Genomic DNA, 72,089 nt, shown 5'->3' with positions numbered 1-72,089 from the left:
TGGGCATGACCAAATGATGTGGTGAAGTGATGCTCGTTCCACAGAACAAAAGGGGCAAGCGTCCTTATATTCGCCAGGATATATGATGGACATGAGATGCGGAGTGGGGAATGATAATGTTTGGAGCTGCCTGAGAAGGACTGCATGCCTTCGACTGAGCGATGGATGCGGTGGTGGAAAAATTGTCCGATCCTGGCGGAAATGGTCAAGAATATCGCCGAAAGTATGGAGGCGGTCCTTATAGCCGAAAGGTTGCGGGATATCTTCAGGGGTTCTATGAGGCCCTCGGCGAACCATATCTCGAGCACTCTCATTGGCTCTCTCATTTCCCATCAGGCCAGAATGTGCCGGTGACCAGATGATGCGGAAGGTCCGGCTATGAGGTGTGGGCCCTTGCGAGATGGTCGCCAAGGTTCTAGATGATACCCTGCCGTTTAAAAAATTTAGTACGGCCGATTTAGAATCGGTTATGATGTTAAGATGCGGAGACCGGCTGTGGGCTATGGCTAGACCAATTGCCATTTCCTCTAGCTACTATCTTGGATAAAAAATTGCACTGAATTTGGCCGCTACGACTACACTATCATTTCACCGAATTTCATTCGCTTATCTTTATTAGCTCACAGTTGAGTTTTGAACGTCACAGAATTCCCGTCTGCTGTCACGCAAGGCCGTCCACCCAGGGCGTATACGCTAACACGAAAGGCTGTAGCTGTTGGTTTACCTGAACAATCCCAAATCAATTTGTATGGCAATTTTTCACTAAGAGGGCTCTGTAATCACGCCGAGTTTTATTTACTCGTCAGAATTAAGTAGTTCACACTGAAGCTGTAAACCTTACCTTACAGAATTCCACTCTGCTCTTAATACATGTCCGCCTACCGAGGCAGTATGGTCACATAAAACCGCTGCAACTCTGGTTTTATAACAACTACAACAAAACAAATTACATTGCAAATATCTTAGAATCTGTTTTAAGGATTGTGTGCGTGTGTGACCTTGTTGGATCATTGTCGTAAGTAGCCTCGCACACTAACAGCTTCCGCGGTCCTCCATCTTCACACCAGCGGAAAGGCCCGATTTTTTTTCTTCAAAAGAGTAATGGACTCGCCTCCCAAAAGCCCCCGTCGACCTTTCTTCGTTGTTCAACGGCAGGTGTGTTGTTGAGCGGTCCCGAACCGTAGACGGCGCACGCCTCTTCCGCCCATTACGAGCGAACGGCTCAACCCGGTGATTGCGGTCCCGTTGTAACCGCCATTTTCGCAGTCGCTTACGTCCTTGCCCCGGCGGAAGCACAACTGTGCAAAAGCCAACAGTTTTTGCTTATATTTTTTATTTACTTATATTGCCCCTAAAGACCCTTACAAGTGAGTATTGCAAAGTGGGAGGGAGGGGTGATGAGATATAACAACAATAAGCGTACATCCAGGTAGCGTAAACAAAGAAGGAAAGGCGAGAAGGCAAGAGAAAAAGAAAAGGCAGAAATATTTCTAGAAAAAAATAATCCAGCAGTGAAGCAGTAGACGATGGGCTCGCGCGTGGGTGCGCGAAAGCTGTGATAGCCAAATATTGTTGTGTTGTGTTAACAACGGACGTCTGACTCATAAATCTGGCCCTTTTCCTTGTTTTTAGCGAAATTACTGTAGTTATTAACACAGGCACACAAGCGAAAGATTTATTTATTTATTTATTTATTTATTTATTTATTTATTTATTTATTTATTTATTTATTTATTTATTTATTTATTTATTTATTTTGTTAAGCTAGGTGTCAAGGCAGTTAAGCAAGACATGAGTAACAGACCTGCAATTTTTTGCACAAAGGGATATAATTTGTCTAGAAACTTTTCAAAGCAAAGGGGCCTATTTATTATCTAGTATATATAGTGTTACATGCTCGGACGCGGAACATCTCCATAGTAGATTTGAACAATGTCCTTTAGGTTCTGCCACGACAGCTCGAACAATGCGCATACGTACCACCCACTGCTTCGTCGCCGTCAGTGGAAGATCCCCCTGGCGGTATGCGTCCCTGCAGACTTATCTGGTCTAGTAACAGCACGCCAGATCCGCATTTCTTAGACCTGACCGATGGTTGACGCCCCTAGGCAGTACTACCTTCCCAACATCTCTTCTATGTATTTGCTGTGAAGAATTAAACTACGCAATAACAAAAAAATAGTGAGTAACATACCGCAGTGCCCATATCCAACCACTTTTCTGCAAGCAATATTTCTATAATTACTTGCGATCATAAAAGGTGCATCAAGTGCCATATGAGCCAATTCTGGAACCTCGATGACCACAACAGGCCACCGGGAAGATGGGCGAAATTTTTCGTACCCGATACGCTAAGAGGTGCAGTTTTTCTACTGGTTTTCTCTCGTGGTTTGTCTAAACCGAGGTACGTTGACATACTGTAAATAATGATAGTGTTTCTTCCTGCTTTTTGTGTAGTTTAGTTTTCTAATACTAATAGTTTTTTAGGATAGCTCACCTATTGTACTTATATAATATATATTCCTGAACACTTGAACACATATCTCTTTAAATATATTCTATACATTCAGCATTGCTTTACGGCTACTTCGAATTTTATGACTACAGAGTAACAAGAACCTGAGACCTGTACGGTGTTACGCAATCTAAAGTGCACATTGCTGCAGTCCGCATGAAAACACAACACAAATAATGCTACCACCGTAAAATGCAGAAGCTGCATCTTTCGCTGATGTAAAACAAACCTTCATTCCTGCTTTTTGGCAAAAGCCGCGCAGGAATTCCATTCACCGCAGCCCTCTTAACAGCTCCTCGGGCCACTAAGCAGCCACCGCCCCGCATACGCAGATTATTTCCAACTCGTGGACGTGAACGCCGTTTCGCGTTACTCCAAAGTGTCGCAACGGCTGCCGGCTGTCATCGATCACGCACCGGGGGGCCGCGCCCAGTTCGGCGGCAACCGCACTTAGCATGCGATGCGGGCGCGGCGGCTCGCGAAGGCCGCCATGCCTGTTGTCCTTTTGTTCAGCGGCCGCTAAGTGCCCGCTTGTGGCTACCAAATTAGGGAAGGCGGCGAAAGTCATTTTGAGCTCTCTGGCTACCAGGGGTGTTCGAGAAAGTAAACAACTGGCGCTCGGTGACGATTCTCTTGAGCGGAGAGTCGTAATGCCCGAGGCTGTGCTCAGTCCAGAGTATAGCTTTTCCCTATAGCCGGCTTAAACGCCGGTTGCGACACGAACGTTTTGAGATAGCGTGTTCGCGGTGGAAAATACGACACAGGATGGAGAGTGCACCACGACAGGATGGGGAAAAGAATGAGCATGCGCTGGCGTTAATTTTACGGTGAGCTGTTTGTGTAGCAGTGCTATTATTTTCGGAGATGATGCAACTTCAAGAGGGTCACGTTTCCACACGCTAAAGGTTGGCTTTAGCGTGTCAGCTCACCCTCAACTCACCTCTTGATAAACGAGGATGTAGGGTGGGGCCTGAAAGGGGCGTTCAAATGGAAAGGACCAACAAAGAATCCCCCCTTTCCGATCACGTAGGCAAACCTTTTGTTACCTGGATGACATTGGTTTTCGTGACTCTGTATCGGCGTTACGAATGTCGTACAAGCAGCGCGTGTAGGCAAAAGGAAAGTGAGCAGTGGTAATTGCATCCTACCTGTTTATTAGAAAAGCTTGTCTGTTACCTCTAAGATTTGGGCGAAAAAACGGCTTTAATGAGGCGGAAGATTCGATGGCGTAAGGCGGGGTACGGAACGTGGACCTCACTTCGGTCTGGGTAATTCCCAGTCTTCTGTTTATGTGTGCCGATAACTGAGCCCGCACTGGTTCCTTTTATCTCTATGGCGGCGAACCACAAACCTGGGGATCCAACTGGCAAGGATTCAAGGAGTGACAATTGTGTCGTACGGTTGATTTAAACAAAGTGAACACGATTCCATAAAGGAATGCATACAGGATGCTTTGGCCTTCAAACAAAATCCTTTCCGATGGGGATAAGTGTCTAAGGCTTCGCAGTGCCTAACCAGTCCGTGTGAATATCCCTGCAGAAAAAGTGTTATGCGTTGTATTCGTACAAAATCTGTCATTCCTCATGTTAAGATATTTGTTAATTAAAAAATAGCATAATTACAGATTATTTCACAGGTGGAGTACCACGCGACGGCACAGTATTACATTACGCTGCAAAATGTTTCCCCCGCCTTTTCATTAAGGGCTTGAGGCCAGTTTTGTGCAGTGAGGAGCAAGCCAGGAGTTGTAATTTGCTGGGAGTGGCTTACCGCAATCAAATTGAACAGTTCCGTGGCGCACCATTAATTCTTTTGATACCCGCCGCGGTGGCCCATTGGCTATGGCATTGTGCTGCTGAGCCCAAGGACGCAGGTTCGATCCAGGCAGCGGTGGCTGCTGTTCTGAATGGAGGTGAAAAGCCAAAACGCTTGTTGTGGAGATTTCGGCATCGTTAGATATCTTCAGAGGTATAAATGTAATCCTGAATGCCCCACTACAGCACCCGTCATAGCCCAGGTGTAAACTTAACCACACAATCAATCAATCAATCAATCAATCAATCAATCAATCAATCAATCAATCAATCAATCAATCAATCAATCAATCAATCAATCAATCAATCAATCAATCAATCAATCAATCAATCAATCGATCAATCAATCAATCAATCGATCAATCAATCGATCAATCATTAATTAATTACACAATCAATCGAGCGAAGAAATGTTAATTATTAAGTAAACAATTAATAATTGAATAATTAATTGATAATTATTTAAATATTTATTAATTTAATAATGAATTAATTATTAATCAGATATTCAGTTATTCGATCGATATATCGATAGATACTTTTCCACGCTTCTTGTTTTCCCTTGCTTTAGGTGAACGTTCATTTACCCGTTCTCGTAGGACCGACTGTAGGATTTCTTAACTCGTGATAACAATAATAACAAAATAACTTGACCTAAATCTACATAGTTGTTCTTATTACCTTTCTAGATTTAAGACGGGAGACCTGATGTTCCTCTTCTGTTTCTCACGGCTAAAACAGTTGACGCTGTAAAGTATTCTCCAGGAGAATAAAACCCGCTTGCGTGCTTTGAAGGCGACAGCCTGGCGATACTTATTAATTTTTTTACTGCTATATCGCATTAGAGTCTCCTTATTCTCTTCCGTTTCTTTGTTTTTGGTCCAATTCCTTCGACCGGTTTCTTTTCGGTTACTCCGTGCTTGTGTCTCTCCGCTTCGTTTGTGCGTCCTTCGGCGCCAATTGCGTCAGCAAACAGACTGACACACACCACAGCTTTCCTGCAATCGGGTACTATCTGGTTCCCAAACAACTCCCGTGCCCGTGCACACGCGCAACTCCCGTGCCATCACGTTCAGGTGCAAGGCGCCGCGCACAGTTGTGAAGCCTTTGCGTTTCCGACTGATATTTAGGGGAATATCGGAGGCGGGTGAAATGACCGCTTAAACTCCCCGCCCCCCACGGATGGCTGTCTCCTGCACCAAGTGGTTGTGCCAGGAAAGAGCGCGCAACAACGACAGCTTTCGTTCTAACGTTGGGAAGTTGCGGATATTGCAGGGTGGTAGCACATGCATGAGTCTGCTATTGTGGTGACCCGGGTTCAAATGTAATCGCACTAGATTCGTTTTATTTACTTTTCGCAGTGGCGGCCTTTTCTTTTACAGGACAGCAACAGCCACAATGGTTTCTCTCATAATGGGGCCCTCAAGGCGTTCGCCTTAATGAAACAAGGCGGCTTCTTCTGCCCTCAGGTGGTTCTGTTCGTTATTTGTATTTGAAGAAACAGATAACAGAATGAGTAAGAGCCTTTTTGCACGCACCTTCGAAGGCTGTGTGACCTTCAGAAATACAAATACAGTACTCGCGTGCGCCGATCCGACCAGGGACCTCGATTCACATTACAGTAGAGTCCCTCATGTAGTATGCAAGATCAGTGTGATGGCTCGAAGTTGATTTGTAGTTCTTAAAGCTTTCAGCAGCTAATGACCTTCCAACCTGAACGGTGTTTTTTTTTTTACCGATTTCACGCATTTTTTACAGTTGAATAGTATTTCAATAGAAAGGCTGCTACATAAAAATTGACACCGATAATTTGTCGTCGTAATTATTCAGGCTGCGTTGTAGAACCTAGTCTTATGTCACCGCTTAAAATAACTCTGGAATGCTCAGCATAATTGTAAAGCCTCGAAGGAGGGAGACGGCATGCATGTTAAGTGGTGCCCCACCGAACAACTCGTATTGACGTCCCATTCGTTCGTAATGAAGCTCAAGCCGTGTTTACATGAATGCGACAAGTGGCGCATCGCATCGCATCAATTTTCTAGCGCATCGCATCCAAGTAAACGGGGCTAATGCGCTAGGAAAGCGCGTCGCATTAATGCGCCAGACAGGGGTGGATTGAGACGTGTAAGTCGACTTTCGAAGTGCATGTAAACGCGAGCGCATCGCATTGGGAATTATGTCGACAAGAAACGTAAGCCCTGCAAACGCAGCTTTGCCTTTAAAAACGTCTAAATCGAGTGTAAGACGCCAGAAAATGCGAGTCGTGAAAAAAGAACAAGAACCAGCCGTGCCGGAAGCTTTGGAAGCGCCAGAAACGCTGCTTTACCTTCGATGTGCGACACCGTATGGCGCCACCATCGCACCAGGGGTAATGCGGTACATGTAAACGCTAGCGCATCGCATTACTCGTGATGCGCTAGGAAATGTGACGCGCTGCTATCGCATTCTGTCGCATTCATGTAAACGCGGCTTCAGGGTGCTTCCATAATCTTCGAAATTTTTGTGTTTCTTGTTTAGTATCAAATTTCGTTTGCTCGCACGTGGTTCCCGTGTGTCGCCACAGCAGAAAACATCAAATCCACCAAGGATTCCGCGAGCGAGAAACAGCGTTTTCTGCACGTCTTAACGTTCCAGAAAAATGTTTAAATTTGCCAAAAAAGAAGTACACTTCGTTCACCTTGTAGACTCCGACATTATCTGATGGGCACATCTGGTGGGCATGGAGCAGCAATTATTGGCTGAGGTAGTTTGTGACGTTAAGTGCTGGATGCGTTTGTTTAGTACATTCTGAAAATATTAAGGATTTGAGAAAAGGCTGAAAGAAGTGTTGCAAGGTCTCTTTAAGCGAAGTCATGTGATTACGACGCTGCTTCGAATCATGGAGCACTGAGAGCGCCACTGGGCATCTATGTATTGGAGGGGGTGGAAGATGGCTGCATTTCTTCTCAGGGCAAAAAACACACAACTCACATTCATGCCGAATTTTCTTTAAATGGACATTTAACTTTATTTTTAAGGGACGATAATTCCGAACTTATTCGTGCAAAGGCTCGAGCGCGTTGTGTGTGGCCTCTCCCAAAAGGATACGTGCTATTGAAACGTGGGATTCTCTTTCCTGACTGACTCAATTTTTAATTTTGATTTGAGATAGTTTAGCCCTCTTGATCGCTAATAACTATCACTGATTCCAACGCGATTGCAACCCACCTCGTGGATCCGCTATTATATAAGCAGCACGGCTACATATGGGGAAAACCCTGGTGAGGATAGCATTCGGAGAGAACTAAGGCTACCGATGATGACGTATGTGCACTCTTTGACAAAATTTTCTAGGCCATGACGAACGTGCATAGGCTGAAAAAAAAAAACAAAGTACAAGGTCGCCTCTCGAGCGAGTCTGAATCGTTTTATACCCGAAAGCCAGAGAAAACACCTTTCTTGCTGCAATAAAATAATTTGCTCACAGTTAAGCGTTAAGCATATTCTTGGAATTCTTTCTTGAAGACAAACCTTTGTCTTGGCCTTGAAAACTTTGACAAATACTGTATGTCAGCGTGTATTGACAAATTTTTACCTCAAATAAGTCAGACACCACGTTAGGGGCTAAAAACGTAAAAAACAGCCTCTTTGCTGATAGGTGGCACTGTCAGTTACTGCAACGGCAGTTTATTAATAAATAGGGCATATTGGCACTTCTCTCTCGCGCAGTCGTGGGCCAGACGCAGGAATGCGACCCTGTCCCGGTGCTGCGCTGTTACGGCGGCCTTCTGAGCGGCGTCGAGGCGGACATGGACCGACTGACCGCCAAGTACGGCACAGAGCTGGACGCCGCGCTGAGGACGTTCGCCAGGTGAGCGCTGTTTCCCGTTTACTCGCTAAAGAACCACGCCGACACTGCAGCACTCACGCACTGAGTCACTTAAACGTCCGGAATAAAAGAAAATATGAAATTGGTTTCGCAATTTCTTTGGAAAGTTACATTTTCCCAGTATGGGCTGTTTTTGGCAAAATGCCAGGTGAAAGAATGTGTCGTGTAATTATCATCATCATCGGCCTATCAACTTCTCCTGCAGGGCAAAGGCCTCTCCCATGGATCTCCAATTATACCGGTCCTGTGCTAACTGCGACCAATTTATCCTCGCACACTTCTTGGGCTCGTCCGCCCATCTAACCTTCTACCAACCCCTGCCACGCTTACCTTCTCTAGGGATCCATTCTGTCACCCTTAATGACCAACGGTTATCTTGCCTTCGCATTACATGCCCTGCCTACACCGATTTCTTTTGCTTCATTTGTACTAATATGTCCTTAGCACGCGTTTGTTCCCTGACCCACTCCGCTCTCTTCTTGTTCCTTAATCTTACACCTATCGCCTTCCGTTTTATTGCTCTCTGAGTCGCCCTCAATTTAAATTGAACCTTCTCAGTGAGCCTCCAAGTTCCTTCACCGTAGGTGAGTACCGATAATATGCAGCTGTCACACACTTTCCTCTTCAGGGACAATGGTAGGCTGCCATTCATTATCTGAGAATGTCTGCCGTATGCACTCCTCCCCATTCTCATCTTTCTAATTTTTTCTATAACAAGGTTGGGATCCAAGGCTACTACGTTTAATAACCAAGCGTAATTTAGGGCTTCAATCGCGCAGTCTTCGGTGACAGTTGACGACAAGTGTGGCTCGCATTACGGTAAAGCCGACACCACAAAGCTCGCGACGGTAGAGCGCTAATTTGGGTCTGTTTTGTCTGGTTGTAGGGCGCGCATTCATGCGTTAGGCTCCTCGAGGTGAAGACATCTGGATGCTATCTAGACATTTCTGTTGGAACCGGGTGGTGCGCATGCACTCCAGAAAACATATAAGTGGTTATAACGCCGTTTTATCGTTTGTAAGTGCAGTGGTATTGTTTGCAAAAAGCGGGTGCCTCGGTAATAAAAACGTACCGCGAAGCGTGGCTGGTGGACGTACGTTAGTGTTCTCTCTGTTAGTAATAAAAATAGTGCCGACATGCACAAGACGAAATGTGCAACTGGTCTGCTAAGCTGAAATTGGGACTGCTGATTCAAATTTTTTGTGGATTAACAGTACAAAATATAAAAAACAAGAACGAGACTCATACGCGTTCTATACAAACACAGCTCATTTTATTAGAGGCAGACATTAAACTTACAATAACACGGTTAGGTAAAAGTTACAGCCATGAAGGCATTAAATTAAACAATAGGAATATATACTTTGGCCTGGTGAATATTGCATTGTCACTACTGCAATCAAAGCAATTTTGTATATCAGTGGTGTTCGCGCTGTTTTCACCGGTATTGGAGTAGTTAGTGGAAATTTTGAGAATAAGGAGCCGGAACACTGTTAACGTTATAGTAAATATTTGGTTGATTGCAACATTCTAATATGTAAGCGAACATTAGAATCACAAGAAAGCATGTGTGGCCCTCCGGTGCCCGAAGTTTTCCTCTGTGCTCTTGCGAACTCCATATGCTTACCTACAACACTACAGCAGGCCAACGGCCCGGCTGATTGAACCCGGTGCTGTTCACGGCACGAGCAAACAGTGGCCTTTGTTGCTTGCCAGGGGCCAAGACCTCAAATTCTGGCTTTCGCTGTTCCGCGCGTTCCATCACCTATTGGATGGTGTTTGCATTTCAGGTGTCCCACCGATGATTTTGGAAATAATTACAGCCACCCTTCATGCTTTCTTAGAGAGGTTGTTTCTCGTGATGATCCCTTTATATGTGACCGTAGCAACTGCGCTCTCCGTAATTGGCAAATGCGGGGCGGCCTCATTAGTTATCGTCTTGAAACAGTGGTTTCGTATTTAAAGCGAGAAAATAGGCGTGCACGTACTTTGCAGCAGCGTTTGACATCAACGAAAAAGCGTGTTATCATATACAGGCTGCCTGTACACTGTCGTATTCGAAACAAGGCTCGGAAGCCAAAGTGTTATCTATTCACTACTTCACCTGGACACATCAATGAGAATCAAAAATTCTTTCCAACTCGTCTCGCCTTTTCGCTACTTCTGGTCCACGCTTAATTCCCCGTGTGGATTGTTACATGGCATGTCGTTCTGCGCTTTCTTAACGGCACTAAATTAGCGGAACCCTTTTCTGATGGACGCGAAAAGCAAAAACGCCCGTGTTTACGAGATTTCGGCGCACGTTAAAGATTCCCAGGAGGTCAAAATTAATCTGGAGCCCTCCACTACGGCGCGCCTCATCGCCTGAGTTGCGTCGGTGCGTTAAACCCTACAAGCAATCAATTAGCGGAACCTTATCTTTATAACCTTATCCCAATAAATGAGAAAAAACAGAATCGTACATGTCTGCGTCACCGAAGCAATGTTGCTCGGAATCTGTCTGGTACTCTACCGACCCAACGAATATGTGGCGGCCTTTTAAAACTTCCCGCGCTCTTGCAGCAAGCACCCTGCTTCATCGTCACCCTGCAAGCTGCGTCCGGGCGAGCAGGCACGTTGTACCCAGGCGGAGCGCGAGCAGCTGGACCGACTCGAAGCAGTGTACGAGGTCTTCCAGAGGACGGTCAGCGACGACCAGTCTCTCAGGGGTGAGTTTTATACTACCTTCTCGCGCACATCCCGATCCACACATGAAGCAAGTTCTTCCTGGGTTTCTCGCGTGTAAAGATACGCCGGTGAAAACGACCGAGCCGCATAAGAAACATAAACAAATCTCTTTGTCGCTGATGTAATGCGGATATATGAAATACCTTGGAATATGTGTAATCCCACTGTTTTTACTAAGTGTTTTTATTGACCCAGTTGTCTATGATGAACTAACCAGCAGGTGGCGGTTTGAACGGCGAGGCCTCTGTAACCCGGAGGCTACAAAATGCCTTGAAGGTGCCTCCAAATTTGGGCAAATGACTGATTTTAGGGGTGTCAAAAATAAAGTGAAATTGCTACGTTACACTACCGCCTTGAACTCCACACTCTACGCCCACCCCCCCACCCTGACAAGCTAGCCACTACCGATGAAGTCACTACGTACCGCCGCCTTCAGATGAACCCATACCCACACAGCACCCTTCAAGTCATCCACCTCAACCTCTACGCCGACACTTGCAATTTATGTCCCCAGCCCTGCACACTCTACCACATTTCCTGAAAGTGTTCGCGAACTCCTCCTCTGACTCCATCGCTTCCCTTAGACATGAGCAGTGGGAAGGCATGCTAGCCCGTACCCCGGCGATCAGCTTCGGCTGGTATAAAAGGCTCCCGCCGGCTGCGACCGCCCAGTGATGTCTGTTCTAAAACATCCCGTTTCAATGGCTACAGAAATGAATTATCCCTCGGTGCAAGTAAAGTCTATTAGTCGTCGTTTTAGAATATGTACAACGCCGGAGTACATCAGGCTAGACGTATTTGATAACATTTTGTAACTTTCCAAAGACCCACAAAGTCACCTGTGATTGTTGTTTACCCATGAAAATGCCCGAAAATAAACAAGTGAATTCTACACGCGCTGCGACTTCGAACATCTGGGGCCGTTTGCCAAACCTCATAAGTTCCCGCCTGCAATAAGACAGTGATTACCGACTACCATAAGTCGACGTCGGCCACGGCGAATAACTCGGTTGCCGGAAAACCCTACCCTTGGCCAACTTATCACTGCGCTTATTTCCGTTTCGCGCAAACGACTTATTTCCTAGCGAGCGCTTAAATTGTTGTAATGAACTTTAGCCCACTTATCGTGTTCGGGCAAACAAGCCCTGATAATGGGTTGAATTAAGATAGTCGCTTATTTGTCGGTATTTAAATATAAAACGCATTTTGGGTTTTGGCATTTGAGGTTTGGTTTCGTTAAGCGTTTAACTAAAAGAATCTACTGTTCGGGAATGGCGCAGTATGATTTACGCCACCTACAACATAGTCTCACCGATGAGACGACAGATCTGGCTTGATTGCCGCGAGCTGGCCGTAGGGCTAAGAACAGCGTCTGCGCGCTTTCCGAGTCCGAACAACAACGTCAGCTTCTTACGCTGTTCAATCGATGACGATCAGAGGTTACGTTTCATAATGATGATGATGATGATGAATACAGCTGAGCTTTGATACAGTTGACAGCGGGGGGCGACACTGAAGTAACCGACGGCGGCGCTTGTAGTATGCTGCAATGGAGACTAGCGGCCTTAACCCCATTGCTGCGGTATAAAGGACGCATACCCTTAGGCCAAATGTGCTCACCATCCGTACGTACTCTTGTTAACCCACGCAGACATGATCTCAGCGTACAAGTGCTGGGACAGGCGCAAGTACCGTGACTGCTTCGCCAGCCTGCTCCAGGATACGCTAATCCGCCAGTACATCGACGCGGGCCAGCAGGACAACCCTCAGAGGTCGAGGATCTGCAAGTGAGTTGGCCGCACCTCGACGCATTTTCGTCATGGTTTTTCCGCGTCTAGGGCGCGCTACTTGTTCATTATGCCGGAACGATGTCGAATCTTCCCAAATTATTGATTCAATCATTGAACCACCACCTGTATTTTAAAGAGGCCATGAAGGCAGAATACAAGTTTGCTATATTCAAGAGACTCCCTTATGTATAGATAGAAAATATACCAATTTTATCGCCAGCTCTAAAAAATAATTCAGATGATAATGAAAACCGGTGAAGCAGTGGCACCCCTTCGGTCACTTTACACCGATTTTTTATGCAATTAACGAAACTTGTTTGTACGATTGTGCGGCCACCCACCAATTCCATGGCGAAGACACGTGACTAGCCTTTTGCATTGGGGGCTGAGTTCTGTTTAATCGTGTCAAACTGAAGATTGTGTTTTCAGTGCTGCCGCACATTAGGCCACTGCTGCACATTTGCGGCACAGTAGCGTAAAATTTGAGAGCTTTTCAATATTTGTTAGTTTTTTTTTGTGCTAAATGTATTTTCTGGATAGAATCTAGCTCAGCGAGTTGCCAATGGCTAGTTCTCTAAACCTGAACAAAGCGGTATTTTCTTTTAAGGCTCCCTTCAGCTAAAATAGTTCTTGCACGGCTCTACCATTCAAGAACAAGCCGATAAAAGAAATTGTGCCCAATTACCATCCCTTCTGTTGGAAATTTAAGCGGAGCTCGTTGGAGAATATTAATCTGTGGTGCAATGGGGTAAACACTTGCGACAGACGTGCGCCTATTTTCGATTATATATACCATTCCTTGCGTCACCTTCGGTGACTATCAGCGCTGGATTCCAGCGCCTGCAGCCTCTACTCTAGCAGAACGCTTTAGCAGCAGCAGTTGGTGAATGGCTTGTATCGACATCATTGTTCATCTTCCACAAAACTCTGCATAAGCAGAAAGGTGAAAAATTAAAAAAGATCTTGTGCATGCCGCGACTGCCTGATGAGCGGGGAACCGTGTCATCATTTCGCACCTCCAGCACTGGGCATCCCCTAAGTTTTGATCCTCCACAGTAGTCGCCACGGAAGGTACCAAAGTGCAATGCCGATTTCATCTAGACACCATATACCCTACTCCTCCGCTTTCTTTCTCACTGTTCCTCGATTTTCTTCACTTGCAAGTTCCTGCTTACGCTGCCAGCCTACCCGCCTCATTCGGTTTACTCGGCCACTTTAATATGTCCACCATCTCATCCATTGCTGTGCGCTTCCTTTGTTCCTGCCGCACAGTTACGTAGTACATCGAGTACGTAAATATCAGGACATTCATCACTAAGCTGTAAACAGACCACTGAACTTTACTGTGAAATGCCGGCGCTTGTCTTGTACTGTCAAACCTGCCCTTAGTGCTATCTGGTGACGTAGAACTTAACCCAGGCCCACCAAAAACAACCCCTGACCCTATCCTAACCGCTATTCTAAAGCTAGAAGCTGGGCAAGCCACCCTACGCACCGAAACAGAGAAGCTCAAGCTAACCCATGAAACACATCCCAACCAGTTGTCCACTCTAATCAATCGACTGCTAGCGCTCGAATTCCAACTAAGCATCCGTAATACGAATGCCGAAATGACCACTGACGACCAGTTAACCCAGGAAATAGCAATGCTAAAAACCGAAAGCACCGACTTAAGCAAACGCCTTCGAAGAAATAACCTGCTGTTCCTAGGTCTAGACGACACAGATAAAGAGTCATGGAAGGAATCGGAAGAAAAAGTTGTGGCATTCTGCCAGACAAACGTAAACTTCCAACTTAACGCAGGCGAGATTGAAAGGGCTCATCGTATCGGAACCGCCTTTCTCAACCAAAAATGGCCTATCATCGTCAAGTTTAATAACTTCAAAACAAAGGAAAGCATACTATCATGTGGGCCAAAATTAAAAAAATACTGACTACGCGATTAGGGAACACTTCGCATCGGCCACACGCCTAGCCCGGTCCAAGCTACTAAAATTCATAAAACCTAAAAATTGCGCGTTCGAACTAAGATTAGACAAGGTGCTCGTGGGCAATAAATGCTACATCTACAACGCTGCCACAGATAGCATTAGTGAATGCACAAAGTTATCGATTAGCTCTGCGGGTCATGACAAACCGCCTCTTGGCACTAACAATGGCGTCAAATGACGTAAACCAGATCGTTCCACCAGTTTCCCATCTCAACGGTGACAGTTATCATTCCTGAAGCTTAACGTCATGTTCACCTACATGCGAAGCGTAATGCCAAAACGCATCGAACTTAGCAGTTTCAATGATGACACTGAAGCCGATCTCCTAGTACTAACCGAAACTTTGCTGCACAGCAACATTAGTGACAACGAGGTCCTCCCTTCTAATCAAAACTTTAAAGGAGCACTGACACGAAAATTTTATGTTACACTTTTATTGCTTTTATCGATGCTTAATGGCCTGGCGAACCTGAAACAGCACTTCAAATACTTCAGCGCGCGATAGTGAATTTCATTGAACGACCTGAAAATCGTTTGTTTCAAATTACCGCGTTTTCATCCCGAAAGGCGCATATGACAGCCTCCCGGTTTGACCTCACCGCTTTGTGCGGACGTCACCGGCGCCCGCTTGAGAGGGCGTAGCGCCCGCTCGCCGCTCGTGGGGCCGCGCGCGTGAAGTGACGTCACGAGTTTTTGGCGAGTGCTGTCGCGTCACTTCTTTTTTCTCTCCTGGAGTGATGTCACGCTGATGTCCATTTGCTGAGTGCCGCTCCGCGCGCTCCTCCGTCGGCGCGATAAATGCGATCCAATTGAAGTATGTTCTTCGCGTCACAGGCCGCTCATATTTCAGCCAGGGTATTCTGTTGAGTGAAGGAAGCGAACTGTGCAATAATGTTAACGCCGAAAATTGGTGTCAGTGCTCCTTTAATGTGTTTCGCCGCGATCATATTTGTCGCAGAGGAGGTGGCGTCCTCATCGCTATCAAAACACACCGTCATCATCGCTTGTATTACAGGACGATAACCTTGAATTATTGTGCATCCTCCTAGAAAATCCCGCGGTCAAAGCGATTTTCAGCGTCTGCTACCGGCCACCTGACAGCCACCGATCCTTTTGTGATTCACTCACACGTGCCCTAACTGACATAAAAACCAAACATCCTGACACTCCCGTTATCTTGTTTGGCGATTTCAACTTCCCCGAGATAAGCTGGTCTCTGCTTTCGACACCGAAAAAAACCACTACTAAATGAAGCCAACCAATTTATTATTCTTGCTTTAGACTTTAACCTCCACCAAGTTATATCATGCCCAACACGGGGCAACAACACACTCGATCTGTTCCTAACCACCTGCCCTGCTGACATTAAAAGTGTAAACGTTTTGCCCGGCATTAGTGACGACAGTCTGCTCGACATCTCTATAGCGCTTCCGTTTGCACGAAAATCCCCTAGCACGAAACTGATTACTAACTACAAGCGTGGTAATTACGACGCCATTAACAATGAACTTCTGCGATTTTATTCGTCCTTCTGCAAAACCTGCGAAGCACACACTCCTACTGCTAACTGGGAATTGTACAAAAATGAACTATTTAGGTTAAAAATTATATTTATTCCTAGCCTAATTGTGAAATATGATTCATGGTTTGATAACTGCCTAAAACGAATTCGGAATAGAAAAAAACGCTTCTACCGATCAGCCAAATCAAAAAATGAACCGCTGGCGCGGGACCGTTGCCAGTCATCTGCGACTCAATACGTAAAAGAAATAGCCGATGCCAAGATAAATTCTTTTCAACGGACCTACTATTCATACTGAAAACTAATCCAAGCATGTTCTGGCGCTTACTGTCCCCTAAGTCGAAGACTAATCAACTTGAACTCACAAACATGGACGGTCAACTTATAGACATTGACAAATGTGCTACATTTCTCAACGACTACTTTACATGTGTGTTCACTCCCGTTAACAACGCATCCATCACAGCTCAACCATAAACACCATCCAGTGCAGAACCCGACATTTCATTTATTCCTAAAGGTATAGCCCAATTAATTAGTACACTGAAGTTAACATCATCTGCCGGTTGTGACGACATTAATAGTAAGTTTCTAAAAAAAAATCCTCGTCTCAAGTGAAATCCTATGTCTAATATTTGATCAATCCGTACACAGAGGCCAGGTTTCAGAAGGCCGGAAAAAAGCAAAAATAACCCCCGTCTTTAAATCAGGCAGTCACTCTTGACCAGCTAATTACCGCTGTATTTCTCCTACGTGCATATCGTCCAAGCTTCTCGAACACATAATAGCATCTCATGTCGTGAATCATCTGGAAAGCATGAAGTACTTTTTCCCATACCAACATGGATTTCGGAAATTTTACTCATGCGAAACACAGCTCGCTGAGTTTGCGCACGACATTCAAGTTAACATGGATAACAACCTTCAAACGGACGCCAGGTTCTTAGACTTTGCAAAGGCATTTGATCGCGTCCCACATAACCAACTACTCTCAAAATTAACTTGCCTCGGTTTAAAGACAAACATAATCAATTGGATTCAGGACTTTCTTACCGGCCGCATGCAATTCACTTTCGCCTATAATAACCAATCACCGCTTACAGCTGTTATATCGGGCGTACCACAGGGTGCCAGTCTATCGCCACTTTTATTTCTAATTTATATAAATTATCTGCCAACTAACATAAAAAGTAAACTAAGACTATTTGCCGATGATTGTGTCCTCTACTCTGCAATTAAAAGCCCCGACGATAACAGCACCCTACAAAAAGACCTTAACACTATCGCATTATGGTGCAATAATTGGCTCAAGCCCCTTAACTTATCGAAATACAAGCTAATCTCTTTCTCTCATAAACGCTCCATCACCCACCACACTTACAATATTAATGCTGTTTCCATATTCTCTGTAACATCGTATAAATACTTAGGCGTTCACATGACACCATCATTATCGTGGGAATTACACATCGACACAATCTGTTCCGAAGCATTAAGGACACTGGGTTACCTCCGACGAAATCTAAAATCCACGACCATAGAAATAGAAAAACTTGCTTATCTAACATTCGTAAGGCCAAAACTTGAATGCGCGCAATCAATCTGGCATCCATCCCAAGCATATTTGACCCTCAACCTAGAATCCATACAATATCGTGCAGCTCGCTTTATCCCCTCCCAATACAACTCCGGAACCAGCGTCACATCATTAAAACAGTCAATTTCCCTTCCGTAACTTGTGTCGCGCCGTCATATCGCACGTTTATGACTACTTCATAGGGCCTACTATCATCCAAAACCCGGGCAGGAATTATTAAAACCATCCCACCGCACGTCAGCACGCCTAAATCACACCCAGACAATAGCACACTTGCCCATCGAACATCGGCATTCACAAGTTCGTTCTTTCCCAATGCAATAACCCTTTGGAATTCGCTACCCAATAATGTAGTATCATGCACTGACCACGCATCTTTTCGAAAAAAATTGGACGACCATTATCACCACTCCGAACATCAATGCTGTGTCTAATATAGCTCCTGACTAGTTGAACCTGTACAATTGCTCTTGCTTGTCTTTTCTTTATGTGTGCTTTTTTCTTCTTTTTTTCTTTTTTTAGCTTTATAACTGAACATGTGTATTTGGTAATTTGGAATTAGTTTTCCCTCATCTGCTTTTTTTTGTTCTTGTTAGTTGTGCTGACTGATGCATGTCAGTCACTATTTTTCTTGTGTTATTTTTTTCTTTTTTGCCCAGTTGTATATATCATACACTTCCTCATTGTCTATCCTATATGTATTTGCCCACACCCCTTATGTAATGCCTTGGGGCCCTTAAGGAACTAAAAAATGAAATGAAATGAAATGTTGCCCAGCGTGCGCACGTCCCACGGCGTGACGAGTAGTTTCGTTACAGTTTCCTGGTCTGTAAAGCTAACCTTACGCCTGTACCAGCTTACATCTCTAGTTTGAACAGCTAAATGTTTACATCGAAGCTGAATCCTTCATCAAAATTTGGCTGTCCTACATTCGTCGCAGGAATTACTAACTCAGACGTCGCCTGAGGCCTTCTTACGGGATAAGAATGCCAACGCAGAAAGTCTTCTTGAACCCCACTGAGCGCTGCTTGGAGTTTCCACTGCGGAGAGTAATCGTTTCGTCTTTTGCCGCGGAGTATTCCCACTGCACTTGCGTGGACGGCCAGATATCGCTGCTGTTGATGCTGTGGCCGCTGGATGAATGGATGCAGGGACGCATTTTACACTATAGTATACCGGTACGACACGTACAGTCTTCTGTAGGGGATTTGCATGCATAAGTCTGTATCACTCTGGGTTCAAGATATAAAGGCGTGAACTTTCATTGCGGTGCCAAGTTTCCTCATGACTGAGCTCTATATACAAAGAAGCTTTGCGGTGGCGTGACTAATCAGCTCCTAATCAAACTCGGCATGTGTCGTCCATAAAACCACCCAGTTTTATCTGGAAAGAAAAATTGATTTGATATGATTTGATGCCGCAAAACAGCTGTGTAAAGATCATGAGTCACTGCAAAAATGGAAATAAACGGAGGTGTCAGGATGTAGCGCAGTAATGGCGGCCTCTGCCACTATTGATGCGCGTATGGCAGCAAGGGTGGGCATAAGTGCGGAGGGGCTGCGTTGCCGATGTCCTGGTGAGCGTTCACGTGCATCCGAAGAACTACAGATCATGTAAAGAGACCCCTTTGATTCGGTCAACCGAAATATCATCGGAACTTAAACAACCATCCTTTGCTGCGTGCACTGCGAGTGGGACACGAGGCGGTCTTGAAAAAAATTGGCGCCAATCCGCTCACTGAATGCGGAAAGCCATGTAGCTGAAATCGACGTGCTTATCTTCTCGTACTCCAGAGAATACCATGAGGCTTACAAAAATAACATAAATGAAAGCGCCTTTTCCCCCCGCGTATAACGGGCCCACAGCGTACTACTACAGCAGCGCCACCAGAGTACGCCTACACAAGCACCTCGCACTCACCTGCCGAACAAGTACTGCGGCTGCTCCGGCACCTTACAGTTTCGTTTTAGCATCCACTGAACGGAAATCTGGCGCTATTGGGTACGGAAGCCGGCCCATCCTATGTCCTGCCCATCCGGGGTGCGCGACTTCATACTACAGGAGCGCAGGGCTTCTGCCCGGGAGCTGACGGCACACTATTCCTCTCCCGTCCGCCGCAGTCCTCTGTCTTGTTTGGCACGTGCCGTGTTCCTGACACGGACCTAACACACCCTGGAAACATTTGCCGGGCATACATGCGGGAGCTGGAGGTGCAAAGCTGTCAGGTAAAAATTGAATTCAGGAACACCAAATTTAAAAGGAGTCGGCCAACAGCCTTTACACAAATCTGAGCAGGAGTGCGTTCGGGACAACACGCGTCCCCGGAATATACACACGTAAGTTTCTGTATTCGTCCTAAACTTAAAACAAAAATAGATGGAAAAGAACTGAATCCCAAAGGCAATACAGGTCAGGGTAAACGTCATTTCACCTACCGCGGTTGTCTGCGGGTTTTTTATTTCATTGTGGCAATGAAACTACTCAGAGAAAATTGTTTTACGGCTCCTCCACCTGCTTTTCTTGACGGCACATAGCCTTAAGTGGCAGGTAGCTGAAAATTTGTAAGCCCTAATTATCAAAGCGCACGCCGAGCCCACGTGCTTAAAAACAGCCACATATACGAGGTTTAATTTGGGCAAAATTGTTTGAATAATTATCAATTCCACAAATTGTATTAGCAGTGTTGATGGCGCAAACCTACACAAACTCTCTTTGGCGTTGAGAAGCGTCAGTGTTCACCGGTGCACTGCACCAACTTTACGATGTCGCGCAGGAAGTGGTCCTCCCTATCCGGCAGCTGCTTCGACGAGTCTCACGAGGTGGAGTGTCCAGAGGGCAACGCAGCTGCGGGCCGCCAGCACTTCCGGGATCTTCTCGCTGCCTATGTGGCCAGCTTCGGCTGCCCGTACAACAGCGCGGACGTGAGCAAGCCCTCCTTGCTGGGAGCGACTCTCCTTGCCCTCGTTTCGGTGCTGCTGCTTCGTACTGGCGCCATTTTCTGAGCAACGCCGCCCGGCCTGTGAACGCGCAGCCTTAGGGCTCTAATTCATGTGACTCATACGTGCATTCGAAACTCAGGGGAGTGCAGAAGCCGCAGTTCTAGGGAGGCGCCGTTATTAGTCATCTTACTTGACGAAACCTCTATGCGAGCCTGTTTTCGTGACTGCAATCCTCTCTGTATCGTTATGTTGTTTTCTACAAGGAAGTTTCTCATGTTTCAATTTCGCATGGCATCTCAATTACTCTTCAGTTAAATATCGCGTGTTGTATGCCCCCAAATAAACGTGAATTTTTTTCGCTCATTCCTTAAACTACCACCATCATTCTCAGTTACAATGGCATTCTTACCGCTTTTCTTGTGTGGTAAGTGACAGTGAACTGATTGTGTAAGCAATAAAATTATAGCCATTACACGTCGAAATATTGCCTTGGTGTTATTTTTGTTTCCATTAATAAGAAGTCATAACACATTTTTACCGACTGTTGCAAAGTGAGTGCGCAATACCTGTGTCCCACGGAAAACTAACCCGTGTTACAGCTAATGTCATTCAAAAAGGATGACATCAGTTGATACTGACAGTTAGTTATTCCGTGGTGCCTACACGGAGAAATCAATTTCATTTAATTACATTATTGTCACGTGTTTCCCAACACCGGCGCCAAGAGGCGACTCTGACGACGAAGAAGTGGTTAAGTACCCGTGTTCTGTGATCATCGTCATTCATAGCTCTGGCGCTCGCGCTTGGTACCTAGTGCTTGGGCTCTCCTGAAAAGGCTCCGACTACTTCTGCTCACCTGGCCGTCGCCTTCAAGGACCCCGGCTCAACAACTGCGTGTTTATAGCACGCGAAAATATTATTATTGCTAATGAGCAGTCACGTCGCCGAATTGGATGATTCTAATGTAAATGTGTTCATAATGTATTGACACATTTTTTTAAATTTTGAAAACAAAGTGAATTTGGATTGAACAACTTTTTATTTTCCCAACTTTGTCGCTTAGCCGTCGGTCAGGAGTCCTTGGTCTCTGGCGGCGGTCGGGGCCATCAGGACGAGCCGGGTCTGGATACCCGAGTCGGAGCTAAGTAGCGCGGTCTCCCCCTGCTCCTTCGCACTTATGATGAGTGCAGGCTGCCCTGCCTTGCTGCTTTGGGGGTCGTTTCTCCGGAGAGGACAAGACCATACCATGTGATGTAGGTCAGCCCTATCACCGCACGCCTTCCATTTATCTGAATAGAGCCCTGGGTAACATCGGCTGTAAGCCACTGGATTGGGGAAGCAATCGGTCTGCAGCCGTCGCGACGCTACTGACTGACATTTGCTCAGTGTCTTGCCTGGGGCTGCGAATTTTGTCTTTTGCAGCCTATAGTGGTCAATTATATCTCGGTAGTACACCAGCCTGTCCCTTCCTGACCGTCGTATGGAGTGCACGTCTGTGTCAGGAGTTTCGACACACGAAGTGTTTCTATTCGGTCATCGTCCGACCCTTCGAATCGGTGCAGTAAGATGCTCAGGTTGTGCTTTTGAGTTTCTTGCTATTTTACCGGTCAATAAGCCAGCGAAGAATGCTCCGAGTTTTCGCGAGGCCAATCGGGGGTTCCATGCTGTCGCATGACTGTACCAATTTTGCCGTGTTAGTTGGTTTGCATAGTCATCAATCTCCAGGTTCAGGGCTGCCAGACGTCTGCGTAAAATTACGATATACAGCTGAGCTCCCTCAAAACAAACTAAAGAAATCTTTTTTAATAAAAACCATGCATGGCTGGTATAGGCGAATATGTTGATGTCACAACCCGAGTCGTGTAAAGAACAAATCCGAATCTGGGTTGCAGCAAACATGGAAGAGCTTTGTGACTGTGTGGCTTGTCTTCATTTCTATATGACAACATGGTAGGAGAAATGCAGATTTACTGACAGTTTGTTTGTACACGGCGCTCGCCGCCTTCATCTGTGAACTTTCTTATTTAGTGACGTGCCACTGCAGTCGGGGTTATACATTCCGGTCGGAAGCTAATGCAAACGTGCTCTGTCAATGCCATCGGCATCTAATGGAATTCGCTATTCTCGTGCAGCGCCAAACCAGTAACACTAACAGCTACTCTCACTGAGTCGAAATATCATTAGATTTCTCGAATAAGAGGGGCAAATACTGCGTAACACAAATGATTGCATGTAGAAACAAAACACAATCTTCACACCAAAATACATACTGTAATGAAGTAGCAGGTAATTGTTACAACAGGAATGTATTATATTAATTCACTCGTGAAGTTTACACATGAGGGCCGACCTGTTGGTTTAACTACTCAAGCACGTACTACACAAAGTGTATGTAAACCCACATGTTTATTTACAGTGGAGCTTACCAACTCATATATAGCAAAAAATCAACACCGTTTTATCAAGGTCTGCAACTTACTGTTCAGTTTGGGACAAAAGAGAAGCCCAAAGTGATCTTTTTACAAAATTGATGTAGTTGCAAAATTTTCGCAGTCTATGGGGAAAGGTCGCCAGTTGGATCACCAGACGCATTTGAAAAGGAGGCCTATGGTAAGGCCTATCCAGCGGATTCGGTAGCAGGGGTTCCTCGGGTCTAACTGTTACGGGTTCTAGGCCTACATTTGTTGCCGCTACAGGGAATTCGGCTTTTCTTAGATCTGTCTAGAACAGACGCTCCAGGAAGGATTCGAAAAACAATTAGGCGATCCTTCCGAGCGCCACCTGAGGACGCTCGCAGGAAGAACTCGTTAGTCTCGTTCTACAAACCGTCTTCGTATTACACGACAAGTGCAAGTTTAATTCCACGAGCATCATCCTAAGTCGAAGCGTCCTTCACCAAGCGAACGAGGGTGGACACCGAAACAGTATAAAGTAAAATGAATGACCATAGCGACCCAAAGAGATAGTGTGCTGCGGCATCTATCTCAGTAGCTTCGGCCACGTAACCTCTCCCAAACGTAACGTAACCTAATCAGAGCGACTTATGCGGGCAGTGCATGGCGGTGTGTGTATTTCCCGCTTTTGTTTTCAAGCAAAAACCTAGCACGTTAAGTTGACTGGATTGCCTAGTTTCACCGCTGCACGTGGCATGAATGATAGCCCGAGGAAGCGTGTTTTAAAGCTATAGCTCTCTTAGTGGGACCGGTGACGTCATGTCAAAAAACTAACGTATTTCCCCATGACCAGGTTCGTTAACTGAAAAGTTCTGATAAAGATTTCCGTACACAGGGAGCGTGCCTGAAACCTAGCTCCCGTTTTGTTAAAACGGTTGGTGGAAGACGGCCCAAATGAAATATTTTTTCACAAGACAATACACACAACGATTAGGAAGAACTACTACAATAGTACGCCTTCATCTCATTAGCCCAGCATCGAAATACAATGAGATCGTTCGTAGATGCGTTTACTTGTTGCGTAAAAAACCGTCGCATTGGTTCGTTCTTTGTATGCCATTTGGGTTTTTGAAGGCTTGGCAATCGGTTGGACGCATTTTCAGCAAATGTTGGACGCGGTTTTAGCGAGGGTTCTGGCGCACTTTTGACGCAATTTTCATGTCAGTACGCTTTCACGCTCCTCTCAGCTTTACTTAGGGAGATGTGGTAAAGTTTTTGGTGCATCATCTTCAAAAACGGTAGTATTTCTTGGGCTACTTAAGGGGGACTCACCTTTTAACACTCCTAGGGAACTTACTATTTCATTACCCACGGACTTAAAAACCGTCGTGCAGTAGTACAAAAAGCTTTACAAACAGTTAAATGTTCACAACGGCCAGTTAGCTTGAATAAACTATGTCTTTAGGAAGGTTTCTATAAATTTAGAAAACCGTTCCTGTCGGTACGCGATGCCTTTTAAGCCCGCGGGTGATGAATTAGCCAGTCCCATCGGAATGGGATCCGGTGAGTCCCCCTTTAGTGAGAGAATTTTGCTGTGTCTGTCGATCTGCCTATCGCTTGAACCCCTCGACCAAAGTTCATATATATTCTGATACAATAACATTTTTCTCTGTCTGTCTGTCGGTCTGTTTGTCCCCTTATTCAACCACCCGACCTAAAGACAAGGATGTTCTGAAGCGATAAGTTTATATCGGCCCAACCTTTCCGAGAGGCAGAGAAAGAGAGAGAGATAGCAAACTTTTATTTGACCGATGGTAACTAAGGGTTAGTGGTGGCTCGGCGAAGGCCAACCGCCACTTCGGTTGCAAATCGCAATGCATACCCGGGCCTCCTGAATCTTCTGGCTAGATCTACCCAACACCTTTCTCTATAGCTCGCTGCTGGACATTTCACTGAAGGGGTTGTGAGCACAAGCCCAAATAGATGGTTCCAGAGTGGCCCGTTGGCCGCATTGGGGACACTTGCGAGACGCGAATGAACATGAGTGGATGTGGTGTAGACAAGCTCTGCATGGTAAGAGTAGCTAATTCATGTGCCATATATCTTACTTATCAACATTGTTCACCAAAAAGAGCACTTAACGGATACTTGAGGCAAAACATCGTTACAGTTATTGTTGCTAGGCGGTGTTCGGCTGAATAAAAATGGACTTGCCCTAATATTTGCGACAGAAAATAAAAATATACGCGTTGGAAACAATGTGTTGGCCAGAAAATACAAAAAGAGTTCGCGTCCATGTCTATACTTCGTGACGGCATTCCGAGCCCAACAGTAATAAAGAAAAGTCCCAATTTGTGGCGCGCGAGCAGTGAAACACAAGAAATTTGAACTGACTTGAACAAACCTCCATCGTGCTTATCGTGAAAGAAGCGAGGCAGGAGGGTAAGAACGTGAGAGGTGTGCGAGGGAGAGAAGAGGGAGGCATTTACGAGGCAGCGGCGGCGAACGACCACCATCTTGGTACGACATTTGTAGCGAAGTGAGTAAATATGCGGTAGTTTTTTTCGTAGAGAGTGTAAGACCCCTTGTCACAAGGCTTGTCACAAATCGTCCTAGGCCGATTTATAACAGGTAACAGGCCCTTTGGTCACATGGGATCATGAATCATAATCACAGTGCAATTCGTGCCGTGATCATTATAGCCATCCGGGCCACCAGTTTTTGGTTACAATTTCTCCTTACTTTTTTTTGTGGGTTGCAAGATACTGTGGGCTGCAATGCGAGTATGCTGATGTTCGCTTGCTTTGATTACATGTATAACATTTGCATCAAATATTTTGCTCAACTTCGTGCTAGTACAGTCTTGTTCATTACCCTAAACACCAGCGACCTCTCATAAATGACAGTGAAATGACGGCCACTTACATACCGGGTAGAGAGCTTACAGTTTAAATTAAAATTTGAGTTGTGCAGCCGACCCTTGGCCGTGAAGTTCAATGTAGCAAGGATTATTCACCCGTGATTGGAGTTCATGAACATTGGTCGTGCGAATGGATAGCACAGATCACCTCTGGGTAGTATCGCGCCTGAAACATGCGCTGCGATGGCATTTACAAGACGCGACATTTCTCGTTATGCCCTGACTGTAGCAGGCTGCACCATACCGTATGTGCGATGCCATCGATTCTTAGGCATTGTATTTGACAGGTCAATGTCATGAACTTATCATATTCGATGCCTCAAAGACAAACTACAGTCTTTCGTGCACATCGTATACGGATACTTGCAGGCACTGCATGGGGTTGCTCGGTTGCTTCGCTGCTACGACTCTACAGGGCACTCTTTATTGGTCTGCTTCGCTACCGTCTGCCTACCCTCGGTTCACTGTCCAAGAGCAACGTCAAGAAGCTACAGGCACTACAGCCGCAAGCTCTGCGTATTTGCCTGGGGCTCCCTAAGTGCACTTCAACGACCGGGACACTTTGTGAAGCGAGATGCCTCTCAGCCAGTGTACTATTAAGACAAGAAAATATCCGTGTCTGCCTCCGCCATGTTAGCGGTTCGTTTGCCCATCATTTGGCAGATAGCTCCAGACGTCATGTGCAGGAATTCCTGCCGGTTTACTATCAACTTCCTATTAGACCCGAGTTACCACCTTGGCAGTTTTCTACGTGGTGAATAACAACAACAGTGCCTGGAATCGGCAAAAAGTCAGCGATGCCTCTACCGGCCTTGACCTACTACACACTTCAGCAAATATCTCGCTGCTATGGCGCGTATACCCACGTATATGCTGATGGGTTAGTGACTTCTGAATCTCCCGCCATAGGTGTATGGGTGCCATCTTCGGGGGTCTCTGTGAGCCAAAAGCTCAGCCACAAGACATCGGCTACAAAAACCGAGCTGGCAGCAGTAAGGGCTGCGCTGCAGATTATCAGGAACTGCCCTCAAAAATCTTGGGTAATTTTCCTGAACTTCCGGTCTGCGCTACAAACGCTTCTCGAGCGAGGAAGTAATCAAGGCCAATTGATACAAGACATCAACGTCATACACACTGAGGCACTCCGCAACGGGTACACTATTTCTTTGCAGTGGTTGCCAGGACACTGTGGCATCACGGGCAATGTGATATCGGACCGGCTCGCACGCGAGCGGGATTCCACGAACTCACCAGCACAACTCCCTTTATCCAAGGAGGACGTCAACAGAATAGCCACAACTCTTGGATGGCGCATGCAATTGCAGCACTGGCGGAACCCGGACCTGCAGTACGCCCCCCTTTACGCTATCAACCCGCAGTGTACGTTTCGTACACCTCACGGTTTATCGAGGCAAACAGAGTGTGCTATACATCGCTTGCGCCTCAAAGTAGCCTATACAAAAACCTTTTTAACAAAATCGATCTGATGGCATCACTTCTGTGTCCGCTTTGCTGTGTAGGAGAAGACACTAATCACCTGTTCTGCGTTTGTCCACCTTTTAACTCGGCGCGAACGACAGCGCGAAGTTTATTACGGGCGAGAAGGACTTTTTCGGCGAGAAACATGGAGGACTTTTTCGGCCCCTGGAACAGCGAAAACAGTGCGGTGCGGGGTTTTAAAGCTCTTGTGCGTTTTCTGAGCCACTCTGGACTCTACTCCAGCCTGTGACTGCCTCTGACTTTTCTTTTATTTTTTTAAGTGTGTTCATGTGTCTGTTTGGTGTAGTTTCTTTCGTTTTTTTCCTTTTCTTATTTGTATTATTCATGTAAACATATAACCCTCATCCCATTTTCACCAACCATCTGAAGTAGCAAGCTCAGCGTTATGCAGGGCTGACCTCTTCGGTCTCATTAAAGAATTTTCTCTCTCTCTCTCTCTCTGGGTAGTAGTTCCATGATAAAACCGAGAGCAACATCCCACACACAAAAAAGAACATTTATTTTTAGCAACGCATACAACCGAGTGCTAAAGCAAACACACAATTCCGCGATTCAATAAAAGTAGATAAATGATTTCAGGCCCGAACACCGCAACCGCTGGTCGCCATTTTGGAACCTGGGTAGTGACGGGCACCGTAAGGGATGACTCAGGATTAATTTTGACCACCTGCGGGTTATGATCGTGCGCACAAATTTCGACGCATAGGTGTTTTCGTTTTCCGCCTCCATCTGAAAATCCCCATGGCGGCCGGGAGTTGAACCCGCGTTCGCCGGCTCAGCTGCACAAGGTTTTAGCCACTGAGCCACAGCCGCGAGCTCTGACGTGTCTGGTCAGCATTCAGTGTTCAGTCGCGACAATAGCTTCCTGTCCTCGTGTGCGGCTCAAAGGCACAAGGTGACTATGACAGAGGTGGGGAGGGCCTGAAACTGTCTTCCAACACTTTTTTTCATTGTTCACTTTATAATGCCCCCTCACAGGGGCCTTTCGGGTTATTGTGAATAAACAAATAAATAAATAAATAAATAAATAAATAAATAAATAATAAATAAATAAATAAATAAACAAAAAAATGCTTCGCTTCCTGCTGTTGAGTCATTAGCCGGTGAATCTCGGCTCGTTGTATTTTACTGAAGAGCATGGAGTCACCATTCCCACGCTCTAAAAACACAGAACTCACATGGACACCATTTTGCCACACATATGACCTACTTTTCTACATGACTGTAATGGTAGCAGGTGCCAGCGACGCTGTACAGTGGAACGCGTGGGAAGCGGCGGTTCCCTGAAGGGCGCATGAAGGGCTTTAGGGCAGCCAGCCTGTCAACAGCAGGCGGCCTTTGGATCATTCCGCCTGTGTGGAGACGAATTGTCTTGAGCCTCGGCTGGGCTGTGACGTTGTTTTGAGCGGCGAGTTGCAAAGCACAGTACGAGCGTGGCAAAGCGCAGTTCGGATGCTCGATGTGCTTTGCGTGGACGTGGCGATGGTTGCTTTGGGGACCGCCTGCGCGCTCGGCTAGCCAGAGGGACAGCTGTAAAACCAAGTGGCCCGACGCACTTCTGACAACGGGGTAGAAAGGGGCTGTCAACTGTGCTTGAACGGCGGCCGAGTTGGGGCGGTGGTTGTGCCTTTGTTGGCCCGCTCGCACAGTAAGGAAGTGCGTAGATGTTTCGTCGTGAATGCGACTCCGCGGCGTCCGCTCGTCCCATATGGTTTCGGCCGAGGATCGCCTGTCAATGGTGGGGAGCCTCGAGGGCGCGCTGCGTTCGTTAGGAGGAACGGATACGGGTCAACCGGGGGTTGTGGTGGCGGTCCAACTTTGGACGAGGCGTTATACGCGTAAAGTGCGGGCGTGGGAACAGGCAACGCAGGCCGCTTGCGTAAAAGCTTGCCCCGGGCGCTTGCACGTGTTTCCTGGGGGGTTTGAGTGTTTGTTGCATTTGTTTGGTTTGCTTTGATGTCTTCCTTTTTTTCTGGTGGGAGAGAGTGACCAGCCTTTCAGGGTTACGGGGTGCGTTGTCCACCACGGTTTAGGCCCGGATTTGGTAATCCGTCCAATCAGGGAGCCATGCGATACCGATTGGCCTGTGTATGGGGGGTAGAGCCTAAGTAACGCATCAAAACCATGAGACACGAGGTCTCGGGGTTGAATCCTCAGGGTTTTAATGTGCTATGGACGGCCGGCGTAATACCGGGCTAGCTAGGTCAGGCTAGGGAGGATCTCACCACTTGGGTAGTCTTAGGTCAGGGTCCGTCGCCGACGGTGGTGCCGCGGGCACAAAGTCTTAGCTGACATAAGACTGCCACTTTATTTCTTACTTTGTTAACCCTATCTTCAGTCAGTCAATATTCTGTATACGTTTTCCGTGTAAATATACAGTTTGTAAAAACCCTCCATCAACCATCATCGTCGTGTCATCAGTGCCGCAACCATCAGGCGGCACCCACGCAGATCGTCATCATCATTAACAACAACGAAAGAAACCAACATTTACTATGACCAACCTGCCTTTGACGATTGTATTCTTGTTCCTAACTGGTCTATTATCATCTGGTATATTGCGCAACGACGAGCGTGCCGTATATATCCCTTTCGCCCGGGCTTTTGGGTGCAAGGCAGCCGCTCCCTTTGGCTGCCTTGGCTGCCGCTTCCTTTGGCTTTCCGACTATCCGCGCCTTTTTATCTCCCCTGTTCAGGCTCGAGTTCCACACATTTTTTTATGCTTGCGTAGCTCCGAGAACCCAGTCTCGGTTTCAGCTGAAGTCGGGCTTGCGGCATCCGAATTCGACGGGACGGTACGCCCCCCTCGCCCTCCGCAAACGACCGGCACAGCGGGCGGTCGAAACACTCGCCTTTCTGCGGCCTTGCCTCCCAACGGATGTCCATCGGATTGTTAAGAGGCCCGGGGGGACGCGACACACGCCAGGTAGTCGGTGCAGTGCGCTTGACAAAGGGTCCCGGAGAGTCAAGAATTAATCGGGCACTAATTATTCGAACCGAGTACGGCGTCGCCAGGCTGACAAGAACCTGTAAAAAAACGGAAGCAAAAGTGTCACACCTGACGCACCTTACCGAGTGTTCAGCGAAAACAAAGGCCGAAGCCTCCTCCAACCAGACGAGCTCGTAAAAACCCAGTCTGCACTGCACGGTGGCCATAAACAAACATGTGCAACATTATCAATCCCTCTAGCCGAAAGTAGGGACCATAAGAAAAAGCAGAGTCCAAAGTGAACCTGTACAGACCATCCGTCACCGTGCCCTTCCATCGTACACAACGGGTCCCTTCGGTAGTGAGGAGAGCTGCCATCTCCCATGTTTTCTTCTCTCTCTCCTACTCTGTTTGTCACCCCATCTGTGTGGGGGACTCAGCTGCTCTCTCCGGCACGCCTCGCAGTCGTGGTCTGAGCATCGTGGTTGCCGCTCCTGCTGCTGATGATGATGAAGATAATGAGGATCATGTGAAAGGTGAGCTGCATTTCCCTAATCATGCCGGTTCGACTGTGCTTTGAAATGCGGTTCTGTTTTATTAATACGAAAAACCGCTCCCTTTGTGCACGTAATCGTATCGAACCAACATAGGAGCTACACGATAGTGTTTCTCTACCTCGCAGACTCTGGCATACTGGCCTGTCTGCACGCACCCATTCAGCCAGACACTAAACTTCAGCAGTTTCGGGCGAATCACTCGTGATACATCTCCTTGTTCGTTTCAGCGCTCATTCGCAATTGGTTCGTGACTCTTCAAAACCATCCTCTGTGCGGAGTCCGCTGGACGATCGGTCTGAAATAATATTTTTGTAGCGTAAGCTACACTGGCTGAAGTTGAGCAGTTTCGCGTGTACCATGACGGGCCGTGCTGCGCAAGCGCAAGTAGCATTGGATTGAATTGGATTGGTATAAATAGGATTGGGTTGGATTGGAGTACGGGTGTGTAGAAAATCGGGCCTGCACATTATCCGGTCTGGTCTGCGCATTCCCGAGGAGCGACGTCGTAGCCACGGCAGACACACTGGCGCCGGCGCGTGCCCAGCTGTGCGTCTTCATTGCGCAGCAGCCAAGTCTGACGCTGCGCCGGAGCCGCTTGATAGCCGTTTCGCCTGGATCGCGGAAAGCCGTGGTGCGCATGCGCGAGGAGCAGTGACTGGACTGGACTGTACCGGATGGCACTGGGTTGGATTGGATTGGATTGCTGAACCTTGGCTCACGCTACGTATATCCTGGCATAGCCAAGCTAAGCCTCTGCTAATTTTCAGGGACGGGCCCGTGTACAGTGCATTGATTCGGCGGGCAAGCTTTGTGCACAATGAGGGGGCGCTGGGCATACATCCTGATGTATCGAAAGTGTTAAGGTAGCGCAAGTGTCCTTCGCCTACGACGACATGTTAAAAAAAAAACGCCTGAACAAACACGCGACGTTTTGGATAGGAACATCTCCCATACAACTCTGCATGGTTTTTTGAAAACTTTCATGAAATATATCAGTATTTACAGTGTTCCCTACGTCTCGAATCCAACTCGTCTGGTTTCTCGGGTCTAGGTGCAATGGGCGTGGGCATAAACCAGCAGATGGAGACGTAGTGATCTTCGAAGCTTTCTTGTACTCGGTCTTATGAGCCATGATCGTATTCATGCAATAAGCCTTAATATAACTGACCTGCACTCTTGAAAAGTAGAAACGGTACCCCCGCCCTGTTTCCTAAGTTTCAGCTAAATGTCTTTGCAGTAGTTCCGACTTCTGCACGTCGTTTTGGTGGTCGCATACATTACGGGCAGCTGCGCGTATATGCGATATGCGAGGCATTACACACAAGCAATTTTGTAAGTTACTCCTTGCGCTTTTCCTGTCGGCGGCTAGTTTCTTGGTTCTTCATTTGTCCAAGGGTTATGACAGTTTCTAACATCTTCAATTAAAGTGGGTATGGTTTCCTCAAAAGTTTAATGAAATATAGTAGTATTTGCGGCGTTCCCAACGTCTCCAATCCTACTCCTCTGGCTTCTCGTGCCTAGGCGCAATGGGCGTGGCAGCACACCGACCTCTTTCGCCACCTCATGGTCTTATACGCTTAGGGCCTGTGTATTATTTTAAACTCGAGGGCTTAGGAACAGGTGAAAATTTCCCTGCACAGATTTTGTTGTGGTTACAACAGAACTGGCCAGATCGTTTCTTTAACTCTTTACATACCCCACACGCAAGGTAGTTTTTGTTATAGTTTCTTATAAAGTGCTGGAATTCGTTCTCAACCAACTTATCTAAGGATAGAAAAGGAAGGAGCTACTTCGAACGTTACCGCGTAATTTTCCCTCTCTAATATCGCACTTCTGTGGCCTTGAATGTTAAAGATTAATTTTTCTTCTCTAATAACACACTTCCATGCTGATACTTCTTTAAATAGGTATGTTTATTCACTTTTTATGAGATTTATTGGTTTTCGGGTTGTATTGCGCTTTTTCGTTCACCATGGCTACCTTTCCGCATTCGCTTTTTATGTACATTTTATAGTTCACTTCTACCTATGTTACTTTGATAACGTTAATTAAAACGGTATCCTATTTCGACCCGTGGCCTTTGATAAAATTCATGCGCCAGGGCGCATCATGTTAGTACCAGAAGGACGCACGCGCGTTTTTAGTTTTAAAATTGTGTCTGTCTTTACCGATTACAGTAGAATCTCGTTAATTCGGCCCCTGTTAGTTCCAAATTTCGTAGAATTCGTTATTCCCGCACCTTCCTTTGAGAAACGTAGATAGCCGAATGGCACCAAACATTCGTTGATTTGACCGAAAATTTCACACGCACCGGTTACTTTGGACTGGAGGCAAGCCAAGGACGGCGTAGCTGAAACGTGTTTTCGGAGTCTGGCAGAATTAGGGGCGAACGTTTTCGCCCCAATAGACTTGTGCCGCCCTGGGCTACTAAAACCCTGAAACACCGCGCGGAGCCCGCAGCTCCAGCTGAGGAGGACGACGATAGCATACTTTAGTCTGCTTCCCTCCTAAGTACAGCTTGCCGACTACATTTAAATTGATGACGGCATTGTTCTCGCCGGCCGCTTGACCGATGACGAAATCATCAGCGCTGCCCTCGGTGTGACGGATGAGACGTCCGACGAGGACTTGTGCGATGCGCTACGTCCGGTGCGTCATAGCGCTAAAGAAGCCGCCGACACTCTCGTCGTTGCAGAGGGATTTTGCTACGACTTTCAGTCGTAGCAAAATTCAGTCAGTCAGAAAAAAGCATTCTTATTGCGAGGCGGCTAAATCGTCAAAAGAATACTTAACCAGTCCTGACAGGCACGGAGCTGGAACCCAAAAGCTCATGTTCCGGCAAAAGAATTTCCCCGCAGACAAAATATTTTGCACAAAAGCACAAAGTAAAAACGGACAGCTCACCGTGTGAAGGGACCTGCGTCCGCACGCGTGGATTAGCGCAGCAGGGGACGAACTGTACGACCACGCTGCCTTTCAAATGTGTCTGCCGGCCTGTACTTGTGCACCACTCTCAGCAGTTCGGACTCACGCCAATTGTCGCCGAGATCGTGCGGTGCATCGGCCTCTTCACCAGCCCCACTCTTGAAAACAATGCCATGTCGTTGTTTAAAGCTTCTCAGCCAGCCGCTCGTCGCTTTGAAGTCCGCTTCATCCACGCCTAGGGCGAAGGAAAACTATTTGGCCTTCTGACACAGCAACGGCCCGCTGACAGGAATCTTCCTTGCACGTACATCGGCAAGCCACGCGTAGACGGCGGCGTCAACATCCTGAAATGTGGCTGTCCGTTTTATGTTGTGCCACTTGCTCCTGTATCTTTTCTTTGTCCTTCAGGAACGTCGACAAGGTCGATGCGCTGATACTGTACTCCTCGGCTACGTCCTTTTTTTCCGAATTGTCGTCGCTTTTTAGTCCCTGCACCTTCACCTGCACTCATCGCGATTCCAAGAAATTGCAACACGAACACGGCGCAATCGAACAACCACGCTACAGACCAGATCAGGAACAGACTCGCTTCTCTCCGCAGTCAGGCAGTGCGCGCATGCGCACACTTATCTGACTCTTCTCACGCCGTTTTTCTGCTGCCGCCTCCCCAAGACTAGCCTGAAACCTCTCCTCCAAAACGTTATTGCCCTTTGACCTTTCCTTCTCGCAACCGCCCTGTCACTCTAAAAAAAAATCTCAAATGCACATTTCATCCCAAATTTCCACACCGACTGCCTTTTCCTTCTTTCTTCTCGCTAAAAAGTGCAAGTGCTCCGGGAACAGCAGAACAGCGAGTCAGGACTTGGGACCGCGCCGACGTACCGTGCCTGTTTTTTGCCATTTCTCATTTTATTTATTACACTGTAGACCCTGCTGCGACGACGAAACTCGGTCCAGACTGCTTTTCCGCCGGCAGGAAAACAGTGAAGGGGCGGAAGAAAAGGAAGGCCACCCAACCTGGAAGTTAAGAGGCGACTTGGAAATTGTTTGTCGGTGTCTTCCGCGCTTCTATTTTGTCTATTCAGCGTCGGTCGACACAAGAAAGGTCGAAGGTACAGCTGGTTCAGCTCCAGGCCAACGCCTTAAAAAGAGCGAGTCACCGCAATCGGCCCACGCCGCAATTCTGTGCAGGCGTTTGCGCCCCCCCGCAGTGATTGTGTTCTTCGCCCCGAGGGCCAAAGGCGCAATTAGGCGAACCGTCCCCTCTCTGGCGGCGTAAAACAAAACGTGAGCTCCATTCGATTCAGAAGGGGTGTACGGCAACGTTGCAGAGAAAGTTCTGTGGTGCCGGTGCAGTGCAGCAGCGTGGTTCCGTGGTGCCGTGCATCACGGCTGCACCATCAGCAGCGCCCCTGCGTGTTTACAATCGAGCAAGGTGCAGGCATAGTCGTCTGCTAATCATCCTCGCCTGTCATCCTCTACAACTTGATGTTTACGGCCATCTGGGTTGCGTCGTACGCATCAGCGGCGACGCAAAGTTTGTCCAGCGTATCTTTGAGCTAGACGGACATTTTCACGCGGTCGCCGCAACTGCCGGTAGCCGCCTGCCAACCCGCAACGCCGCAACGCTTACGGCACCGAATCGCTGCACCTCCTCCGTAGCAGGTGCGGCGGTTCTCTGCACCGCGGCGGCACCGCTGCTGCACCATGAGCAATCGAGCGACGCGGTGCACGGCACCATTCCTGCAGCGGCGAATCGAGCGCTTTGGTGCAGCGCACCTTGCAACGGTGCAGGCGTTGCAGGGAATCGCGTCTGAATCGAAAGGAGCTGTGGGCTTCCCGGGGAGGAGTTTTGTGGGAGGAAACACTAGCCCTCGCTTACGCGCGCTGCCTGGAAAATATTTCGGAAGGAGGGGGAAAGGGGGGGGTCGAACTCCCTCCTCCCGCTGGCTACATCCCTTAGCAGCAGTGCAGCAGCATTATCGCCTTTTTTTATTTTTGTAATTCTTTAAAAGATAGCCCGGGGTGACCTTGGTCTGGCCGTTTGCATTAGCGAGTGCCATCGGCGGCAGCAGCGGGCCGCGGCGACGCAGCCCCGAGCCTATACCGAGCAGCCCGGTTGCTCGGATTCGGTTTGCTGCTGCGTGTTACCACGTGCGCGGCTAGCTGTATTCGTTATCAAACAACAATTCAGTGATTGGGAACACATGATTTTCTTCTTTAAACAGGCAAATTCGCTGTAGTGGTATTCGCTGTAGTGGCGTTTACAATACATGAGAAACACCAGATTCTGGCCAGGCCATACGGCATGCTTCGTTGTACAGGCCATTTCGTAGTAGAAGCGTTCGTTGTAGCGGCGTTTGACTGTATTTAAGCAACTTTGGCTTTCGAGCAATAAAAAATTCAACAATGTAGAATTTCCTCTTCTTGCGACCGCTGGAAAATACCACGCGCAGCAATGCAAGGTCCCTAGCGATGTCGACTCTCTTCCGCGCTGGCTGCTTGGTTACGGCGTTTAGTGCGGCATTTAAGCTTGTCAAAGCAACTCCCATTTCCGCGCCCTTACAACAATGGTTACTGAGATTCAATAGAAAGTGAATTGACTTTACTCAATAGATTGTGTTGAGAGTCAATTGACTTTCTATTGAAATGTTGTATTGAGTTCTCGTTCAAAATTGGCCGCCGCGTTTCAATTGAAACTCAACATTGTGTTTGAATGGAAAGTCAATTGACTTCACTCAATAGATTGTGTTGAGAGTTAATTGACTTTCTATTGAAATGTTCTACTGACTTCCCATTGCAAATTAGTCGCCGCGTTTCAATTGAAAGTTAATGGACTTCACTGATTAGATTGTGTTGAGAGTCAGTTGACTTTCGTTTGACATGTAGTATTGAGTTCCCATATACTGCAAATTGGCCGCCGAGTTTTGATTGTTTATTGATTAGTCAGCCCATCTGTTGAGTTCGAATATACTCTTTGCTAACATGTGTATCGACTGTTCTAATTGAGATCCTGTTGAGAGATGTCACACGAAAGTGTATTGACCACTGTCCCCATGCGGCAACATGTCAGATCACAGTTAACTCGGAAGAAAAATCGAGCCAATTAGGTCGTAAGGTTTTTCGCCGTGCAAAATGCCTCGAGTTAAACTGAATGTACTGAATCAACTCTCAGCTCTCGAACACGTGTCCAGGTGCCTCTGCCGAGCACATGTAAAATTTCAAGTTACATTTTTATTAAAATGCTGCTCGCATTATTTGGCATTTCAATACAGTAAAAACAATCTCGATACAGCTAGGCCTCATCAAGAAAGACCAGACATGCATTATATACAATGAAGAAACAGCAACAAATGTCTCATTTTTACCTCTACTTTATTGCAATGCAGGTTTAAATTACATGCGCCGAATTCGTAGCTTCATTTCATCTCCCTTGCCAGCATGCTGGAAATGCGTTTGCGGACCCTCCCCGGGCCCGCCTTGTATAGCTTGACTGTGTAGCCTGAACAATGCAAGAGCAAACAGACCTATATTTACACAGGCACTGTCTGAAATGGAATCACTTGCTCAAGATGCATGCTGGTTTTAGAAGCTGGCTATTTTAAAGGTTAGGAGCTTGGCAAGCTACATATGTAAAAGGCAACAGTTCTAAATGTGCACATACTTTAGCCAAATGTTAACCCTGTAAAACTTCAGGTAGGGAGTGGGCTGCCTTCAGTTGTATATAGCTTCCACATAACGCGTGCCTTAAAGGGACCGTGCAAAACTTACCGTCGACTACTCGGAATGTTTTAAGGCAAAGGCTATCGTTCCAGCAATCTCCTCCCGCAAGAGTTATGAAAATCCGTTTCCTATCACCGATACTACGCGCGATGAAAAATCGCACATAATAGACCTTATGCGAAATTGCTTGGTGATCTAGCAACACTGATGTAAACGAGACCGTCGGCCATATTGTTACGGGCGCCGATCGGGAAGTCTCGTATTGTTTACTATGGAACAGTAGGTGACGGTAACGCGGTATGGCTCAAACTGGACGGCGTTTTCTGGCTTACCTACCGCGGATTGTGGACGAAGTACTTGGCTGCGCTGCCGACTGTGTCTGAAGACTCATGCCACTCGGGGTGCCGCGCCAATCCCAGCGGCAACAGAGCAGGGCATGCCGCCTAGCCACCGAGGCGCATTGCTCGCCTTCATCGGTGCGGACAAACACGTGGGATTCACAGTAAGTAAATCCTTCTTTGTTATTTTCCTTGGCGCGAGTTAACTGGTATGAGCATTTGTACACCACTTCGTTCACCGTTGTTTACCATGCAAATGCGTAGCGGCGACCCTGTTGCAGTAATCCTGAAAGAGGAAAGCGACAATCGCCAGACCGTACCGCTAGTGGGTGGATTAGGTATTTAAAGGCTGTACATCGAATTTACGGGATGATTTTTGGCGAAGATGTTTACGGAAAGCTAGCGGCCCTTTTCCGTGACGGTCGTCCGCCCGCGCGTTTGCCGCAAAGCAATCGCGCTTTGCGGCGAAGTCAACTACAAAAGTGCACATACGCCTTGAATTTTCTTTTTTGTGTGTGTTTTCATTATTTATTGCGCATGTTCTGCCGTAAAAATCTGTTTGCGTGTCTTCTCCTTTTTGGCGGTGGGGTGGTTGTGTTTGTTTCTGAAGCGCATGTTTTTGGTGTGCACGAACAGATAATACAGTAAAACCTCGTTAGATCGAACTCACTGAACTAGAAGATTTTTAAAAATTCGATGGGTCATCGGTATAGCCCGAATGTTTACCTGTTTATCTCGAAAGGTTCTGGAAGTGAGTTCCAGATAATCATAATATTGCTTGCTTTTAAGTTATGACGAACACGATTATGCGGGTACTGGTATCATTACCCACGGTGAGGTTTTTAAACGTTAAACTTCCTTCTCTTGAAAATGCATTAACAAAGCATGCAGAGATACTTGCATGCTCGAACTTGACAAACAATTTTGACATCATTGCTCTTTGAAGTGTAGATTATTGCCCTTGCAAAAGTGTTAAGCAAGACACAAAATCTGGTCATTTTGAGTTTGCGGCCACTGTTTTCTGCTCGGTCCCTGTACCATAAACTGTAGCGGACTAGTCCTGTTCTTCCCTGAGTGCTATTTACTGTTACTCTCTCTGTTCTTGCAGGTTGGGCCTCATCCATGTGCTCAGCAGCTGCTTTCGCTCCCAGAAGAAAAGTGGCCTGCCCTATGTTGTGTGCCTCACTTTTGAGACGGAAAGTGGGGTGATTGTGGAGGCAGCGTGCGAGTGCTGTTACGAATGGGCCAGCGCCGCAGTACTTCCCCGCATCACTCCTCGGCTGTGCGGCGAAGCCACTCGTGCTCCTTCGAAAACAGGCGCAATCATGTCGGCAACAAGTTGCGACAAAGCCTCGTCAGACGCTTCGCTCTCTGCGCATTCGGCTGCCTGCGGCGGCTGAACTTCGGCGGCTGCCTGCACGGCTCGTCTCCACGCTCTTCAAGGACACAGAGGCAGGCCCCGGTGATCGCAACGGAGTCCTCCTCTCTCCCCTCTCTCGGACTCAACGTGCCCGAGGCTATGAACAGCTTACGAACTCTGGAAAGAGTGTAGTGCGTGTTCCAGCGTGTTGGCGTTTGACCGTTACCGCTTTCGGGTATAAATAGAGCTCCCAAGCGTTGTAAACCATTCCTGTTAGAGCAGCGAATCGATGTTGTCGCTCTGCTCGAGTCCTGTATTGTAACCTCGCCCGTCGGGGCATTGTTCTTTGGCTTCGGCTCACCTCTCGCTATGAAGTAAACAGTTACGTTAGCCTACGGCTTCTGGACTTCTTCACGGCTGCAACAGCGGCTGGCCGCTCGCATCATACACGCTACCACTCGTATGTCGGAGGCCACGGAGCTCGGATCGGGTGCCCCCGCCCGGCCGCAACAGTGCCCAGCGGGTTGCAGTGGAGCATGGAGTCACATCCTGGCTGCTGTGCACCTACTCGCCCTCTTGCAAGCCGAAGGTTTTAAGAGGCGCCACCGGAGCTTGCGTGCACTGAGCTGCCACAACAGTGGGGACGTCCGAGACAGCAGGGCATCAAGCCAGCGAGTGTCCAAGACATTGACTGGAGAAGCCCGCGAGAAAATGGCCACACCCTTCCCCTACCAATGCGTCTGTTCAATGCACGTCGAGTACAGGAGCAATGCGAGCAGCAACGAAGTGCCGTGCAGGCGCTTGGGAGAAAACTTGGTAGCCTTGGGAATGGGTTTTTTGCCCCTTTTTTGCTGGCCTCACCCCCCAAAGTAATAGAATGGCTGTCATGACAGTAACTGGCATGGCATCTGAAGGGTCACCTATGATCTACCAGCAAGCATTCATGCCACATTTCGCCGTTGTCACCTCGCGAGCACGCAGAAGCTGGGCAACGTCGTGTTTACTAGACCGCGGCATGCAGGGGTGCGCGAATGCTTCCCTTTGTTCCATTTATATCCACAGTTTGCTATACTGCACGCGCTATAAATCAGCGAAGTAGTTTAATTTACTGGGATTTTCACTGTGGATACAAAAAAGCAAAAGAACTCAAGCTGATGCGCGGCGGCCTGATGCAACTCTGGCCGTTTTCTTTCTTTTTTTTTTTTTAATAAAACTTGAAAACTGTCTCAGCTACCTACATCAATGGCCACTATCATTACGTCGGAGGCATGCATGCAGCATGTGACAAACTAGAGGAGTGAGTGTGTATTTTAGTCGCAAAATATTCGACAGTAAATACATCGTGGCTGAAATGACAACGGGCACAAAGTTAACTTGACGTAACAATAAACCTTTCAGCCCGGCAAATCGGGAACCAAGTGCAAAAGCTCGAATTTTCCACCGTTAGATCATCATGAAACAGTGTACGCCACTTCTGCAACGACACGCGGCTAAATGCAACGTAAAAGAAACCAACAGCACACTCCCATACCGTGCGCGCCCGCCACAGAGGATATTTTCAACCGCGCCGTGACGGCGTAGTGCGGAAAGAAAAGTTTGTTTACAGCCCTAGGCAAGATAAAAGCTCGTGTATGGGCTAAGCGGTACCATTTAACAATGAAATGAAGCGGGCGCAGAGCCACAGGGACGAGTGAAGAAACAGCCTAATTTTGGCAACGTGTGGTACTGTTTTCTCGGTCGAGCGCCGCTGTCAGTCGCATGAATAGGTGGCGCACGTTCTGGCTTCACTTAGAATACAAAGGCTGGACCACAGAACTCCTACGCAGCTGTATTTTTCATCCGGACAGCGACTACGGAATCCCACGCTTAGCAAACCAACGACAAATATTCGTTCCCAGCGCAGCGCGCCCAGCGTGTCACAAAAGTTGCTCGCGCCGGCATAGTTCTCGTCAGAAAGTTCGTTCAAAAGCGTGGAACTTTACGTACGTTTTCTCCATTTGGACCGGTATTTCCGCATTGCGTGCACTGCGGCACGAAGCAATGCTCCGGCATTGTAGTTCATCACCAAGAGCGGTCAATGCACGCCTTCTATGTTTTGCTAATTGGTTTCGGTTTCAAACGACCGTACCAAAATGGCGGACCTAGTTACCGGAGTCGACGTGAGATGGCGGGGCGTATTTTGCATAGGGTCTATTGTTCCCTTTCAACTCGACCGCGGACAACGCGACAAAAGCTGCGTGCTCTCTCCCGGAGAGGGGGGCGGCTCGTGGCGTCCTCTTCGGCGGCCTTCGATATATCATAGGTCGGGGAGTTTGCTCCTTTTCTCCGCAACGTGGAGGCACCTATTTCCGGTCTGGTGCCAAAAAAAAGCAGGCATGGCTGCCTGCTCGCAAGCGCGCGCTCGGGCTGGTAGGGCGTTTTTGAAGGAATAAACGTTTTCAGTCGAGTGGTCCCGTTGAAAGGGAAGTATTGAGCTCATCACTCTAACTCCGCGCGCACTCAAAACACAAAAGAAACGGCAAAACTGTGCCTACAGGATCAGGCATAGAAGAGGTTCGTACGCAGCGATGACGACGGCGGAAATGGGAGAATCTAGCCGCGAAGTTGACCAGTGACAGCAGATCGGGCAGCCATGGCCTTAGTGACGTCGCTTAGGCCATGCCAGGGGTGCATAATGAGGAGAAATGAAGAGAGCGCAGTTGGTTTTTCCGCGTCTTTCACAGAGATTTGCGCGCTAACCGATTCACGTGCACGTGTAAGATTTGGCTCAGGAATTCCTGGCAGTGTGATCTAAACGTCGCGCAGGTTTACTTGCACTGCTCCAAGAGTGTTGGAGGGTCCCTTTAAATATAGTGGAAGAAAAAAAATGCACAAAAACAAACAAATACGCAACAAGTAATTCCCTCGTAAATTCACTGTTTTGCATGCCTTTCCAGCACATAAAAGCTCAGACTTATGCCTTGTTAACACCAACACTGCGCCTATCCAAAAAGCAACCCGGTTTTCTGCCAAAATTAAAAGCAGAACAGATTGTACGCCCATAAAATCACAGGTGAACACAACTCAGAAATGGCAAAACAAACGGTATAACTGACAGAAACAAGGAGGGTTCTGAAAAAAAAAGTAAAAGGAACGTACTAATTACAGCTTGCAGCCGCATAGGATCGAGTGTCTCCTTGCGCGTGCCATCCTTCTCCACATTGCACGGCTTTCCCAGCATTGACCTGCCCCACAGCTCTTCGGGGGCAAACACGATGCGCAGGAGCCCTCGCGTGAACTTCGCGGCAGCACCCGGACAGTTGCTGTGCAAAGCCTCCAGTGCGCCCTCTTCAACCAGCACGCCACTGCCGATGTCCACCTGCATAATAGGGGCCATAAATTTGGACATACTTTTGGGGTAAATGAGAACCATAAGTTACCAGAATAAAGACCTGAAGTCATAAAAAATGTGAGATGCAGACAGTTATCTACCTGACCTGCAGAAGCAGTTGTACCATATGCACTAGAATCTTGGCCAGGCCAGCCCCAACTCACATCAGCCCTGAAATTTGCAAGGCTTAGAAAATAAAAGAAAAAAATTCGAATGTAAGTCTGCTAAAATAGGTGAGGTCTATATCAGCTACAAAGCTAAAACTACATTTATGAGCAACAAACCTGCTCGAGTACACTCAACATCATTGTCGCGTTGCTGGGTTTGTTGCCGTTGCCCTCACATTCATACACTGCACACAATATTTGGGACTATCAAATGCATTTGCAATGCTGCACTTTTTGAACAAGCTTGCGGTAAAGCTTTCTAGAACATCATCTCGAGCTTGTCTCGAAGCCCGCTTTAATGCGGACGCTTTTGTCATTAATCCTGAGTTGTCATATAGCCTGGAAGTTCGATCAGCTGTTGGCCACAAGCACAACTTTTTGTTTAAAGGTTGTACCATAATGACACTGTTAAGAACGTAATAGCACCAAGCTGGTGAAATTTTCTTGCAATGCTGATATAAAACAGCGAGCGAGCAATATTAACATTGTGGCCTGCCCTGTGTGATTTGTCTGTGACGTGAGATAATAGTCAATACATTATTCCCTTTTGAACTGCACCTCGAGGCTAACTGCTTTTGCTTTTATGGTTTGATGAGTATCTAAGTCAAACGATAAATTTGTAGCCCCCTTTTTAAAAAGTATCAGCTTAGATTAGAGTAAATGTGGTAGTTTCCAAACCGTTTGTCTGAAGGGGAATCCACTTTATTCTTAAAATGGTTCACATGCATGCCTGGTAACTTGTGTATTTTAAAATTCGTAAAATCCTGCAGTCAGGCTAATGTTAAAGCGGGGCGGTGAGCGAAAGCTTTATCGATATAAACCTTGTTTAGAGGTCATTTGTTGAACAGTCTTTGAAGAGAGATTGAGAAGCAAAAACAGCATTAAATTACGCGTTTGTTGCAGTGATCTTGGAATTGGAAACATTCCCTGCTTGAGAAACTAACTTTGACAAAGGGCAAGCCATTCTGGCATCCCCAAACCGTCTGCCAGTCAGCAACAGTATGTCCACCTGTGGTCCGCTGGCCACAGGTTGTCAACCCCTGTTCTGAAGCATAACAGCCAATGCAGGTCCTCAAGAAGAAAGCATGATGTGCAACCGTTTTTCCACTAAAGATATGTCATATGACGATGTACTTCACTCAAACACAATGATAGTGAAGAAAGCCAGTGGGAAGCAAGCAGAAATGGTCTGCACATTATACTCATCATTTTTTTACGAACACTAAAAAAAGGAAAAAATTCGCTTCCTTAAAGAATATGCCAGCAAGCATTGGTTTAGAGTTCGCCAAAATTAACATAGCAGCCACACTGTGCTTTTCGGAAGGTCTGTGTAGGGTGTATGCACTGGCCCCTCAACTGCACAGTAGCGACACTTGGGGGGGGAGGAGGGGGGCGATGACTTCATTTGTATATGTGCACTGCACTGCACGGTCCCTGACGCAAAACGTTTGTTTGCTGCATTGTCAAGGCTGTTTGAGATTCGTGCATTTGCAAATGCCTTGCCATAAGGGTAACACAGCGTTGCTTTCACTTCACAATGTTGGATCGCACTGCTTTAGGCTGCTGCCACTAGTGCAAAACAGGTGGCACAACGAAAACTTACAGCGGAGTGAGGCTCTTAGCCAATTCAAAGCAAGTACTAGGACAATGCCTGAAAAAGGCAGATGCTACATAATTGAGAGTGGTCTGGCTGCAATGAATTCAGAGATTATAGGTGATAGGGTGACTCGTAACTCGCAGGCTAGGTTGCTGGGGCATATAAAAGATGCCATCTCACGCTCCATCACATGCTTGATGCCGTTTGAGTTATTGAAATGTTCACTATTTCGGCCAGCCTACCTTATGAAAGATATGAACCAGATTTGGCATTCAAGCTCTAGCTCAGCTATGCCCTGAACCATGCCACTTTTGGGCTTCCAACCATTTAGCTGCCTTCACTTGTTCTAATGACAAAACTTGTTCCATGAGCTTGTTTAATTTCCAATGTTCGCTTTGTCTGCACAACAAAACAATAGAAAGTCATTGGTGTAATTTTCACCTCCTGAAGAACAGGTAGCCATCGCGGCAGCTAATTTTAAGCATTTACATAGTTCTCAACATTGCATGCTCTTAAACAGTTTGAGTAATTTTTCAGCCTCTTTGGAGGGTTACGTGGACGATAGGCATGCATTCCATGCAGCAAAACACAGCGAGCAGAGCACTTCACCATCTCGCACATTCCCCGAGCAAGGAGCAAACCTCGGTGGCACAGTGTCTCGTTTCACACCCCACCACCACAGAAAACTGGCAGCAGGCCTAAGTGGCGAAACTTTTGTAGATTCAACATGCAGGAATGGCACACAGCCACCATGAAGCAGACATTTCGCATTGGGGAGTGCACGCCAGCATGCACCTGCACGAATGAGGCCAGTTCCACCATGCTGCTGAGGGGCCAATGCATACACACTATAACAAACAGACCCCATAGACCCTTTGCAAAAAGTCGGGCGGCACTGAACACTCAGCAGTGGCAACAATGGTAGTTAAATATGCCCAACGACGTGAGAAAGGAAGTGTCACGCAGGAACACGGTTGTGGCGAAATGTTTTGGTCCACTGCTTCACCATTTTGCAGCCTCATAAACTGATTTTTCGTTGTTTTGTATACATTTCTAATGCTCTTGTAGCATTATAACGCACGATGCCCACGCACTGCTGCATACCTCTTTGCAAGTGGTATGGATGTATGCCACAATATCTGGAACAACGTATGTATAGGTGCCACCAAGAATGATTGGAACAAGGTCTCGTAAATTTACAGCAATTTCTTCTTGCGGGACCTGCATGGCTGCATTTGTGTGCACTTAAAGGAGTTCTCGCTAACAGAAAAGGCTTCCTGTAAATCGGTAATGGGTGTCATAAAGCCAGTAAGACAAATATTTTGTGATATTCAGAAATCCTTGTTCCAATTACTCATGATGGCACCTGTACAGGATGCGTGCCGTTAGCATCTCCCGTTTCCTTTCAGCTATCTCTCCATAGCAATGCTGCATTTTTTATACGTTATCTTGAGAGCCGTGTTCCCAAGCTGGCCACAACTGCTGCTGTTATTAGTGCCAAACATTTAGGCAACAGAGCGGTTTCGCTGCATGTGGGCTTCCCTTTGCTCACTCTGACAGACGTTTTGGCAGCTCTAAATTGCTGTTATGCTCGTCCGTTTTTTGTTTCTTGAGAACTGCTTTATGGTAACTTCATAGCCGGGTTACAATCAATCCCCGCAGTTTAAAGAGAACATTTGGGCAGGAAAGTTGTGTTGGTGCAACCGACATATCAAGCCTGTTGGAGTGATGCACTCTGCTGCTTTTGACATTCTGACGACCGTAGCTGAACGTGCACTAGGATGTTAATTTTTGTCTGCATTATCTGCACTCCGTTTTTTCTTTTTGCCATGTTAAAGGCCAACTGCCCTCAAGTTTCACCTCGACGAAATTTAGCTTTAATGCGTAGTAAGTCCCCCCAAAACTAGCTTGTACACGAGTGGTAGCCCGGTGAAGCGCCCCGTTATTCAGTCAGAAGCGTTTAAAAAAGCTCTGCCTCAGACCACGCTGCACCTGCGGGCGGATCGCGTAAACAGTCATGATGCGCCTGTGACGCTCCGGCCGAGGGGGGACTCTTCCTCTGGCCACCAACGCAGCTGGATAACCGGTCGAGCTCTGCTGCCCTCGTGCGCGCGTAGAGCTTGTGCGCACATTCTCCCGAGCTGGTGACCGTCCGGCCACTCGCTGGACAGTTGCAACGTCACTACAATGGCCGCGCTCTCCTGGGTTTCAGTTTCAAAATTGCCGATTTTTGCTGGACGCTTGCGGTGTCCACGCGCGGATTTCAGCTGTTGTATTTTGCATGTTGCTTTCTTTCTAAGCAAACTTTTCCAAAACAGGGTTTTCAAGAGGTCGAAATTTTGAGTGCAGTTGGCCTTTAATGGCGCATACCGTGCAGCGACCGTGCTATGCTAGAGCCAAATTAGAATCCTGCTTTTCTGAAATCTCAATTTAGGAGCGACCCCTGACAATGCTTGGTAGTGCAATGCAGGAATTTTAGTGCTTATGTGGTACAGGTGAGGGATGCGTAAATGTTTGTAACTTGTATAACTTATTTGCAGCTGTCCTATCACAACATTCCAACTGACATAGGATGATAAAAGATGGATCGCAGCAATCAAGACAGATGAGGGACAATGTTTTACTGTCTGCAAGGGAATGAATGTTTGTTTGGAGCATTTCGTGGAGACCAGAGCAGTGCCTTTACATATGCTCTCATCCTATCCGCGAATCGTCTAAAAATATGAAACAGTCTCAAAGAGCGGCCTGCAAAGAACAGGGTCCTCATAGTCCGTTCATAGCAGCCAGCCACCAGTACCATAGAAAATAAACAAAATTAGAACTCAATGACTTACAAACTAGGCAGCACTAAGGCTAACCGTTGTTAGTAACAAATCCTAGATTCGTTTGCTGCTGTTTGTCATCATGGACGATAGTTCAACGCAAGATTTTGTGCTGAAACTGTAGGACCTCACGGAAGATCTGTTAGTCACAGACCTCATCGAACGAGAAGTCGAGATTATGCTGCCATTTTAGCAACAAAAGAGCAGCAAGGTTATTTACAACCAGTTATGAGAAAAACCACTTTACGGGTAGCGCATGCCATTACATTGCCACGGCAGACAGTTGCTGCTCTGCGACTGCAGCCTTCTTGCTTCCTTCATGATGGCGCGTGCAGTGTTGCCACAGTGGCTTACTACCCCTCCGCTAGCACTAGGGCCATTCTGCAAAAGGTCTATGATTGCCTACTAGTATGTAGCTGTCTGACACCAGTGCCATTATCACCGACACGGTGGGAACACATGACGCAAGTCAAGAAAACATACCTTTGGGTGTGCTGGAGTAGCGACAGTGTTCCCCTCTTCAACTCTTTTGGTGATAGCTTTGAGATACTTCACCAATTTGTACGACTCTGAAAATATTGAAAGGAATTGAACGTTCTAGGTATTGGCCCCGAGGACATATTGTGGCGCCACCTATGAGTGATGTCACTTGTAGGACGCCGGGCTATGCTGTCGTCTGCTAGAACACATTTCCTGTGCTTATGCGACCGCACGTTTTTTGTTGTGGCCACCGTGTGCCCCCTCCTTGTGGTTTTGTAGCAAATTACAGAAGAAAGTTGTCTATAGACCAAATATTCCGGGCAAGCATTCCGTGTCGTCGGGGACGGCTCGCTTGTTGCCGACGACACCGCCGCGGCTGGGTAGTTGCTACCATCGCCACCGACAGCTTGTACGCAGCCAGCTAACGCCAAGGACGATATTGGTGCCGAGAAAAGTACACTGTTAATTCATTATAAAATACATGCGACGTGACATGTACGCAACTGTGTGTGCAAGAAAATAGACCTTGCAACAGCGAAAGAAATGTGCCACTCAGTTGCGAACTCACCACGCGTACTGCGCGCATTGCTTGGTAAATGAATGACTACGTGAGACCGGTGAGCGGATTGCTTCGCCGAACAGGCTTAAAAGTGATGGTACGATCTGCACTTCGGCTTAAGCAGTGCCTATTTCCCCTCCAATGTTTTTTTTATATTCCATACCTGCCAGGTTCGCCGAGATGGCGTTAGGGAGATCTTTCTAGGGGGCGGGGGGGAAGGCGGGATAGAAAAAGTAGTAGCAACAGAATGGAATAATTTACATTTACGCGCATTTCTAATTTAGTTACAACAGAGCAGGAGCTGAACTGTTTCGTTAACATTTCGGTTAACGTTCCTAGCTTACCTCGGTAGTTTTGCAGTTCGGCCACCTGGAGCTTCAAAGCATCGTCTTCAGCTTTGAGGGCCTCGTTTTCAGCTCGCAGCTGGCACAGCTCTGCATCGGATGCCCCCATCCTGAGAGTTTGGGACTGGAATATTTTTTTCAGGTAATGTTGCAGTTGCACTTAGTATGATCCATGCACACACTGTACACCACAGAAAAACCCACCGAGCCCAACTAATTCAGTAGGACATAACTATGTACCATTAAACAACCTAGAAAATTAACCACCAAAAGCCTGAGACTACAATAGATGAAATTTTAGCACACTGATGAAAAGCCCGAAATTACAAAACATGATATTTTAGCCCAGCGAGTGTTTATTGCATTGAAGGCTGCATGTAGCCAATGCTGCTCCCTATTTCAAACGAATGTACTATTGTAAAGGTTGTTTGTTTTCGTGTAAAACCCGGTTTTTCCCGATTATTCCACCCCAAGCAAGTTTTAGGAGAATCAGGTTAAACCAGTTTTCTCCCCGAATAGACCTTTTTGATGTAGCATTCTGCACAATCTTTGGCTGACGGTCCACCATCCTCCACCTGTACTTGCTGGAAGCAAGCCCCACAAACACAGCTTTCTAACTTATTGGCCTGACTCTACCGCTCGTCACCCCGGTATGGCAAATGCTGCACTGACATTGTTGTGCCCAGCTAATCGAAGCTCTCATGTAGAGCGAATCTTGTCCTGGCTGAGGTATGTTCAACACTCGGACAGGTCCCGAATGGAGACTGACGCGTTGCACATGCAGATGATAATGTATGTAAACAAAGATGTGTCAAAAATCGATGACCAGCTTTTCGTGAATAAAATGTTTCTTTTAGAAGTTATCTATGCTCTTCACTGGCGTCATCACTGATTCATTCCCAAACGCCAAATTTTAGGGAGTATTCCTGCAGGGACAGGCGGTAGCCTATTACAGCATCGGGAAAGCACCGAAGCGGGCACACATCATAATTCTGCTCGGTCACCCACTGCACAATAATATGCGTCATTGCTGTGAACGCAGCTACACACGTGGTGGCACAAACTGAGCGACTTGTCAACCAAATCACGTGCAGGCAAAAAGACGCTGCAATGACACTTCGCCATCATCCCCATCGCTCGTTGGAATGCACCCTAGTGGCTAGATAGCAAGGGAAGCTTTTGAGCTGTTACCTCTTTTATCAGGATGTGGAGCTAGCGACGTCATGCGGCCACCGCTTGCTTCACTCAACTTTGGCGGTCCCTATTTTATTTGTATTAGTTTTTAATAAATGTGCGGTTAAGAAAGCAAAACCTCTACAGAAACTTTAATATGTACCAAAAGTTGAACCACGGTGGACATTTCTTCTGCTTTCGTGAGAAATGTTCGCGAGGAAGCATTCACGAAGGAGTATAGCGGCATTAGTGGATAAATCATTTTTTCAGGGGCGTTCTGTTATTTACCCAAAACAGGGAAACACCAGTGAACGTTTTTTTACATTTAATAATATCGCCATTTTACGTGGTGAACGGTAGTCTCGCGCATAACAGCACAAGGGGCGGTAGAAAATTCTGATACACAATCGGAAATAAATGTGTGTGTGTGTGGGGGGGGGTGTACGATCGTACACACACACACACACACACACACTCACACATGAATACTAGACGGAACGGCACACTACTCCATGGCTGTTAAACCATGCTTATCTGTGGCCACCCATTGAAGGGAGTGGAAATCACGCAGTGGGTTTTGACGCAAACTAGTGCTCAATGCGTACAACTTATGTCACACAGGAACTTTCTCTTCTCTATTACTTATGTTGAGGACCAATACAAGAAAAGAAGTTCCATTGGTAGGCACGAAGAAAAACGACGCAGTAGTTAGACGCGCTGAATATGAAATAACATTTTTTTCTTTATTTTACAACATATGGGTCTTGTGATGCATTGTGATGAGACAACATATTGCGAGGACGCCGGAGTTTCGCCAGTTCTATCATGCAGGCTGACCTTCCATAAATTTTCCTATTTTGAGGAAATGCTCTCATGTACACTTGAAGGTAGACTGGTGTGCATATAAGATCATTTGGGAGAACGTCAAAGGAAATGAATGTGATAGTAATGGTCTCGTCTGCGTCTCCTTCACGCTGCTTTCGAAATGTCCTTTTATTTACGTTTAGCATATCGAACTGCCATAAATAAAAGCTGCAGACGGCGTGTTGGCGCAATATTTAAAAAGTGCAGTTCGCATAACATGGTCAATTTCATTTACTTCCAACGAAAACATGAGTAGACAAAGACTAAAATGCAGGCCTACAGGGCTTAGGCACAGCTTTGGGCTTAACACCCATGGAGTTTGCACTACAACAGTTACAGCGCAAAAAAGTAACAAATGAAACAACCACAGACAATAAATACACGTTTGTGCCACAATATTATCTACATAACACTTCTAAACATGAAGGCAAGAATGTTGAAACATGTGCTCGGATCTATTTTAGGCGAAGCCTGTGCGCCTCTACATAACACCCCTGCGAAGACACATCAATCGAAAGCAGCTATCTTGTACGTATGCCTGGTCCATAACTTTATTTTGACTGAAACAGAACTATCGCTATAATGTGTATTGTGTGGCGACCACTAAATGGCGAAGTTTTAAAGCGCTTCACAATACGAGGGACAACTACACAAAGAAGACACACTGTGCACTAGTGTTGTTGTGCCTTGCCTTGTGCAGCGCTTAAAACTATGCCATGTAGAAACTCGCCCAAACCACTAATCTGCTGGACCACTGAATGAAAAGCAGAAAAAAAATCGGCGCAGTTGATATGCCTGCAGAATCACCAAGTTAATTTCTCTGGAAAAATAATGCGGCGATGCTCGCCGCTCTAAGCTTTCTTTTTGAGGCGTAAACTGATGAAATAGCTTTTCTGCACATGTTGGGTATTTGAGATGAGGCTCGAAAATGTAATTAAATGGCTGCAAGCAGGGCCACATTTTGTTACAGATGTAGCAAAAAATGTTTTTTTTTCAAGTGAAGCTTAACCTCTAACGAAACCATAATAATAATAAAGCATGTGCGTACTCTATGTGAATGTCATGCGTTTTTTTCTTTAGTGCCAGGTTACTGGAAGTAAGATGGAGTGCTCCTAAATGATGGTTTGTGGCGTGGTGTTGGCAAGAACGTGTGTGTGGGCGTTTTTCCTGCGTGATTTGTGGGTTTGCAAATGCCTTTTCGTAAGGAGTACCCAGCATAGTTTTCGCTTAAGAATGCTAGACTGTGCGCTTAAAGGGACTCTGCAATGCTCTTTGAGCAGTGCAAGTTAACCAGCACGACGCTAAGCTTACACTACCCAAAATACCTGAGACAAATATTACACGTGCACGTGAAGCGGTGAGGGCGCAAATCGATGTGAAAGACGCGGAAAAACTAACCGCGCTCTCCTAATTATCCTCATTATGCACTCCGCGCATGGCTTAAACGACGTCATTGAGGCCATGGCTGTCCGACCGGCTGTCACATGTCAACTTCGCGGCTACTTTCTCGCATTTCCTATGACAATACGCCACCGTCAGCGCGGTGTGCGAACCTGTTCTATGCCTGAACATGTAGGCACAGTTTTGCCGTTTCTTTTGTGCTTTGAGTGCTCGTGGAGTTTGAGTGATTGCTTCCCCTTTCAAGCAGACCACTCGGCAACAAACGTTTATTGCTTCAAACACGCCCTACCAGCCGGAGCGTGCGCTTCCGAACAGACACCCATGCCTGCTTTTTTGTGGCACCAGACAGGAAATACACCCCTCCACCTTGCGGAGAAATGGAGAAACCTCCCCGGCCTGTGATATATTGAAGGCTGCGGAAAGAAATGCCGCGAGCCGCGCCCCTATCCTGGAGAGAGAGCGCAACTTTCACCACGTTTTCCGCGGTCGAGTTCAGAGGGAACGATTATGCGCGATTTCTCATCGTGCGTAGTTTCGGTGAGAGTGAATGGATTTTCATAATTCTTACGGGAGGAGATTGCTGGGGCAATAGACTTTACTTAAAAATACATTCGTAGTTGTCGATGGTACGTGTTGCAGGGTCCCTTTACCACCCCTTACAACAGTGGAGCCACAACAGGCCTCACGATGAAAGCCCGCAAGTTCATCAGGTTTTCTTGCTGTGTCGAAAAAAAGGGCAGGCCAGTGTTCAAAGGCGGTCTGTCTGCATGCAACTACTTCTAAAAACAAGGCATCATTGATGAGGCAAATCAGCGCTGAATCGGTGGCATGTATTTCATTGCGATGAGGACTATCCACACTAATCTGATGTTGAAGCTTTCATCTCTAGAATTGGGCCAGAAACCTTACATAGGGCTTAAAAAGTTTGCTGTTTAGGCCAACCAGCGTTGTTTATGGATGAGATTAACCGAGCTGAACACCCAGCCTCAACCTGGACCTTTTTGGTCAGCTTCTAGGTGTGACCTCCACTCAATTCGTCTCCTCGACTTGAATTGAGGATACCGCAATGTGAATGGAGGATACCAAGATGTGTGGAGGATACATGGGAAAATTCCTTTCAAGGATCTTCGCAACTAGAGGTTCGAGTGGCGGACGTATTCACAAAACCAGGTTTTAAGTGCTTTTAGGTGAATGCGCTGTCTGCGTCACTCATCAAGCAGTTGTGGGCTTCCAGCTATTTCTTTGCCTTCAAAGGGTCCTTAATGAACAAGCGTGTTCCGTCAAGTTGTTTATAACGTCCCCTTTGTGCCCACCAAAAAAAAAGCACTGCACTTGAAGATCATCGGTGGAATCGTCATTGCTTCGAAACTGGGTCATTGCTGCCACTCCAAATTTTAACATCTACATTTGTCGCGTTTCAACCCATATACTTTGAATAATTGCTCAACTTCAGTGGCAGCTTAGTTTGAGAGTGGTCACACGTTCAGCGCATCACTGTTGACCGAGCACCTCAGTTTAGCACTCAACAGGGAGGGCACAGCAGGCCTGGATGGCAAGTTAACACGAGTGCTTTGTCTCATACGCCACCACTGCCTGTAATTGCAGGCTTAGGTGGAGAAATTTTATCAACTCGAGCTACAGTCATTTAAAGAAATGCAGGAAATAAGGATATCAGTGCACAGAGACGACATTATTCCAGTGCGAAGTGAATCGTCACACCGGTGTTGCCGCGCCTGCGTCCAACCATGCATGCAAACAGGGTCAGTGCTGCCGCGGATCGAGCGCCACTCTGCAGTCAAGTGGCCACTGCATACTCTCCGTAGGTTACAAAGGTGTAATGATGGGGGAAAGTGAACTTTTTCTGTTCCTGTGTAACTCCATTTGACGTCAAAACTGCCGTGTCGGCCTTCAGACAGGAAGGGACTAGGGGGCGGGGGGGTAGTCTGACGTGTTGGGGCCCTGTAATACTAGGTTGCGGGCCCTTGGTGAGAGCTTGGCTGAACTTGATGCCCGATGCCTATAGAACTACTTTGCGTCATTATAAATGTAATGCTTCCAAATGCTAGATTGGGTTTTCATGCCTGCTGATATTGTTTTTGCTTTTTTAGGACCACCCCATATATCCAGGAGCACGAATCACTGCAGCAGAAAGCATCCTTATGTTTATGGCCCACAGCCTGCGTCAGAAAGTATTCTTAAAGTCATTGAAGCGCAACTCCTAAAGGATGCAGCATTTCCAAATACACAGCACCAATTTTTTTAACATTTCAATTGAGCTGACAGTGCGAGAACCAGACATGTTTACTGTGCACCTTGTAAGGGCTACATTGGAGAGGTAGACTGTTCTGTGGCAAGAGTTACTTCTAAAGATTGTAAAAAAGTGCACAAGGTTTTACTGCTTACCTAAAGGTGTTCTTTGTTTCACTGTCGACCTGGGAGTGCAGCTTGTACAGGTTCTTCAAGACAAAGGCTCTCTGCCACCTAAGGAATCCCTTTCGTATTACGGTGATGATATCACGCGAAGCGCAGCATACCATGCCTTGCCGTAGCAGGAAGATGATATGACGCTCACATTTAATACAGATGGTGTGCCACTGTTTAAAAGCTCAAACTTTTCAATCTGGCCGCTGCTAACGACGGTGAACGAGCTGTCTTTCAAAGAGAGAATGCAGAGGGTGTTGCTGGCTGGGCTATGGTTTGGACCCAAAAAGCCTGCTATGAACACGTTTTTGACATTTGTCCTAACTATGAATGAGCTCTCGACTGAAGGCCTCTTCTGGACTGACAGCGCAGGCAAACAAATAACCACCAAAGTGTTTCCAGGGCCTTGTACTGAGGATAGTGTAGCTAGGGCCGACATCATGTGCACGACCCAGTTTAACGGCGCATACGGGTGTGCCTGGTGTTAAAAGAAAGGAAGGGTTGTTAAGAAAGGAAAAGGCCACTGCAGAGTGTACTCTGCTACAAAACCGGCCCCCAAAAGGAGGACACCAGATTCCTTTCTGAAGCACAGCCGGAAAGCCGAAACCCAACCGAGGAAGGTTAGCCGGGGCGTGAAAGCTACGAGTATCCTCAACATGCTCACATTCTTCAGTTTCTCCTCTGGCTTTGTTGTAGATTGTATGCATGGTGTTTGTTCAGGCTTTCTCAAGTCCACTATGCTCATGTGGCTCCACTCTAAGAGATGCAAGCTTTTTCCTCTCCGACGTCATCAGGGCAGAGTAAGTGCTCAACTGTTTGCCATGCAGCCACCTTGGAAAGTGTCGAGGCTTCCTCGGGGGTTTCCGAACTCAGGCACTGAAAGTCTTCAGAATGGAGGGCGTGGCTCCTTTTCTGCTCCGCAGTTATCTAGAAGGATAACTTACCTGCAAAATTCTTGAGGAATTGGATGGTTTGTAGATGTAATGCAGTATTTGCTGGGGCCTTCAATCTCAATTGAAAAAAATCCACATTGTTAAGAAGAAGATGCGCAATTTCGTGATGGAGTACCAGAAACTGTACAGCGAATGGTACATGTCGTACAATGCACACTTCCTCCTTCACCTTGTGGACAGCGTCAAAGATTGGGGACAACTGTGGGGTTACTCACTATATCTATTTGAGTCGGTTAATGGGGCTCTCACAAAAATTTTCTGCGGGACAATGTATGCCGAGCTGCAGATAGAACTTTTGCCATAGCGCAAGCCCTGCCAAGGCCTTGGCAGCAGGTGTCACGGAAGGACGGAGACGCGTGCATCTCTGCCACTTTTCAAGACCTTATAAAAGGGTACCGCTTGAAACAAATGTGTATTCAGGTTGGAAGCGTCTTGCTGTTCGGCAAGGGTGTGAGAAGGGGTAGTGCGACTCACTCCAGGAAGATGAAGATAGGTGTCTACCGTTTTTGCACTTCAAGCATCGATAGGTCAAGAAGGTGTAACACTTTTATTGCTGCCGATGGCATCTTGGGCCGCATACAGGACATTTTTGTGGTCTGCAGAGATGGCCATACTGGGTGTGAATGGCCTCAACGAGGTAGAAGTTTTGAGCTTGAATTGTTCACAGTGAAACAAAGCATCCTCAGGGTAGTTTCCCGGGCTCAAGTGTCAGATTTGTACAAGTTGAAGCCTCTGGTTAGTCGGTAGTTGTGACAGCAAAGTCAGTTACGAAGTCTGTGGCAGTTCGTGACGGCACATCTAAATGTTTGTTTCCGCTTACTGATCAAGTTACCTTTGAGGCAACGTGAGTGCAGATGAGCAAACAGTTGAGCATTGGTTTTAGTGTGATTAAGGTAGCATAGATACCTACTATGGTTGCTCACTGGCTAAGGCGTTGTGCTGCTGAGCACGAGATTGCTGGTTCGATTCCCGGCAGCGGCGGCCGTTTTATGAATGTGAAAAGCAGAAATGGCCGTGTGTACGAGCTCTCGGTGCGATTCAAGATCCCCAGGGGATCCCTCCGGAGCCCTCCACTACGGTGCACTTCATTTCCTGCATTGCGTCGGCGCGTAAACGTCACAATCAACGTAGCAAAGTTTTTTTTCTTAAAGAGAAGCTTTACACGCCTATGTGAAGCAAAAATATGGCGGTCCCGCATACGCAGAAAACTCTGGTGAAACCCCAAAGGCATGCATGAGGAAACCAAGTAGGAGAGGAGTTAGGAGTAGGGGAGAAGAGAGTGTACCTTCAAGAACAGTGCGTGCAGTACGTTTCTGCCACAAGGCAGTGGGCAGGTGCGCCCGGCGGTATGCGAAAACAGTCATCAGTGTGGCAATGGCAAACACTGGCCACACGTTGGTTGGTTGTTGCTTGTGGGAGAGGAAAAGGAAAGGAAACACAATGGGGACATTTTGAGCTCGGCAGGGAGCTCACTAGCATCCAACCCAGTGCAGGAGAAGGGAAGTAGAGGGGGAGTGCCCGGATAAAAAGGAGAGAGATAGAGAGAGAAAGGTATGGAGAGAGCTGTCAGTCCTAGAAAGCTGTCGCTCTGGGCACATCAGTCAGACACAGCAGTCTGGGCTACAGCCGCTGCGTGAGGCCGGTCGTCTCCAGATAATGGAGCAGATGGGGGGAGACTACCCGTTTGGTTGCCGCAGGCCCGTTCGGGAACAGAACGTCCTCCGTTTCGGCGCTGGGAAGGCCTCGATGCTGGAGCGCTCGGGCACGTTACTTTGAAATGGGTAGGCCCCGTGGCATACGTACTCTTGAGGAGTAGGCAGGTTATGATCAATGGCACCACGAGCAGGAACAAGAAGAAGCTCGTCTGTATAGGCTGATGCTTCAGCCCGGGCATAAGAACAGTTTTCTTGAACAATGAGGGGTAACACATGGGTCAACACTCGCCACACGTTGCAGCTTCTCTGGTAAACCATCTGTGCCGAGGGAATGGGGGCTTTTCTTGCCTTCTTAAATGTGTAGTTATCAGTTTTTTTCAGCATGTGTTGCAGGGCTCAAGTTTTGTTTACAGTGGAACAGGATGTGTAATTTGTTAGGGGCAGCAGGACATTTTTGTGGTCTGCAGGGATGGCCACACTAGGTTTGAATGTCCTCAAGGAGGTGCAAGTGTCGAGCCAAAATTTTTCACGGAAAAACAAAGCATCATTGTGTAACAAGACAGGAAGGAAAACACCACTTCCTTGGCAGCCAGTTGACGTCACAAGTGCTTGGCCCACATTAAGCAACAGGCATCTGTTGCAGAAGAAAAAGCATGGCCACCGTGATCGGCATTTCATTGTACAGTCCCTGAATAATTTGTGGCCGCTCTCATTTTCTCTTTCGCACACCACTAACCTCTGCTTCAGCATGGTCGCTGCAAAGCTTTGTAGTCCGTGTTAATTTTCATTTTTACACTATATAGCCTGCGCTTGCCGCAACGGGCCATTTCACCTACTATATACATTCTTGCTCCGTGGCAAGAGCTCAATCAAGTGTCAGTTTCGTACGAGTTAAGACCCTGGTTGGTCTGTAGTTGTGTCTGCAAGGTCGGTTACTAAGTGTGTGGCCTTTGATGATGACGCATCTAGATTCTTGTTCTTTCTTAGTGATCAAGTTACCTGTGAGGCAATGTGAGTGTACATGAGAAAACAGCTGAACATGTTTTTTAGCCTGATGTTAGTGTGCGAAGTTTGTTTTTCTTTACTTTCCCAAATGTGTAGGATTTAGTTTTGTTCAGCATGTGTTGCAAGGGCTTGAGCTTTGTGTATACATGCTGTTCTGTAATTGTGCAAGGTGTGGGTACATATGTATATATATGTATGTGTACATGCGAGTGTGTGTGTGTTTGTGTGTGCTCTCCCAACTTTGTGTGGTGGGTTTCCAAATAATTGAAACTATCTATTGAAACTATATGACACTATCATCCCATATGTACTGTGCTTTACACCAGAATTGAATGGTTGTGTAAGTAGGCCTAAATAATGTGGACATGGTGTGGGCGTTAAGTCCTTCGTGGGCTCAGATGTGTTTTGTTGTATTTATCAACCATGTGTCATTTATTGCACAATTTTATTTCAAGTGTCATTCTTCTGTCAGTCTGCCTTACGCTTTTTCGTGTGTAAATTCAATTCCTTTGCAGTTTGCTAAATTGTGTTGTAGGCATGAGTGTATTGGTCTGATTTTTCGTTTGCTTTTGTAGTTTTAATGGAATGCTGATTTACTACTTCACTTCTGATAAATACCAAATTATGCCATTATTCGGTGTTCATGAAATAAATCCTGAAATTTCCTGTGTATGAACAATTCCTTGCATTCCAGTTCTCTTTGACTACATCAGCCGACTTTAATAAACACTTGTTTCCAAAATTTATTTTTATGTGCTGCATTATGCATTCAAGACAACAGCTGTGTATAACCTTAAGCTCATGTTGACATTGTTGTATGCACGTGACATCAAACAGGCCACAAAAACAAAGTTGAGTTTGTGCTTAGTGGAAGATTACTATGCCAGAATAACAATCATGTCAATTTTAAGGCAACCGTCAAATGATTAAGCTGAAAGGGACTGCGAGTTGGGGGACTTGGTGAAAATTCATAACAATATCCTTGCACAAACACACACAAAGAAAACTTACAGGGCAGCACTAATAAATAAGGCAAACGTAAAAAAACACGTCGAGCCACCGGCCTTTTTTTTCAACATGGTAGAAAGCGCATTAGACAGGGACAGAAGAGAGATTGACATGAGAGAAGCGCTTGTCCCATGTCACTCTCTGTTCTTCTGTCCCCGTCGAGTGCGCTTTTTACCATGTCGAAGTCGTATCACCAACTAGCCCAAATTCCTGCATTGAATAGCCTTTTTTGCACTGCCTCTAAGGTGTCATGCGACTAGTTTTGTGCCATGACTGGGCAGAGGTAACTCGAACTTTATTGAATACAAATACAGTGATACCTGTGATGGATACCTAAAATAGATCCTAAAATACATTTATTTTCCCTAATCAGGTTCTATTTCCAAGATTTTTTGGAAATAAAACGTCTTCTGGAACACAGGTAAAAAGTACAGCTCCTTAATACTTCCTATAAATTTCAGCAGTTTCATTTGTACATGTACTTTTCTGCAGCGTTATGCATTTATAGAATCAGTGATACAGAGAATGAAGAGAAAAAACTTATTTTGCACGCAAGGCAGCAACATCAATTGTGCTTAAGTAAATGCAGCTTCTTGAACAGCTGTGCAGGCTGCCCGTGTCGCACTGTTTGACCTCTTTCTCAACATTTCACCCCATGGAATTTCAAAGCACCAGTTTGCTCCAGCAAACTTCTCCAAATACCAGAACATTGTGTCATCATAGAATCGTTAAATGAGTGTTTGTTACGTGCACATAAAAAATATATACGGCGATGCTTACCAGAGTATCCTGCTATTTTTTATACTTAAAAGTGTCACTAAGATACTATGCAACATTCTATGGTCGCGGTACTTCCCAGCTCTTCTTTGTGCTGCTATGTCCACAAAAAAAGCTTCCACGTGTAAATATTGTGCAATTGTAATGGTACCTATAAGCTAGATATGCAAGTATAAGGTCACAGTTATTGTTGTGCGGTATAGAAAATACGACGAAAGACAGTGACGAAGTCTTTCATAAGCATTTAAGCATTTCCAGGGGAGGTAATAATACTTTTGCCTCGAAAGCACGTAAGCAACTTTGGTGACCCAAATTATTTAGATCAAGTGACATGAAATGTCGCTTTGAAGGGATGAGACTCTAGAGCTTTTGGGAATGTTTTATTATTCGTGCGCTTTTTTGGGGATCCAAACTTTGTCAAGAATGCAGGAAACGATTCAGGTGTTGTGAAATTTAATTTTACACTGACTTGGCTATATATATATAAATATATATATATATATATATAGACTGAAAAGATAAAAACTCACACAGAGCGGGAAAAAAATAAGGTTTGTAGAGACAGAGACAAACGAGAAAGACGTAGAAAAGAAAAATAAGTTTACTGACGTTTCAGGGAGAGGACTCCCTTTCTCCTCTCCCTGAAACGTCAGTAAACTTATTTTGATTTTCCATGTCTTTCTCGTTTGTCTCTGTCTCTACTAACCTTATATATATATATATATATATATATATATATATATATATATATATATATATATATATATATATATATATATTATTACTCTTTGAGTAATACTCCATGAGTAACAATACTGGAATAACCTATAGCTAGTCTTGTCAACCAAAACTACTTTGAGTTTTAATTAAATGAAATCAATTGCTATTCTTCTCTGTCGCTCAATTGAAAACCTGTTGACGTTTTATTGACTGCACCAATAGAAATACGAACATAGCATAAAAGCATAAACGCAACCTATATATCATCTTAGTAGTGGGCAGCGCTAAAAACAGCCTTTAACAGGTACATGTTTCAGCCTCATGAGTTTGTCAATTAATGCTCAATAGAGTTTCAATTGACTGGTGTCACTAGGTTTTGAATTGCGTTTTCTTAATACAAATACTTTTGACTTACTACTGGCACATTTGAATAATTGATTGATTGATTGTGGGGTTTAACGCGCCGACGCAACGCAGGCGATGAGGCGCGCCGTAGTGGAGGACTCCGGATTAATTTTGACCACCAGGGGATCTTTATCGTGCGCCGAAATCTCGTACACACGGGCGTTTTTGCTTTTCGCTTCCATCAGAAAAGCGGCCGCCGCGGCCGGGAATCGAACCCGCGCCCTCGTGCTCAGCAGCGCAACGCCTTAGCCACTGAGCCACCGCGGTGGGTGACACATTTGAATAGCCAATTGAGTTTGAATTAAGTTTTAAGTGCGAATGCACTTCTTAAGCGAGCCTGAAGCGTCCGCCGCCGTCCGCATAGCAAAAGCTGCGGGTGCGCGCGCTCCTCGTCTTCCTTGGCAACGGTGGGAGATGGGCGCGCGCTGCCTGGCCGCTGACATGGCACATACCCACGTGGGGGATTGGCCAGGAATCTCCTCGTCTTCCTTGGCAACGGGGGGAGATGGGCGCGCGCTGCCTGGCCGCTGACTGGCCAAGAATCGGGCGTGGGAAGGGCTAATGCACCCGCTTAAAGGAGTAGTGACACGAAATTTCAAAGCTGAGATCCTCTTTGAAATCAAGTACAACGACAACACAAATAGGTGTCTGTGAATAAATGCATCTTTCTTTCTTTGTAGTTGTGTGTGTGTGTGTGATCTCTCTTTCGCGAACATTACCGAACCGCGCAAATTCAACTCGTTCATTCGCACTTTCACATTCTTCCCCTCGGGGAAATGCGGGGAATTTTTTTTGTTGACTCAATAAGAACTCAGTAGGAACTGAATTGAAACTCAAAATCTATTTTTGTAAGAAAACGATGGTTGCGATATAATTTCGGAGCACAAAAGCCGCCGTCGAGTACTCTGGACAACGCTGCCAGGGGCGCGATCGCGGTGGCGTAGAACAAACCTTCTCATTGTATTTTCGTGTGAATAAATAACGCACGCTCCGGATATGCACCTTCTTGCATGCAGCCATAACGAAAGCTAATTTGTGAACCAGGGAATGCTTGCAACACGGTCTGAAGAAGTTATCCCCACAAACGTTCTGAGCCTCCCAAACATTCCCAAGTTTCCTAGCAAGAAGGTCGTGATGGTGAAGAAAAATGAAGGCGTTGTGCACAGAAAGAAACATTCATCAGATGCAAGTCAACACCGTAAGAAATAGAAGACCGCCGCTTTATTTCCTGCTGTGCGATGCGTGTGTAGGGGTCGCTGCTACGTTGTTATCATTAGTCCGTTGAGTCTTCATTAGACCATCTCAAAAATACTGTATGGAAGCTTGCGCCTTTTGAATACTTACCCTTACAAAAACGGAATTTAACATTCAATTCAGTGCCTATTGAGTTTTTTTAGTCAACAGAGCCTAATTAAAACTCAATTGGCTATTGAGATGTGTCAGTAGAAACTCAAAAGTATTTGTACTGAGAAAACGCAACACAAAAGCAATTGACTCCAGTCTATTGAAACTCTTTGCAGAACGATTTGAGAAAATTCATCAGGATGAAACACATTTTGAAGGACTTTTTTTTCAGTGTTGCATCTATGAAATTAAGACTACTAGATTACTGGTATGCTTTTTTTCTACATTGACATTTTTGTTGAGTACAGTCAATAAAAAGTCAACAATGTTTAAATAGACAAAACTCAACAAAATATCAAATGACTTTGTTTAATTGAAACACGATAGAGTTTCTACTGACAAAACTCAAGTAAAATTGAGAGTCCTGATAGTTCGTGAACACACATTGTTGAAAATTATACCGGGGTCCTTCTTTCTTGTCTTTCTTTTATGGTTCGCGCTTAATTTTCAGCACGGATAAAACTCCTCAGAGTAATCCAGTAACCTTTACCAGGAGCATCTTTGCACAAATAATAATTATACCTGCTAATTGGGGAAATAAATTTTATTGGACAATTCTTGAATGCATTTCTTCAAATAATGCTACAAATTTTTGCACGAAACAATGGAGGAAATAAACACTGACAAAACTCTGGTGACTCATCTGTTCTGGCAGGTGACTGCCGCGGAATCGTTTCCTTGCTATAGCAGATGATTTTCTTCTTTATGCCTTAGGACGCATTGACATAATGGGTGAGCAATCTCTTCTACAGCTAAGCTTCCTCCTTATCGCGCTTTAGCGGAAGTGGAGATATTCGACGTCAGTCTTCCGGGAAGATTGGAGCGGAATCAAGAATCATGCATATCCCGGCCTGGAAAAAACGGAAAGGATTGGGGAAGGGGGGGGGGAGATGGGGGAAAGAGGCTGCTCTTCTCGGGTCCCAGTTCTGGGGACAAAAAAAGTCAGCACTCCCCCTACCTCTTTTTACACATACAATGCCGTGATGAGCCGTCGTGTATGGGGTGAAGAAGGTAGATTTAAAAATCGTTTTCATCAGCTACATCTTAAAAAGGCACACGGGACATCGCATCTTAGTGCGATGATTCAGTGTTTTCTTGTGGAGGCACGATACTAACAGCGCTCTTTTGCAGAAATGAATACTTATCTCAGAAATCCAGGCGCGCATAATATTCCAGTGACGACAATGTCCCTATACATACTCAGAAAAAAAGAGCAAAACTTTCGTGTCAAACACGACACGTCGAAAAAAGAACAATTATATTTTTGTATACAGCGAACTTTTAAACAAGCCTTTAAATCAAGCGAACGCGAGCTTGGCCTCATCGTCGCTCGCTCGTGAACTTCATTAGGGTAGCTAGGACTCCGGTTACCCCTCGCACACCCCGCCGTGGTCTGAGCCCAAGGGCACGAGTTCTATTCCCCATCGTGGAGGTCACTTTTCTCTTGGAGGGAATAGGCGAAAACGCCTATGTGTTCCAGATTTAGGAGCACGTTAAGATACCGGGCTCGGGCGGTGAATACGGGGCCCTCTACTACTGCGCGCGTTATCGCCAGTGTAGCGTCGGCGCCTTAAATTTCGTAATCAAACAAATCAATATCCCTCGCATACATAACCTTCGTTGAGGATACCGTGAACTGCCTGCGATAACAACTGTAGAACTGCAGTGTGTAATACAGAGAATCCTGCAATATCAAACGCGCATCTACGTTCTATTTAAAACAGGTGAAAACAGTTCTTTCAAGAGAAAAGAACTGCGTACTCGTAAGAGGAAGAGGCCTCCTTGGACTAACTAAACGAACAAACGAAGAAAAAAAAGGAAGAAAGCCCAACTGAAGCGCTGATTAACAATTCATCTTTACTGTACAGGAACACAAAAAGAAAGAACGAGCCTGACACTGCTTCACGTCACTACAAAAAAAGCAAAAAAAAAACACAGAAACCGAACAAATTAGTGATCTGGCGTGCCGCTTGTTACACTCCGAACCGCTTTCTCGCTAACAAAAATATTTCTTTAAAAGACGTCAACGCGACCGCGGACTATGTTTCTCAAACACAAGCACCTCGGCAATATCCTGCGCCTCCAAGCAGATTACGAACTTCAAAGCTGTTTTGAAGGATTGGACTTTCCAGCATTCTTCCGTCCTTTCCTCTGCTACCGTTCGACGAAGCGGGGAAGGGCGCTGGGCATCCGGACACAAAAGACGTGCCATCCACCTCCACACCCGGCGATAACCAGTTCTTTTTGTTCTTCTGGCACCCTCCCACGCTAAGCTGAAGTGGCCGCGCTGTCGGGAATTTCTACTACACTGTGTTGCCACTGCGGTCGGTGGCTCTAACAACCAACCTCGCGACCTGGCCGGGGTTTGGTTACTTGCAACATAATATTACTGTTGCTGGAGGGGTTGGTATTAATTCCATAAAAAATGATCGTAAATATTAACACAGGACTCACAAGCCCCCTTCGGTTTTTTTTTAATGTCTTGTGGCAATGTTTTCACGCTCAATTTTAACAAGAATGCGTGGCTGTGGTATAGCCATAACAAACCGCCTTAAAACCAAGCCAAAGTCGCTTGTTCGCAATCCCGGATGTGCGGGTATGGTGGCCAGAAGGGGGAGGTGACGCCAAGGGCCGGTCAAAAGCGATGCTCCGATTCCGGCCTGGCGCGCGGTGGCGCTGCTTTCCGTAGTTCGATGCCCACCTGGGCGCCCGCTCTACGACTCGGAACGCGGCGGAAGTACAAACCAGCAGAAGTTCCCCGCACGCGCAAGTGTAATTTTACTAAGCACGCAAGTAGCTTGGAGTGGCACATACATCGCAGCTCTCACTGAACACTTCGACGCGTTTTGTTCCGATACGCATAACCTATGCAATACCGAACGTCACGCATCTTGCGCTCCCGACTTTCATGATGTACTCCACGCTTACCATTCTGTACCTAATGTTATTTAAGACAAAATACAATGAAGAGACCATACCCGTTCACATAAACACATAATGCAGGAAAACAATTATTTTTTCAAAGCCTAACGTATACTACCGGCTACACGCAAACAGAAATTCAGAGGGTCTGCATCTGCGACTGCAGCCTTTCACTTCAACTAGTAGAAGGAACAAATTGTTCAGTTTAGAATCTCTTTCCTGCACATATTGAAACTGCTAACATTTTACTGAAAGCAAAAAAAATGGATCAGGAGAAATAACAATACTAGGAGAAATTACCGTAAAGGCACCTTATTTTTAAAAAATGCACAAATACTAATGCTGAACTGTAAATGCGATGGGAAAAGTTTGCATTTGAGTACTGCAGTGTTCCATATCGATGACAAAAAATTAAATTGCTGTATCTTCGACTACGTTGATCGGTTTTTCACATTTTTACAAAGACGTACGAAGAGTGAAAAAGTACGTGGCTATACCCTCATAAAGCAGCATTTCCTCCCGAGTAGGAAAATAAACTAATTCACTCTGCCAATACAGCGCTTTTAATTTTAATTGGTCTACACATCATGCACAGTTGGTCTTCTCATCACAGGTCTTCACACCATGCAAAGGTCTTTTCTTGGTATTTGGGGTTATCAGGAAATTGACTCAACCTTTTCGCCAAATCCTTTTCAGGGTATCAGGTAGCTTCCACGAGCAGCTCTTGCGCCATTGCACTGTTAGTGACCTCTTAAGTCCTCACAAGTGTGGCTTGAAAGATTTCACTTTCACTTCAACACTGCACTCGATTGCAGTGAAGTTATGGGACTAGTTAATAGGGTTCCACCCCATTTGACGCCTGCGAGCGTCACCTGAAATGGGCTCAATAATAATTTGTTTCTCTCTCTCTCGATTGTAGTGAATACGACAACGACTTTTTCAAATGGAAGGTTCTGGTGATCCATGGTACAAACTGTAAATGAACATCGTCACCCCAGCAATCTTGTGCTTCGACAAATAGGCGCTTTGCGGTTCACATTTCACGATATCAGTCACGGTTGAGGAGTTATTGCGAGCGCTTTCGTCTCCAGCGTCGGTAGCGTCGTTGTGCAAAGAAGCGACGACGCTTTTATGGGGTGTTTTCTCTGATAAATACTCATAGACATTGGGATAAATAGTATGGATCGCATCACTCGTAATTTTAGGTCGGTAGCGAGAATTTCTCACGCAGAGCAGTGCGTCGGCAACGCTTTTCGTTTTACGCCAGAGCTCATTGAACAGAAAATTAGTTTTTAAAAAGTGACAAACTCCACCTACAGGGCACAAAAAAACACATGTGCGAAATAATAAACAAACAACAGAATGTAATGCGCATTTCAAACAAGGTGTACTCGCCTGGTCATGCGCCAACCCCGCTCGTGTGCCGCGCTTCGCTTTCAACAGGCATTGAAGTGCTGACCGGAGTGCCACCTCGCCCACGGAAGCAAAGAATCGCTTTCCCGTCGGCGGCGCCAGCGCGCTGACGCCACCTCCTCCTTCTAGCCACCATAGTGCGGGCGGAAGCACGCTGCGCCCGTTCTCACTGTTTTGTGCAAATTTACAGCTTTGCTCGTATTGTTGGTGATTTACGTGCCGTGTGCGGATCTTTTCAACGAGCATCGAAGTTCAGACATTGCAGTGAAGCTGGCGATACATTGAATTTATTGAAGGAAAAGCCATCGTACGTGCTCTTGTTCTGCTGGAGAACATCTTTGTGGGTCCGCGTTGTGTCTATGCGCTGTGATCGTACGGTGAAGAGGCTTGCGAAGTGAGGTGTTACCATCCCTGTTAGCAACGCTCTGGAATCCGTCAAATTGACCACGCTGGGAGCCCTGCGGGGGGCGACGTTGTTATAAGGTAAGTTCAGTCATTCCGAGTGTTCCTGTAGATTTCATCATGACTGACGTTGTGCAGACCTACCTGAATGGCTATACTCACAACTTGGTTATCTGTCGCTATATAAACAGTGTTTTTATGCATGCCGTCTCGGGATTGACCAAAAAGGGTATGATTTCACTTCAGCCTTTCAAAAATACTGTACGTAAGTGTAACAAATTGAAGGGGGAGGCTATTGTACAGGCACACAACATATTGACATCAATCAGAGTTTTACTGTCTTCCGCGCTGCTGTATTCATTTCGCGTTTGCTATATTTGTATATATCTTAAGCTAAAGATATAACAAAACCTGTGAAGGCAAGTGACGAATGAATAAAACCCCAGACGCGGTGCCGCTAGAGAACAGAGCAGGAGCCCTGAATTACCTAGTACGAAGTTTTGTAAAAAAGAAACATCATGATTAAGGCAAATAAAATATTTGGCCAACAAAGTTACCGAAAATGAAAAAAAAATTGAAGGAGGTCGAATCTATGAAGTGCCTATCGGGTCAATAACAGATGCACGAATACTGCGCCATGAAAGCACACCTGACAGCGCTAGGCAGAGAGGCAGAACTACCAGTCACAAACAGGATAGTGTGTTTAACCAGTTAAGTGACATACTGGCAAAATATCCTTACAAGCTAAAGTGCTGGAGGCTTCCTAAATCGAAGGATTGCTTGGAGAAAGAGCGTTCCCTGATTGCAGAGCAGTGACTCAGGTGACAACCATAGTCTAAAACGTACTTCATTCCAGCTAAAAAAATAATGCCGAAGAATATAACAAATTCATTGATTACTTTTGGAAAATAAAGGCGACTGAATCCGCAGAAGTATCTAACCCAAAACATCTTTACACAAGTCTGATGCATTACCTTGACACACTGAAGGCAAGCAGACACTTTGCTTTAAAACCAATGCAGAAAAAAACCTGCCTCATAAGTGTAGTAGTTGTAAGCAGACTGCCAATCCTCTGCACGTATCTTTTCGTGAATTTCTTATTTGCTAATTTTGTCTCAAGTACTAGGCAGCTTGTGCTAGAACATGCACAGGTGTCAAACTTTGAAACTGATGAATACTAGTTTTGATTAGGCCCTTGCTCGACTTGCAAGCATAAATTGAACTTTGCTATTGCTTATAATCACAACCTGCTGACTGCCTTTCTCGGCACATTTTTTTAATAAGTTGGGCTGAATGTGGTGTGAGTAATAGCAAAATCACTGAATAACATGCTGGCTGACCGTGGCATCAGACGTGCCACTGACTGATCCGAGACCGTCATGGAGCGAGGGCTTAGTAGGTCTGTTGTGACAGATGTTCTGCGTCAAGGAATTACCCAAACAATTGGACGGAACGGTAACACTATACTGTTTTAGTGCTGCTACTGTATAGAAAATTTCGCCAAAGAAAAAAACAAAAGCTTTCAAATTGTTTCTCATTTAGAGCAACTCTGCTGTTTTTTCCCCTCACCAAACAAAACTGTTTCATGTTCTCCTTGTGTGCAAATTCGCATCAGATGACCTTGTTATACAGGCACACTCTAACATTGTGACGATTAAGGCGAAAATGTGGATATCCCTTGTCTCATATGATCCTGTCAAGCTGCTGCTTAGTGCTACTTGTTTGTTAAACATACTGCAAGGCACGAACCATACTCCAGCGTCAGAAAAGTGTGAAAGACTGCACAAATCAAGTTACAACGTATTTTTTTCTGTCACGTTCTTTCTGACGCGTTTTTTTCTTTAACGTTTGTGTATTTTCTTCCACTACTTGGTAAACACAAAGCATTAAGCGCTCACCCATTCATAAAGCCATTTGCGTTTTATAAAGCCTGTTGTAGTATTAATAAAGCCTGTTTTATGTTTGTTTTATGAAATTTTAAGCTGTACATTTTCAAAAAAACAAAATCCACTGGTCAACAGGTATGCTTTTGCACAGGCTTGGGCGTTCTCTTGCCGGGTAGTGGCTCAAACAGTCTTGATAGACCTATGTGGATTTCTTCTGGGCCTGAAAGATGTGCAAGTCATGATAACAAACCAATGCGGCTGATTTTGCGGCCACCTGCCGGCCTTGAAACAGCGGTTCCTCTAGATTTCAGGCTCTTTAATGCGACAGGCATTCAAAGAAAGGCATTGCACTCCCTACCAATTGTAGAAATTATTGATGTGGCTAGCGGTTTTTAAGGCACTATAACCCAAGAAAAGCTTTTACATTTGTTGAACTGCTGTCTCCTTGCTTTCCAAAAATACAAACCATCTAACTTCTAAAATAGCAAGATACTTAAACCAGCATGCTTAATGAAGAAGGGATGCCATCACCATTTCGTACTGTACCGGTGCAAACAACAAGCCTGTTTTTGTTGTATCTTGCAGGCTACACAGTCAAGTAGCCAAGTGGAACATGCGAGGCTCCAGTCGTCTCGTGATGCGTTCGTGAGCAATAAAGCAAGCTTTGCCATAAAACACCTGACTCTTTCACCTGCTCAATGCAGACAACTGAATTTTAGGAGGCATTTGTTGGAATAACTTGATAAAAACCTAATTTGTAATCAAACGGGCTTTCTTGAATATGCTCAGTAGGTTTTTGTTTGACATTTCTCAACAGGAACTCAACAGGAGAATCAATAGAGAGTCAACACAGACTCAAATGGAACTCAACAGACTGTTCTCAATAGACTTTCGATTGATACGTTACAACAGGAACTCAACAGGAAAAGTGTATTGAGAGTCAACAGAAAGTCAATTGGAGATCAACAGACAGGTTAACTATAGTCAATAGAATTTCAATTGAAACTCAGCGTTGAGTTTCAATTGAAACACGACGGGCAATTTTCAATGACAACTCAATAAAAAATTTCTATTCAAAGTCCATTGACTGTCAACACAATGTACTGGTCAATAACCATTTTTGTAATGATATCGACGAGGTCTGAGCGCTCAAACTTGAGAATAAGCTAGAAAGGACGAGTTACACACGATGTTCTGGCCGATGCTCTGAAGAAAGTTGTCGTCTCTCTCGTCGTGTGTCGCAAACTTGTGCGTAATACAGCTTGAAATTATTCATATGTGTCACGAGCTGGCAAAAATAACTGAATTACTTGAAATACGCTTTTTAAGGCACTACAGAATCAAAGCGGGCGATTTCAAGCACAGGCACTCCTTCCCCTCACAAACGGACTGTAGCAGATGGCAGCGGCGCGAATCCCTAAGCCGACGTCAGAGCCAGGGGGCACAACCCAAACATCTCATAGCGAATACTTCGGACCTGGCCAGCGAGCGTGGCCTCAGCACCGCCGTCGCAGAGATAATTTTCACCGCTGCGAGTAGAGTGGCGCTACTTATGCCCTGTCGTTCCTCGCCGCCACCGGGGCCGCCGCAGGGCGGGCGCAGCCGTGCAGAACGAGCAATCCGCCTTTTTCATTGCGCTGTGGAGGCCTCTGCTGGCGCCGCCGAGACGCGATATGGCAGGGGTGCGAGTGGGCTGCCACTGCAGCGGAAGGGGAGTCAGGGCTGCGTTGCTGGTGTTTATTTGTTTCACATGAATGGTATTGCCAACCTAAAGCTGCAAAAAGAATAACTATGCTGGAAGACGTACGTTTTCAACGTGGGAAACATTCTAACAAGCGTGCGACGCTCGTTTGTTTTCGCAGCAGTTTCGGAAGTGTCAGTACCGAAGGGTGGCTATCTGAGGCTGTGGAAGACATTTTCTCACGCATTTTTTCTCCTAGCGCTTAAAAGAGATGGGTCGGGCACAAGGGTATCTGTAACACAGCAGCATAATCGGACGCCCCCTTAATGTGGCCTTTATAGAAATCATTGCTTGAAGCTTGTATGTGGATATCAGCGATGCAGTATATTATACGTGGCCACGGATTTGTTCAATTCCGCCGTTCTTTTTTTCTCTTTCTTATCAAAACGAGCATGAATGCATTTGCAGATTACTTTTGTAAGCGTTTTGACCAAAGAGAGCAAAGCAAAATCAATCGAAGTCCCAAAGTATCTCAGAAAATTACTTTTTGGGGTGCATTTTTATTCGTAAGCGCACTTGTTCATCGTAGTCGCACGATTACATTTTCTTCTTTAGAAGAACCGTCAGTTTGAAAAGTTAGTATTCGTTTATTCCTTTTAAACAGCGGCAATATCACGGGTTAAAAAAGGTGGTGCACAGGAACAAGATTTCTACTCAACTCGCAAGCGCCTTATCATTTGCGTCAATACCTTTCCCAGCAGTGAAGGGCTGTGTGTAGATTACAACGACAAAAATCGCTTTTGCGTAAACATGTCAGGACACAAAAGAACATATTCCCAAGAGGATTCGAACCACCCCATTCGAGCACGTCGGCATTTGTGACACTCTAGACCACTCGGCCACGGCGGAGCAAGCCACCGCTCTTGAATTTTGTGGACACAAAGCTGATGTTTAGCTTATATTTTAAATGCAGAGCATTTCTTTAACTCACGATGTCACCCGGCGTTTTCGGCGTTGGCGTGCCTCGGCGTCCGCAACAGCCGTTCCAGGTATGCCCTCTCCCCCACTCCTCCTCTCCCGCATCACGCTACCCTCCTCGCTCTCAACAACATGTCCGCACCCCTCCCCCTACACTATATAAAAAAATAATACTTACCAGCGCCTGGTTTCGATCCCACAACCCTGCGGGCGGAACGCAAGGTACATGGTGCTCTACCCACTGCGCCACAAAGCCGACACAGAATGGAAGGCT

The 72,089-nt window shown here is 46.2% G+C and overlaps 2 protein-coding genes across 3 annotated transcripts in view; one reads left to right on the top strand and one right to left on the bottom strand.

The window, feature by feature from the left end:
- Positions 1-21,245, top strand: part of LOC144163625 (uncharacterized) — a 30,662-nt gene extending 9,417 nt beyond the window's left edge. Inside the window, exons 2-5 of the mRNA XM_077694433.1 lie at positions 8,038-8,179; positions 10,760-10,905; positions 12,576-12,711; positions 20,598-21,245. Coding sequence (XP_077550559.1) covers positions 8,038-8,179; positions 10,760-10,905; positions 12,576-12,711; positions 20,598-20,826 — 653 coding nt within the window. The 3' untranslated portion in view covers positions 20,827-21,245. The remainder of the gene's footprint in view (positions 1-8,037; positions 8,180-10,759; positions 10,906-12,575; positions 12,712-20,597) is intronic.
- Positions 21,246-37,355: 16,110 nt separating this feature from the next.
- Positions 37,356-48,901, bottom strand: LOC144163624 (uncharacterized). Of its 2 annotated transcripts, XM_077694432.1 has the most exons (4): positions 48,748-48,901; positions 47,848-47,933; positions 42,547-42,766; positions 37,356-37,489 (listed from the first exon to the last, which is right to left on the bottom strand). In XM_077694432.1, exons 1-4 carry the CDS (start codon positions 48,854-48,856, stop codon positions 37,407-37,409), a joined length of 498 nt encoding a protein of 165 aa, XP_077550558.1. In that variant the 5' UTR covers positions 48,857-48,901; the 3' UTR covers positions 37,356-37,406. The 2 variants fall into 2 exon arrangements, with proteins under 2 accessions (XP_077550558.1, XP_077550557.1); XM_077694431.1 differs by lacking the exon at positions 37,356-37,489 and having other exon boundaries at positions 41,732-42,766.
- Positions 48,902-72,089: the final 23,188 nt, after the last annotated feature.

The sequence above is a fragment of the Haemaphysalis longicornis genome, unplaced genomic scaffold, assembly GCF_048455015.1.
Source record: "Haemaphysalis longicornis isolate Haplotype H1 unplaced genomic scaffold, Haemaphysalis longicornis Haplotype H1 scaffold_126, whole genome shotgun sequence".
NCBI classification, from domain to species: domain Eukaryota; kingdom Metazoa; phylum Arthropoda; class Arachnida; order Ixodida; family Ixodidae; genus Haemaphysalis; species Haemaphysalis longicornis.
Note: the sequence above shows the minus strand (reverse complement) of the source record. Positions and strands in the feature narration are given on the sequence as shown.

Bases quoted from the DNA above. Each gene is read 5' to 3' on its own strand.
- LOC144163624 (XM_077694431.1), bottom strand. From the start codon at position 48,856: ATGGGGGCATCCGATGCAGAGCTGTGCCAGCTGCGAGCTGAAAACGAG. The intron at 47,934-48,747 runs GTAAGCTAGGAA...CAATATTTTCAG, and splicing joins CGAACTGCAAAACTACCGAG to AGTCGTACAAATTGGTGAAG. The intron at 42,767-47,847 runs GTATGTTTTCTT...CCTATTATGCAG, and splicing joins CTACTCCAGCACACCCAAAG to GTGGACATCGGCAGTGGCGT.